The sequence below is a fragment of the Gobius niger genome (assembly GCF_951799975.1).
Source record: "Gobius niger genome assembly, chromosome: 20".
Taxonomy (NCBI): Eukaryota; Metazoa; Chordata; class Actinopteri; order Gobiiformes; family Gobiidae; genus Gobius; species Gobius niger.
This window is the reverse complement of record NC_136871.1, coordinates 27,278,000-27,350,088: the sequence shown is the minus strand read 5'-3', so window position 1 is coordinate 27,350,088 and position 72,089 is coordinate 27,278,000. Positions and strand designations below refer to the sequence as shown.

The 72,089-nt window shown below is 42.6% G+C and overlaps 1 protein-coding gene across 1 annotated transcript; it reads left to right on the top strand.

Annotated features, from left to right (window-relative positions):
- The first annotated feature begins 25,635 nt into the window (after positions 1–25,635).
- On the top strand, positions 25,636–52,170 carry LOC306979343 (G-protein coupled receptor 22). The gene is made up of 2 exons (XM_079578234.1): positions 25,636–26,126; positions 49,000–52,170. The coding sequence occupies exon 2, from the start codon at positions 49,114–49,116 to the stop codon at positions 50,755–50,757; it is 1,644 nt and encodes a 547-aa protein (XP_079434360.1). The 5' UTR covers positions 25,636–26,126; positions 49,000–49,113; the 3' UTR covers positions 50,758–52,170.
- The last annotated feature ends 19,919 nt before the right edge of the window (positions 52,171–72,089 follow it).

Sequence of the window (72,089 nt, the reverse complement as noted above, 5' to 3'; positions counted from 1 at the left end):
ATGTGCGCTTAAAGTTTTACAGCAAAGACAGTAGGCTATGTGCTTGTTAGCAATGCTGTTCCTATACAGAGCTGTGCAGGGAAAAAGAAAACCTCTTCTTGTAACTAATTCCACCTTAATGGACAATGCAGGTTTTTCATAGAGTGGAACCCAGTTTGTCTCCCGATCTTGGAACGCCCCAAATCCATGATTCACACAAACATAATAGAAGGGTGACGTGTCGGAGCTTATGAATTTGTGAGCTATCGATCTTGCCGCTGAGTCATCACCACACAAGTGCTCTTCTTTTGAAAGGGGATGCTCAAGGATGAAAACAAAATGTACAAGAACCTGGAATTCATGGGAGCAAAACACACTTGAACACACCTACATTGGAGAAGAGTGAAATCCAACTTGCCCCAAGAAAAATAAAATAATGCATAGACAGAATTGTACTGTTAGTTAAATAAGCACAGAAAAAGCTTCTCTGGGGGTCGAGAAATTCCGCTTTTCTGTGATCAACCACGTGCGGAAGGGTCTCAGAGATGCTAGCTGTGTGGAAAGTGGTGAAACCGGGCACAGCGATGAAATGCTCTCACTTCAGGTGAGCGTGCCGCTGCCTCTCTGCCCCCCCCTGTTGTATTGCTGTGTGTAAGGTTTGTCCTCTGTACTTGAGCAGAAGCCCGGGATGTGACAGTGTAAGCATTTATTCAGCCCATCGATCGCTCTGTGGGTTAAGCTCCCAGAGCCCTGGCAGCGTCGGCCGACATTTTCACACAAAAAGTCTCTGATCACACTTTTAACACGCGGCATCCCCCCACAGCTCCCTCTGCTCGAGTGTTATCAAGCAGGAGCAGGGTCGGCCACACCAACAGGCGGAGGTAAGCGCCGCGCTACATTTAATAGAAAAATGATGAAATGATGTTCTTGTTGGAAGAGCGTTATCCAAAGACAAATAGGTAGTAAAAACAGAACCCTTTGTTATGCCCCCACTCCCCCACCTTTCAGTTTTTCAGGGTAAAGGATCTGGGAAATATTTAAGAGGATCCAGCAAAGATTTGATCTGATATAATGGTGTTTAATAACAGTGTTCCGGCAATTGTTTTAGCCTGTTCCCCGAAACCATCACATCAGACCAAAAGTGTTCCTGAAACTACTCATTTACAAATGAAGCACTGCCGGTAAGATCTACATTTGACCAATTGTTATCCATCTGTATCCATCAAAGTGGTCTAAAGGTGTGGTGCCTTATGGGTTTAGGCTGCTCCACATGTGCAGAACTGTGTCGACCTCAGTGCCTTGCATTTGCCTCGTGGCATCGACCATTTGTTGAATATCTTCCCCTGCTCGTCTTCTCCCTCTTTCACGCTGTACTGTCCAATCCAATAAAGCCAAGGGCCAAAACCATCTTTGCGTCCAAGGAAACAAATATATACAGTTCTCGGCAACATGGAAGAGTTTTCAGCGAGCGCGTTCATATCGTGGTGGTAATACTCGCATTAGTTTCATTTCATTTAGTTTATTAGTTTGTTTTCAACGGGGACAATGTGCAAAAATGTTTTTATTAAAGATGCTTTGCACCAGATTTAGGGTGAGCTGCTAGTTTCCATCTGCAGTCCCAGATCAGGTGAGTTATAAAATGTAAAATATAAAATATATTTAACCGCTCAAACACGATCATTAACTCATTTAACCATTCACACCCGTTACAGCCATCAGTTCACATAGAATCATGCTCAAATTACAACAATAAAACATGACTAAAGGTCACAAATAATTGTGAACTGATTGGCGAAAAGGACAATACAGGCAAACCTGGTGGTGACGCTTAAGAGGAAAACCACAAAGTAGCTATAGCCCTCGATTCCCAAACAACGTTTCCATCCTCAAACTCGGAGCTTTATGTGTTTGAGCAAAGCTGTACAATTCATCTAAATCAAGTGGAGTATGTAGTGTGTTTATCATTAGCAATTCAATGCACGTTGTGTGGCATAAAGGATTGACAAATGAAGGCTATACATCGATGTTTGTAATTGTTAACACACATGTACTCTCACGCTTTACTTTCATAATAAAGTAACGCAGTAACATAATGAGCTCCTTTTCGAGAGGAGAAACGAGCAAACTTAATGAGTTACTTTTAAAACCAACATTACCCGACACTGGTGTTCATTCAATAGACACATTATTATGTATTAAACTAAAAAAGGTGAAAAAGATTCTTCAAAATAGCTGCTTTTTGCTTTAATTACTGCTTTGCACAGTTTTGACATTTTCTCAATGGGCTTCACGATGTCGTCACCAGAAATGGTTTTCACTTCACAGACGGTTGAAAAACATTTCAGGGACGACCTCACGAAGCTCATTGAGAAAATGCCAAGAATTGTGTCAAGTGTGGCAATTTTCGAACACTTTAAAATATAAGCTATATTTTGACTGCCCTTTTCGTTCTTTTCTGTAATCCCACACAGAAAAAAAGAACATACATCAAAAGTGTTTCCAAACTTTTGACCAGTAGGATATCAAGCCTAGCAGCAGAAACGGGCAAAGAAACAGTCGCAAGAGCCTTTGGAAGAGACTCCAGGGAATCGAACCTGTGACCTGTGACCAGAAAACAAGACACAAGTGCTTGAGAAACTTAATCCAGAGTTAGCGGTGGGGTCGGACCAGCTCAGCTCCTGTTTACTCTGATTCCTGGCGCGGCAGATGACTCAGCCATTAGCATATCCTCTTCATTATCGCGGCGTTGGTGATGAGCGAGCGCGGGCCACCTGACGCCTGGGTGCCCTCTCTCGGGACGTCTCCGCTTGCTTCTTGCCTTTTTTTACATTTGCATATGCCATTTCTCATTGTGCCCCGGTGTCACTCAAAAGTCCCCGCATTGAGATCTTTTTTTTTCCCCCCTCCATATTCTCCAGCAGCCTCTCCCTATCTATTACCGACTGCATCACTCTCTCCTTGCGCCATCTTGCTCCTCTTCAGCCTCCTCTTCCTTCTCACTCTGGATTGTAAGCAAATGTGTAATTTCGCAGATGTCAAGAGTGCGGGAAATTATAAGTTACATTCTTGGAGAGATGTGGATGCGGCGCGCGGAAATGTTCTTCCTGCTCGTTTGGGTCTGAAAATCATCTTGACCTGCAACACTTTGACCCGCCTCTTTTCGAGCAGAGGGCTAAAATTAACAATGCCACATTTAGAAAGTGACAAAGTATACTTGAAGTTGATGGCTGCATCTTGCGGTCCGGAGCAAAGATCAGTGTTTCAGTCTTGTCTGAGTTTATCTGCCAGTTGTTTGTGGCTAGCCAGTCTTTGATGGAGGACACACACTCTAAGAACAATGACGATGTAACTCAGCATCACTAAAAGAACAATACAGCTGGACGTCATCTGCATAAAAATAATACCACCAATAATTTGGCCAAGTGGCAAAATGTACAAGTAAAAACAATGTTGGACCCAAGACTGACCCTTGTGGCAAACTGGCCACATCTACTTTACGCTGTTGACTTTTACAGCATTATCCATTGATCCTATAGGTCACATTTGGTGGAGATAAGCTGCTTCCTGACAACATTTTACATCAGAAATGGTGCTATCCCTATCCCTCTTTAATTTACATTTTGTAAGACCTTGAGAGGAGCTTTGAGGGTCTTTCATCCTGTTAATGCCTGGACTCCGGACCCCTGGGATCACTCCCCGAATTACTTTGTCTGCGCTTAAACCGCAGCTTTCTCAGTAATTAACTATTGATTCATTAAAAATACCACAAAGTGTAGACTGGTAACTTTGTGGACCAGATGAACTTTAGGGCAGAACATGGTCACCTCCATTTAAGTCATTTATAGACAAACCTTATCACACCTAAAAAAGAAAAAGGTTTAAATTATGTCTGGATCCAGTGACACACCAAGAACACTCTGAAATACAATATTTTACAGCTATAATCATTCAGTTTAACTAAGTGGTGCTCAAATTGTGGCAAAGTGTGTGTAGCGGACGGTTCTTGGGCATTTCCTTTTTGCTTTAGTATTGCATTTAAAGGGGGTTTGTTTCTTAGTCTGTTTTTCCCTTGTTGTGCACATGATTCACACATCCAGCTTCAGGCCCAGATCTACAGGGGTGCAAAAGGGTGCATTGCAACTTCATTTTGAAATTGTTGCACCCTCAGTTTCAAGTGGCATCACAGTGCATTTTAATGGTGAGAATCTCTTTTTGCACCCTTTTGAAGTTCGAAGGCGTCCTCAGTCAGTGTGTTCTGAAGCTGGCGCCGCCCAGTTTAGACACAATTTAGTCGACTTACAAACGAATTTGACACTTTTAAGACCTGGTTTGATCTTGATATTTAATATGTATACAGGATACATGTATTCAGTCATAGATCCGGTGTGGTTTGTTCATTAACTTGCGCTGTCCCGACCAAAAAAACAACAATAAATGAATAAAATTAAAAAAAAACAAGACAACAGTGGCTCAGATGGTAGAGCAGGTTGTCTTATGACTGACAGGTTAACGGTTTCGGAATCATGGCTCCCGGAGATGCAGACTGTCACTGTGTCCTTGGGCAAGGCTGTTCACCCACCTTGCCAGTGTTAATGAGGTGTGAGTGAGTGGTCAGGGTGATTGGAGAGGCTCTAGGCCCAGACTGTCAGCCTCTCTTTTGACAGTCTCAAAGTGTCCAGTTAATGTCAGGGGGTTATCATCAATAATCATCAATCATGTTTCAATGTTGTTATCTCATCTAAAACATATCTGGGGCTGTGTTTAGACCAATTTTTTCGACGCCTCTTTGAGAAATCTTTGATTCTTCACCAGTGACTGTTCTGAGCAGCGCAGCAGCAGCTCCCTAAGAGCTCTTCCTGAGGTCCTACGTATCCAGGAAATGCTTTCCTCACCTCTCCATCGCTTGCTAAGCCAAATCCTCTCACCGCAAAGTGAAAACACTCAGCAGAGCTTTACTACAGCCACACAAGCTACACAGCTATTTTCTTTTTTTATCTATTTGAAACAGCTGCACAACAACGGGGAGCAAGACGACTCAGAGAGTGAAAATCAGGAATCAGGAATAAAATGTCAGGAAATTCTGTTTTAGATCATCATTACAACCAATTAAGGGTTTGAGGTTATAACCAAATAACTGCAAAAAGCACAATATCCCCCTTTTGAAAAAGGCAATGTTTAGTTTTAGTCTAGAGAAGAGCTTTATGAAACCATTGTAACATTATTGTTAAAATCAGTGACAATCGCATGCGATGAAGTAGAGATGAAAAGGCAAAAGCCCAAAATGGGCAGATTATTGTACGTCACTTTTACGTAGTTCAAACGTATACAGTGGTAATCCTTCTCATCTGTGACCTGAACAAATCTACGTCATGCTGCCCAACATGTGCCTCTACGTGAAACAACCCAAACAGGAAATGAGCTGACGTGCACAAAAGAGCCTTTGAACAAACTCTGGATGTATTCAAATGTTTTCCTTCCTGTCGGGCTGTTTGGGAAATTGTGCCAAAAAGCCGCATTATTTGAGATCACAGGCCCCTGGGGGCTGAGTGCGTCTTATTCAACTCTTTATCTTCTCATAATATCTGTTCTCCAAATCTAATGGCACCCGAGGCACTGGGCGCGGGAGGGATAAAACTCTCCCAACTGGTGCGCTGTGGTCGGACTAAAATGATGACCGTGAGCTGCTCTGACGTTTTTATAACCGCACAGGGATGACAGGTTGTAAATAAGCCTGCAGTAAAAAGATGTGAGGCGAAAAGACTGAGAGTTGTTGATGGGGAAGCTCCATTACCTGGAATAAGTCTTTGTTTACATGCCTGGTTTGATCTCATCTCATAGGATTTGACAGTTCACATGGACTTCACAGGACTCGTTTCAGCTGTCAAATTACCTCCACGACGCAACATGACTCGATAATATACCTGATGAAATTCATTATAACTTCATTAAAAACACAGCAGGGATAGTGGCGGGATTATTCAATGTAAAACAACTTTGAAACAAAAAAACAAAAAAAAACATGGATATCAACAACTATATTAGTGTTGTCTACTAGGTGACCCTGCACATGACTTTGAGAACCCCTAAAGCATTCCTCTGGCCTGTCATATGGGACACATGTCTCACCAAATGATGAATGTGGGGGCACGGCTGGTGTTACTTTGACAGACGCACACACCCACAACATATGCAAATCTAACACGAGCTACAGTACTGCTGCAGTGAACTGCAGCTATCCAGAAGAGGGAAGAACTACAGTTCTTAGATTACATTGAGATTACACATATAAAAAGCTGGGTAGTATTTGACCTTTTCAGCCCGGTAATTGCAGGATAACAAGGAGGAAATACAAGCACAAACTACCTAATATTCTTTCTGACCAAACACCAAATGGTCAGGTCGAGGTTCAGCAACACTATGAGTCCAAAGAATGAGATCAGCAGAACATCCTGAATGACCTGGTTATTACATCAATGGATTTCTTCTTCCAGCATATTCCAAGATTGGTCACCACAGAGTCCAGATCTTAACCCCATTGAGAATCTTTGGGATGTGCTGGAGAAAGCTTTGGGAAGTGGTCACACTCAACACTGGATCTTTTGACATCGCAGAAGCTTATTGAAACAATGCTACGGTGAATGTGCACTGTAATCAAAGCTAAAGGCGGTCCAACCAAATATTAGGGCGTGTGACCTTTTTTTAGTCAGAAATTGTATAATCCAGTTCTCTATATTACTAGAAAACATGGTAATAGTTTTCTTGATAAAAATGTGGAAACAGGTTATACTACACTACATTTTCTGTAGTGTAGTATGACCATAAACTGCACTGTACTTTTGATGTATTTTTACAAAGGCTGTCAAAGTTAAAGCTTTAACTCACAATTAAGAATAATTAGTGCATTAATCAAGAATTAATCACACACACATTGAAAGATAAAGCACTTGTATTACAGTGCCTCTCGTAAGTATTCATACACCTTGAACTTTTGCACATTTTGTCATGTTTACAACCCTAAACATAGAATAACGTAGATTTTATTTTTTTACTGAACGTTCACACACAAGTAACATACAACTGTGAAGTGAAAGCAAAATGATACATGTTTCTGTTATTTTTCAAAAAATAAAAAATTGAAAAGTGGGGCTTGCATAAGTATTCATACAGCATTTTCTGAGTGCATTAAATTGCCTTTATAACATTCCTAATGACTCCAGAATGTTCACACCTTGGCCTAACGGTTAAAGAGAGGCCACCTGTGTGTAATCTACTCTCAGTATAATTTCAGCTGTTCTTTTAGGCCCTCAGAGCTGTGGTCGGAGTGTATTGGTCACTAAACAACATCATGAAGGTCAAGGAGCACCAGAGAGGTCAGGGATAAAGCTGTGGAGAAGTTTAAAGCAGCCTTATACAAAGATTTCCCAAGATTTAAACATCTCCCGGAGCAACTGTTCAATCCATCATTCAGAAATGGAAAGAGTGTAGCACCACTGCCAACTTACCAAGACACGGTCGTCCATCTAAAATATTAGATCAAACAAGGAGGACACTGGTAAGAAATACAACCAAGTGCCCCAGGATAACTCTGGAGGAGCTGTGAAGTCCTGCCGCTGAGCTGGGGGAATCTGTGCATGGGACTATAAGTCGTATCTACACAAATCTGGCCTTCATGGACGAGTGGAAGAAGAAAGCCATTATTGAAAGGAGGCCAAAAGAAATCCTGTTTGAAGTTTGCTAGAAGTCATATGGAGGACACAGCTCCATGTGGAAGAAGGAGCTTTGGTCAGATGAGACAAAAATGTAACTTTTTGGCCCAAATGCAAAACGTTATGTATGGAGCAAACACTGCTCATCGTCCTGAGTGCACCATCCCCAGTGTCAAATATACGGGGGGGAGCATCATGCTGTGGGGCTGCTTTTCCTCAGCGGGGACTGGGGAGACTGTAAGAATAGTTGGGAAGATGGATGGAGCCAAATACAGAGACATTTTGGAGGAAAACCTGCTGGAGTCAGCAAGAGAACTGAGGCTGGGGCGGAGATTTACCTTCAGCAGGACAATGACCCGGAGCACAAAGCTAAATCTTCAATGAAATGGTTCAATAAAAACATATTAATGTGTTAGAATGGCCCAGTCAAAGTCCTGACCAAAATCCTATTGACAATCTGTGGAATAATCTGAAAACTGCTGTTCACAAACGCTCTCCTTCTAATGTGACAGAGCTTGAGTTGTTTTGTAAAGATGAATGGGCTAAAATGTCTGTCTCTACATGTGCTAACCTTGTAGAGTCAAACCCCAAAAGACTTTCTGCTGTTATTACAGCAAAAGGGGGTTCACAAAGTATTCATTCATGCTGTATGAATACTTATGCAAACCCCACTTTTCGGTTTTCTATTTTTTGAAAAATAACAGAATCATGTATCATTTTGCTTTCACTTCACAGTTGTCGGTTACTTGTGTGTGAACGTTCAGTAAAAAAAATCAAAATAAAATCTTTATGTTTAGGGTTGTAAACATGACAAAATGTGCAAAAGTTCAAGGTGTATGAACACTTTCGAGAGGCACTGTAACTACATATTGTAAGCCAAGGTTCTCCAACCTTTTCACATGATGAGCTATTTTTATGCAACAAAAGAGAAAAAGCTACTTGGGCATCAAAGAGGCTTGTCTAATTATGCTATTTCAATGAAAATGACATTAATTTTGTCCTGCAGATTTCAGCACCCACAGAAAATGTATCCAAAATGTAACTTATCAAGCGAGTGAAGAAATGTTGAAAGCCTTGGGCGAATTATGAGACTGTGAATATTTGGTTAAAGAAATGTTAGCAAAGCTTTGTGTCGGCCAAGTAATTAACATAATTATAAGCGAAAAATTAACCAGGATTAATCGAATTTCTCAAATGTGATTAATCCGATCTAAAAATCAATTGACAACACAATTTTTTTGACTGCGTTCCAAATTATTAAGCAAATTGTATTTCAGTAAAGGCACAATATGGACAGTTTCTGCCAGACAAACACACCAGATTAAGAGAACAGCTGCTACAAAGCAGCATACAGGTATTTGAAGCTGCTGGTGCCTCTGGAGTCTCCCGAACATCAAGGTGTAGGACCCTCCAGAGGCTGCAGATGTGCATAAACCTTCTATCCGGGCCTCCCCTAAACTGTTAATTGAAGGTCATGAACAGAAGCTGCTGCAGTGGCTCAGAAATACATGAGGACTCATTTTCAAACAGTCTTGTTCACTGATGAGGCCGTGTAACCCTGGATGGTCAGATGGATGGAGTAGTGGATGGTTGGTGAATGACCACAATGTCCCAACAAGGCTGTGACGTCAGTAAGGAGATGGCAGTCATGTTTTGGGCCAGAGTCATGGGGAGAGAGCTGGTCGGCCCGTTTGGGCCCCTTTAGGCTCCCTGAAGGTGTGAAAATGACCTTTGAAAAATATGTGGAGTTTCTGACTGACCACTTTCTTCTATGGTTCAAAAAGAAGAGCCGTGCTTTCCCGAACAAAATCATCTTCATGCAACGCACCATGTCATACTGTAAAGAATCCCTCTGCATCACTGGCTGCTATGGGCATAAAAGGAGAGAAACTCATGATGTGGACCCCCTCCTCCCCTGACCTCAACCCTACTGAGAACCTTTGGAGCCTCAACAAGAAAAACACCTATGAGAAACTCTCCAAAGACTCACAAGTTTAAGTATATATATACATATATATATATATATATATGTATATATATACATGCTGTGTCATTCCTTGGAGTACATCAAGGACAAGGCTCCAACAGATGATATATATATATATATATATATATATGCTGTGTCATTCCTTGGAGTACATCAAGGACAAGGCTCCGACAGATGACGTGCTCAGTGAATGTCTCAGACAATGGGGAACAGAAGATGAGGTGCTGGAGGTCCCGTCATGGGAGGACAAGCCCCTACACGGCAGGTACCACCGAAACATAACTGAAGTGGCGGATATACAGAAATCCTACCAATGGCTAGACAGAGCCGGACTAAAGGACAGCACAGAGGCTCATCATGGCTACACAGGAGCAGGCCTTGAGCACCAGAGCAATAGAGGCCCAGATCTACCACACCAGACAAGACCCCAGGTGTAGACTGTGCAAAGAGGCCAATGAGACAATCCAGCACATAACTGCAGGTGTAAGATGCTGCAGGGAAAGCTTACATGGAGCGCCATAACCAAGTGGCTGGTATAGTGTACAGGAACATCTGTGCAGAGTATGGGCTGGAAACCCCAAGGTCAAAGTGGGAAACATCTCCAAAGGTGGTCGAGAATGACCGAGCCAAGATCCTGTGGGACTTCCAGATACAGACGGACAAAATGGTAATGAACCAACCGGACATTGTGGTGGTGGACAAAGAGCAGAGGAGCCGTTGTGGTCGACATAGCAATACCAAGCGACTTCAACATCAGGAAAAAGGAACACGAGAAACTAGAGAAATACCAGGGGCTCAGAGAAGAGCTGGAGAAAACCTGGAGGGTGAAGGCATCAGTGGTGCCCGTGGTCGTTGGGGCACTCGGGGCAGTGACCCCCAAACTGGAGGAGTGGCTCCAGCAGATCCCAGGAAATACATCAGACATCTCGGTCCAGAAAAGTGCAGTTCTAGGAACAGCAAAGATACTGCGCAGAACCCTCAAGCTCCCAGGAGGACCCGAGCAGGAGGAAAAAGAGACCGCCCGCGGAGGGTGAGGAAGAGTTTTTATATATATATATATATATATATATATATATATATATATATATATATATATATATATATATATGTATGTATATGTATATGTATTAAATACTGCTATCACTCGGAGGTTTTTCCACCACATTCAAATGATCCTTTACCAGTTAAAGGCTTGAAAATTATTCTTACTATAATTTGAGTTGAAAATCTAGAAAATCTTGTATTACTCTATAATGCTGGACTGGGGTAAAAGGAGCTTTGTCTGTGCTGTGTCATTCCTTGGTTTCATGATGTCATTTGTCTCACCTTGGAAATATGTTCAATGTCTTGACTCCCTGACCAGACTGGAGCCGGGACATGTCACAGGGGGTCCCCAGAGAGGCGCCCCCTACAGGTTGCTGCAGGTTGAGGGAGAGGGAGGTGAGGTGGAAGGTCAGGGAACACTTCGTCTCCCATCCATCACACGGTCCCTTAGCGGCTCCGTCAAAGCGGGGAGTTCTGACCGGAGCTGACTGCAGTGGGACAGGAGAGGCAGGAACCTGACAGTCAGCATGGAGAATGTCTGGGCACTCTACTGTGAAAAGGTCAAATAACTACAGGTAAGTGCATGGATTAAGTGGGTTTCTCGGTGCTTCTTTGGCTAATCTTACGTTTTCTTGCTGTTATTGCACCAACCTGAGTTTCAAGTAATTTTTTTGGAAGATTATCGCACACACGTCTTAATCAGCTTGATGATCTCTTTTATTGTGTTATATATTTTTGTTTGAGCACCATTTCTAACACCTCTGTGACTTTGGGCACTGAGAGAGCGCTTTACATGATGCACATACTTCTTACACGCGTGATGACCTACTAGTCATGCCACCAACACACACTCGTTCACACACGCACAAGCCTCTGCACACGGACACAACGGTAAAGACCACCGCTGCTGCAGGTCTCCGAACGGATTAGCGCTGTCCGTGGTGCTGAAGGCTGGGGCTGAATAATGTGTTGTTGATTTGTGGCCATCGCGCTACCAGACAACACATATCACAACACTATTAACAACATATATGTTCTACCTCCCCCTCCCTTTATTGCAATGAGAATATTATCACATCCAGTTATTGAATATTGATGTTTTGTTGTTTAAGATGGAGCAGTTCTTCCCCTGCCTCACTGACTGTTCCCTCCACAGGCTCATTCTTCTGTGTGACATTTACAGTGACTATATGACCCAAACCCGAAGTGAAAAGGCAATGCTCCCCTTATGCGGTGCCGTCTAGTGGTTAGAGACTCAACTCATTTCACAGCTCATTACATTTATTTGAAAAGACGCACAGCGGGTTTACGGCGCGGGGAAAATGATGGCTTCAACTCAGGACAGACACACGGCCGCACCGGAAATAAGGAAAAGTTCATTTGTGAATATTTCTCTGGATTGGATTGGGCTGTTTCGGATTCCTCACGAGGGCTGAGGAGATTCTCTCTTTTCTCCCCATCTCGCTTCTTTCTGGAGACATGAAAGTGTGAATGGGTGAGTGGTTCCTTGATGTAAAGCGCTCTGAGTGCTTAAAGCAAGCACAAAAAGCGCAACATAAATGGGACTACTTACCATTTCTCTTTCTCTCTTCCCCTTCTCTCTGGTCTCCCCGTCTCTCTTCTTTATTTCTTTTTCTCTCTCTCTTTTCTCCCCATCTTTTCTTCTTTCTTTCACTCTCTCTCTCTCTCTCCGTCCCCCCCGCTCTCTCTGTCCAACCCTCTCTCTCTCTATCCTCTCTTCTCTCTCTCTGTCCTCTCTTCTCTCTCTCTGTCCTCTCTCTTCTCTCTCTCTGTCCTCTCTTCTCTCTCTCTGTCCTCTCTTCTCTCTCTCTGTCCTCCCCTCTCTCTCTCTGTCCTCTCTCCTCTCTGTCCTCTCTTCTCTCTCTCTGTCCTCTCTCCTCTCTCTCTGTCCTCTCTTCTCTCTCTCTGTCCTCCCCTCTCTCTCTATCCTCTCTTCTCTCTCTCTGTCCTCTCTTCTCTCTCTCTGTCCTCTCTTCTCTCTCTCTGTCCTCTCTTCTCTCTCTCTGTCCTCTCTTCTCTTCTCTCTCTCTGTCTTCCCCCTCTCTCTATCCTCTCCTTCTCTTCTCTCTCTCTGTCTTTTCTTCTCTCTCTCTATCCTCTCTTCTCTCTCTCTGTCCTCTCTCTCTGTCCTCTCTTTTCTCTCTCTCTCCCCTCTCCTCTCTCTCTGTCCTCTCTTCTCTCTCTCTTTGTCCTCTCTTCTCTCTCTCTATCCTCTCTTCTCTCTCTCCCCCCTCTCCTCTCTCTCTGTCCTCTCTTCTCTCTCTCTTTGTCCTCTCTTCTCTCTGTTCTCTCTTCTCTCTCTCCCCCCTCTCCTCTCTCTCTGTCCTCCCTCTCTCTCTCCCCCCTCTCCTCTCTCTCTGTCCTCTCTTCTCTCTCTCTTTGTCCTCTCTTCTCTCTCTCTGTCCTCTCTTCTCTCTCTCTCTGTCCTCTCTTCTCTCTGTCCTCCCCTCTCTCTATCCTCTCTTCTCACTCTCTGTCCTCCCCCTCTCTCTCCCCCTCTCCTCTCTCTCTGTTCTCTCTTCTCTCTCAATGTCCTCTCTTCTCTCTCCACTCCTGTCCTCCCTCTTCTTTCAAGAAGACCATCTCATTTCACATCACAGACCTCCTCCCTCTTGCCAACAGAGCCTGTAGTCTCCTTTAACCTCGCGTAGAACCTGTGTGCCCTCATCGCTGAACATCACGCTCCTCAGATGTGACTAACTTCAACTGAAGCTCCAACAACTGGACATTGTTCCGCGGTCTTGACCCCATCTGCAGAGAAACTCCCAGCAGCCCCTCAGTAGCAGGTAAAGAGCGGACTGTGCAGAAGTGCTTTAGATTGTACTAAAACAATCTCACCAAAATGACAGAGATCATAAGAGTTTTAACGTTACAAGATTCCTTTGGAGAAGAGTTTGTGCCTCTTTGGCTGATAAATAATTCCCTCTCTCGCAGTGTAAAGGTGAAATCGCTGCAGAGACAGGTCACAGTTACATAACGACAGGTCGATGTGCGCCCGCTGCGCGTTTGCAGAGCTACTTCCTGTTCCTGTGCACTAACGAGAGGCTAAATGAAGCACCCCGTCCATGCGCCCATAACACACTGCAGAGGTGACATTTACTCAATGGACCATCCTGGTTTGCATAATGCCACCAAAAGGGTAAAAGTGCAGCAATATTTTGGCACAGCAGGATTCTAAACAATGCCGTATCACATTCAATCACTTTTTCAGCGCGTCCTAAATAGCCACACTCTGGTCTCCCTCGCTCTCTGGTCTTTTTACTGGCGGAGGTCTTCTTTCCACCTTTGCCATAATCCCCTCAGCGCAGCCCGTGGTCCTGGCTCAGCATTTGCGTCTGAATCCAAACCCTCGGCTCAAGGTCATGTTGTAAAAAAAAAAGGAAAAAAAGTCTTTGCTTTCATCGGCTCCTACAGTCTGATGCCTAAATATAGCGGGACGCAGATTCAGTCTCATATCGGCTTTTCTTAGGCCCGGAAAGAACCGTTTAGCGACCAATTTTCTGTGCGTCTGGGCCCTTTGAATGAGTCACACAAAACAGATTTACAAACTGTTTCCAAATTGAATGAAATTGGCGCACATTTAAATAATCTTAAAAGAGCGCTGCTGGCTGAAAGTTAAGTATGAATGTTTTGGTAAATATTTTATTATTATGACTTGTCTGTGTGTATACATGAGAACATGCTCAGTCTAACATTGATTTTACACATAACAATTGCATGTAGATTTATTCACAATAACAAAAACACATTTTACACGATGTAAAAGTCTGTCCCCCCTCATTTAAGTTTTGGTAATAAATGTATTTTCATATATTAGAGTACCACCATAGACATCACAAGAACAACTAGCCAACCCCAGACTGGACACTAGCCAAGCTGGGTCCCGCAGCAGGTGTGACGTCAGAGAGGTGAAAGGACAGGTGATGTTATTATAGCGCCCCCTACATTCTATTGGCTAAATGCAGGGATATAACACCCCACCTCACAACAATACTGAATTCTCCCGGTGCTGCAAGGCAGGTCGCCTTATGTTCTATATTGACCCATCCAGTGACCACTGCCGTCCACTACCTTTCAGAGTGCATGTTTTCTCTCTCGTCTGGACACCAGTATGGAGTGACCTCTGGAACAGTGTTGACATTCGAACACAGCCTGTGTCACGACATCCCAGGCACCTGTCCCATGACCTCAGAGTCTAGAGGTCGTCGCCCCCCTGCCAGACACACTTAACATGCAAAACATCTGCCAAATCACTGTGCAACTAGTTTTCCTAATCTCAAATGTTCCATTGTTCGACTGAAATGAAATGATTTCAACAAAGACTGAGATTTTGCCTGGAGAAAACATAATTTAGTCTCTCTGTGTGAATCCACTCCAACAAACAAACTCCTCTGCCAAAGCAAAACTCCTCCAAATGTTCTCTGGCGGTGCAAAGGCTTTTTTGTGGTACTGTTCTTTTTGTGGGGGCATGGCTCTTAAAAAACACAAGAGATTCTGATGTTTATTTTTATTTATGTTAAAGTTTGTCACATTTGATCAACATTACCATATTCCTTGCTCTAACCACTGAACCACTATCCCCCCAAGCTTCTCCTCCACTCATCCACAGGTGAAATAAACAGGTTTGCAAAGTTCAGTGAGCCTTGATTGGTCGTGTTCTTATATCATTTCAGTGCTCAAAATGCCTCCGCCACTAACCCTCTCTTGGTAATATCTGCCAGTTATTGCTGCCTGCCTTTTTTTTTTTACTGATTTCTCCTTGTGTGCCAGTAGAGTGCCCAGGACTCTTAGTTGAAGGTATGCATGAAATATGAAAGAATGATATACCAGATCGTTTCAAAACAGGGGGGTTGTAGTAGCAGAACATGAAAAGTGAACCCAGTCAGCATATTAAAAGTACACTATGTCCTGCTCATTCCCTCACACACATCTGTCCAGGGACACTGTCATTGTAGCACCTGTCTTTGGCTGCTGTCCAATCCTCTGCACCAGCCTCGCACTCAACATCTCACGCCATTGCTCTTTTTCTTATGAGTCTGTATGGGCTAAACGTTCTATCTATTTAATGTTAGCGCTTTCACCTCATGAGGCAAATATGTCCAATAGGTTCCCCTCAGAGGATTTTGACAAAAATGGTCAAATTCACGGTTTTGGACAAATATTGCGATTGCGGTTTGATTGTCGATTATTTTTTTGATACATTTAAATGCATAAACTGCTAAAATGATGAGTGAAGAAAGTTATGTTACTTAGACTGTCAAACAACATATTCTTGCTGAAATTACCCCACATTAAAACAATACACAATAATCTTCTTTCAAAAATATTTGGTTTTAAGTGGACAGCGGTCTCTTCTGAAGGAGTTCATAGTACCACTGGGGGACAGCCACGTGACTAAAATAAGTCCTGGATGGAATCACATAGCGTTTCTCTAAACACTTTAGAATCTGCTCATTGAAATGAATGAATATTGCAGTATAAAACTCAATTGCGATTCGATAAACCTTGTAGCCATGAAAAATAAAAGTCGTAAACAATTCTGCACTTTCTCTGAATATATGTTTGCTTTTACCTGAGAGGATGTTTGGGTGATCCAGCAGACGCCCGTCTGTCGTCAGTTTATCTCTGCTGCTTCTCCCACATTCAGCTCCAGCTCCTGAAATGGGACAAGACAATGAATAAGCGTGAATGCTCATTCAATTAGAATTTTGAGCGCAACTGATCAATTACAGATAAATCAAATGCTGAATCTGTCGCCCCTGCCACATGCTACATATCAAAGTGATGGGGACCTTGGGCGGGGCATTGATTTGTGCTGAGGGGGAGGCTGGAAGCAAATGACAAGAAGCAACGACATCTTAACGCCGTAAATCACCAGCAAAACCTCATCTGGTCAAACATTACTCCAATAAATGTTAAAGTTGCCCAGTGAAATTTCAATTCAAGTCAACTTTTATTCTGGACTTATAGTTCATAAAAGTAAAATATAAGGACTATACAAACAAATAAAATTGCATTTTAAAAAGACAATCATGCCAATGTCTACTGAAGTCAGGCTGATAACGTGTCACACATTTTATACGGTATCTGTGAGGGACACTATGAATTGTTACTTATGTGAAGTATTTGCTGTTGAAAATACTTAAGAATTTGAAGTAGAAAGTACAAATAGGTTTGAATATTATACTATATACTATAACTGCCACCAAGTATGGAGTGAATGTGCAACTGTCTCATGTAAAGCGCTTTGTGACCATGTCTGTGAAAGGCGCTATATAAATAAAGATCTTCTTCTTCTTGAAAATGTCGTAAGTAAGTAAGTGCTTTATTTGTCATTGTGGACCAGCATGTTTTTGGAGGACGGGGAAACCGTAGCACCCGGAGGAAACCTGGCTGCCTTCATGGCTCTCCTTGGGTTTGTCCCTGTTTCAGAGCGTGGTGTCCTGCACTGGTCAGCTCCTCTACCTCCTCCTTCCTCTTCCCCCTGCGCAGCTCCCTCCGCTCCACAACAGTCGTTCACCATCTTCTGGGAAGAGCTGCACAGCTAATCTGTTTTATTCCCCAGTGAACATCCATTAGCCTGAACACTAGTAGGGACAGGAGGCATGTGTGGCCTAGCTGTGAGTCTTGCCCGGATACCTCCTCATTTGTCCCTTCCTTGTTTCCTGTAGCTCCTCATGTGATGCCTCAACTGTGCTGCAGGTGTGGGGGCTCTCGGTGCCTCTTCAGTGTTTCAGAAAAAGAAATGTGTCTCAAATGTCTTTAGCTCATAAGCTAGCTGTTTGTTGACTTTTAAAGAGCTGCTTTCTTCAGGACCATTATGGACTCCCTGCAGTAAAATAATCCACCAAGCCCCACAAAAACACAAATGCCGTTCGCAGGAGAAGGCAAAAAAACAACAACCCAGCTGTACCAAGAGAGAGGGAGGTTGCTGCTTGTTTATACATCGCCATGACGTGTAAAAAATAATATTTGTGTTTCCCAAACCTTCTTCCGGTTCGCCTGCATCTTAATCCTTTGAAAATAAAACAGACCACATGGCCAAATTAACTTTTTACTTTGGAGCCTTTAAAGGAACAGGCCACCGTTTTCCCACACTGAGATATGTTCTTACCTGAGCTTAGATTAGTTGATACGTACCTGTCTGGTCTTTGCCCGTGGTCGCTTCTAACTTCACCCCGTTTGGAGCCATAGGAATACACTGGGAGAGGCCAAAAGCTAAAAACATCTTTTGTCTTTGTGCGTGACTGAGGGCACGCACAAAGACCAGACAGGTACACATCAACTCGTCTAAGCTCAGGTGAGAACATATCTCAGTATAGAAAAACACTGGCCAGTTCCTTTAAAGAAATGTAGTGGAATAGAAAGTGTTATACTTGTCTGTCAAATGTAACAGAGTAAAAATAATACGTTCTTAACCAAAACCTAGTATTTGTCCACCACCCTCGCCCCTACATCCTCATCTACTCTAGAAGTCGATGTTCATTTTCTTCTATGGGATGTCTTGAGAAACTGTTACAAAATCCATTTATCCCTCTAAGAAATCTGTAGATGTCAGCTTGTGGCGTGCCCTCTAAATGAAAAAGGAAACCTTTCTTGTTTTTCTACGTTGACATTTAACAAGTTTAAAGAAGTCAGAGGAGAGCAAGCCAACCAGATTTGGGATCGATCCCCCTTCTCTTCGGTCTGCAGACCTCTCCGCTCGGGCTACTGCTGCTGCGAGCCACTCCTTCAGCCTCAGCCTCCCTAAGCTGCAAGTTCACGCTCTGCAGTGAGAGAGCTGCGGCCGCAATGCATTCTGGGGAATATAGAAAATCAGTATATAGATGAAGTCATTGAAATACACCAGAGGGGGAGAGATGGGTTTTATTAAGGGCTATCGTCTGGCACATTGCCATAATTGTAATCTCAGATTATTAAAAAAAACAGTTTTCTCGATTTCCTTTGGCGGACTGACACAAGCATATGGCTGTGTGGGCGGCTGCAGATGCTGTACTAGTCACTAGCCAGCTTTACCTTACACTTGAGTCTAAGGATGGATACTTCTAAAGTACGTAATTGCCTTTTCCCAAACAATTATGATCAGTAATTATGTTTTGTATTGAGGGGGGACTGCACATTAACGGCTCCGCCACCACTTGCACTACAAGCTTGTTTGTATGAGTCTCAACTACAGGAAGAGCCAACCGTTGAGGGAAAATATATACATTTATATATAGTTGAATGTTTTTTGGGGGGACAGATTTGTAGATTTGATTTGTAAACAGTGCAGTAGATACAATATAAACACGTTCGCATTGACAATTGGCAACTCTGAAAATATACAATTGATTTAGAGATTTAATTTGAATTTAAACATTTGCCTCAAATATGAACTGCTAAGCTGATCCACAATGTTGTCAGGTTTTATACATAATAAAACCCCTTCAAGTCAGGAAACATAGTTTAGTCATGTTTTCATAATGTTGAACTTATTTTAAAAATGTGATTTGTTTTTAATACTCAGTGATCGATGTATCGTATTCATAATGATGTTCTCCTGCTCCAACGCTAGACTCCTGGACACCCGGACTCACAGATTCAACCACAGAGTAACTCCTCTTCCCAGGTGCCCCCACTGGCCCCCTGTGAAGTTCCGGACTGATTTGACGATTTTATTACTGCCTTGTGAAGCAGCACAGTGGGCGACTAAAGGGGACCAGGCGCTGTCTGTGTGGGCCCCCCTCCCTCTGCTACTCCCTCTTCCCGGGACCTCAGGCAGATCTAATGTCTTGTGAAATTTAAAGGGGTAGGCGACTTTTTACCATGTGATAATTTAGTTCTGTCATCAAAAATTATTCTAAACGGGATAGTTAGTTACTCTGTACACAAAGCCGGGTGAGGCAGTTTCAAGCAGAGGCGGGACTTATGACTAGTAGCCAATCAGAGGGCATGACGAAAGCAGAGCGACAGACACAAACATAGCGGCGCACTAGTGGTGATTTTTCCACTAAACGGAGGAAACAAATCCCTGTAACATCTGTGTGTTCTTTTATTTTTCTGAACAAGGAAAATAAGACAAGTCCAGCTCTAAAAGTCTCCATTGAAATTGATGTAAAACGTGTAATAGCCAACCAGGACTTCAGAACAAGAGTTAGCGGTAGCATCGCATCAAGCATGGAGGACTCTATCTGGATAAAATGACTACAGCTTCTTTGTTAAGGCCAAGCATCTTTCGAGTTCCAGTTGCTGAGGTTGAAATAGGCCATAAGAAGTGCAATACTCCATTGCTAAGCTAGCCCTGAGCTAGAACCAGGTTAGCCTGAGCAGAGCGTTTATGCTACAAAAACGCTAGCTCGGAAAGCCACTCTGACACTTCTTTCTGGTCAGGCTACAAAAACATACCTGGAGTTGTGGTTTGACCCACTCGCGCATCTTTGTGTAAACCCTGAATCTTCACAAGTGGCTGTTCTTAGCAGTGTGGCCACACCTCCCATAATCTACAAGCTACAAACAAGGAAACCTTTGATACATCCTGTTATCACATGATTTGATCTGTTTTGTTGTTTGTTTTAATGATTTTCAAATGACACAGTCTATTTGGGTTCCTCTTCTGCTGATAGGTTTTTAATTGTTTGTCTATAAATAAATAAGTATGAAGTCATGGCAGCCTACAGGGGGGCAAACTGGTGCATTTGTGTGTAAGAGAGGGTGGTGAGACTGGGCTGGCAGGGGAGTGTGACCTGTGAATGAGCTGCAGCCTCCGCAGAGACACTGGTTAGAAAGGCTTTGGGGCTTTGTGAAGGAAACTATTAAATGTTTCAGCTGGGTCCCTGTTCAGCCAACAGTATCAAACTAAATCATTATGTTCCACTGGTTTTCCACCGCTCCCTGGTGTTTTAAACAGCTCTCAAAGGCAAAGCCAAAACACACACATTGTTTATGTGTTACGCTCGTCTTATCGGTGTTGACGAGCATTATTGATTGAGGGAATGCAAGTGATTTCACAGCATAGCAATATCATGGCAAGTAACGCTTAAAATGGCACTCAGTGCGGCACATTGAGGGTGTTTATGATCAAAATGATGTAAATATGGAATATATATATATATATATATATATATATATATATATATATATATATATATATATATAGACTGTGCAAAGAGGCCAATGAGACAATCCAGCACATAACTGCAGGGTGTAAGATGCTGGCAGGGAAAGCTTACATGGAGCGCCATAACCAAGTGGCTGGTATAGTGTACAGGAACATCTGTGCAGAGTATGGGCTGGAAACCCCAAGGTCAAAGTGGGAAACACCTCCAAAGGTGGTCGAGAATGACCGAGCCAAGATCCTGTGGGACTTCCAGATACAGACGGACAAAATGGTAATGGCGAACCAACCGGACATTGTGGTGGTGACAAAGAGCAGAGGAGCCGTTGTTGTCGACATAGCAATACCAAGCGACTTCAACATCAGGAAAAAGGAACATGAGAAACTAGAGAAATACCAGGGGCTCAGAGAAGAGCTGGAGAAAACCTGGAAAACCTGGAGACCTGTGCAGTCAGGTCCCAGTGTGTGTATGTGCTGGGACAATGCACGACTGCCATTTACTGATCACTGTCATGTTTGTGTGTGTTTGTGCAGAAGTGCAGGACTAATAAAAACTAGTGTGATCAAATGCATACAAGGACAATGATTATACACATTATTGACAAAAGGCAATTAGTTATGATAAAAAAATGACAGGCAGGGCTTGGCCTGCCCATTTATACCAGCCGTCCCTGCAAACATGTCAAATTATAAAGTGCTTCCCGAGGGAAATTACTTTTTTATATTCACTCACATAAACTAATACAAATTATTTTAAGAATGAAAAGGTAAATATTTGGTATTGAAGGTAACTCCAAAACACAGCCCTTGTGCAGCTGTGTGTTATGTAATCAAATTATTTTTGCAGCTACTGTTTTATTTGGTTTGATTAATGAGCCGTGTCGGAGGTGACATAACCACAAATGAATATTTGCATAAAAGGGTCAAAGCGTTTTAGCAGCAGTTTTTGGATCAAGTACAGCTATTCCCCATGCATTAGGTCTATATCAGTGAGGAAATGGACCAGGGGAAGATTCATTATTTAGTTTCTGTGTGACAATAGAAAACACTGACTTGAAATGCAGCACAGTTATGTGAAGATATTACTGCACGGACGTTGAAGTGCTCCAAAGGTGTTATTACGCCTTACAATATACTACACCTTTTTAATCCACTTAGAAAATCTACATCTTTCATTTTGTGTGAGTAGACTTGGATCATGTAACTACGTCACCATAAAAGATACAATATTTTCTGGTGGGTGAGGGGCATCACAAAACATTTCACTGTAGGACACCAAAATGGCTTGCAGCAGCCCTGGTACCAAGGCTTTGGGAAACAGCCCTCTCTCCTCTCGGTCATAGGCGACCAAGGCGGTTCACTAGGGTATTGGGGAAGGTGCCAAAAATGCACCTTTCTTGTTTCTTATTTTCTCTGAAGTGTTTTTACGGCGCTCAATGCCTTGTAGCTGTTTTAATAACTTCCCCCCAAGGTTACAAATACATTGGGGTGAGGGGCTTTGTGCTCTGCTATCATACTCTCATACTTTTCAGCAGCCAGTTTATCTCACACTGGAGTCACTCTCTTTCTACTCTACCACACACACACATGCTCTCTCTCCATGTCTCTCTGATACTCTCCAGCAGGCACAGCTTATCTCATAGACTCACTTGTGCGGTGATTTTGGCTGGCACTAAACAGCTGCTGACAAACACTTACCGCTCTCCTCTGAAGGTCAGTTTAACAGGCCTTGACCTCTACACAGCCGCAGCACATAACGGTCCAGTGTGCAACAGGGTTCAAGAGTCAAACCAGGAGAGACAATAACTAAATCAATGAAATGGAATAAACACTTTCAGTGGCAAACAATGATGTAAATTCTTACAAATTCATGTAAATAATTACTCCACACTTTTGTGTGGTGGCTAAAACTGACCATGATGAGCGTGAGCGTTGTTTTGGAAACGTGTTGTGTGAGGTCCACATGAACAACACTGGAGTGAGTGACTGTTTGGTGCAATGGGACTGCATATTGTTGTTTTTATTGTTTTGTGTTTGTAAAGGATAGTCTAATCCAGAGGTGGGTTTATTTTATTTTATTTATTTGGCAGGGACATGTACAGCAGCATTAATCAGCAGATGTACCAGACTTTAGCTCTTGGAGCTCATTTCCATCTGCAGTCCCCGAGACAGACAATGACAAAACACTACAAAAAGCATAAAAAAATACAGTTCATAATATTTACAGACAGTATTTACATTTTATATACAATTTTTAAAAAAGTACATTTTATTAAAGGGAAAACGTGTTCCTCTATAGTCTATACCCACCCCTACCTTCTCAGACGTCAAATTTAGTTGTTGCTGTTGTTGTTTTCTTTAATGCTGACATGTTTGATTTCCCAGAAAATGTTTTTTCACACCCAGGTAAAATTGTTTTAAGTCTCTGTATAATTTTAGTGCAGTTGGAAGTTTGTTCCATTCAGAGATAGTTTTAAAAGAAAATGCCGATTGTCCTGATGCTGTTTTTCGTTTTGGGTCATTGGCCTCTGACGGTCGACCTTGTTGTTCTGACTCTGATCTGATGTTAATTGGACAAACTTTTTTAGTGGTGGAGGTGCCACATTATTAAAAATCTTGAATAGTAATTGATTGTAATTGATTTAACTATATATACAAAATTGAGCATTTTATAATTGGTCAATATTTGACAGTGATGATACTGTCGCGATTTCCTCTAGAATCCTACGTGCTTGTTTATAAAGACATTCTAAAGGTTTAATTGTGGATTTGTTGGCTTGTGACCAGCATGATACACCATAGTAGTACCAGGTAGTACTCAGTTACTCAGCACTCAGTTACAGTACATTTACTCAAGTACATAATAGGAGACCAGGTATGGCTGTAACATGGGGAGAGTTGTAACACCACCAATTCCAGCAATCAGGGACAAGACAGGAGGTGACCCACCTCCTCCCTGATCACACATGGTGGTTGTCAAGGTTGGAAACAGTTTCATGCGGATTCTATAGAGAAAACATTGATTTGGAGGTGAGAGACACCAAGACTGTATTCTGTTAGTGCTAATACTATTACACATAGAACCATATGACTTAGATTAGATTAAATTGTTGGCTGACCTGTATTATGGACCGACTCCACATGAGGTTAAGCATATGACAGGTTATTAAGAGAGAGACATTGTTCTGGATTGTTCTTTTAAACCTCTTTTTGAAGCAGATCACATGCTGTGGCCACTGTTTTTATTTCTTTTGTTTAACTATTACAACTTACCCCATCATGTGTTCCAACCTACCCCGGTAGTGGGGTAGGTTGGAACAAAGGACCACCATGTATTTGACATCAACTCACGAGGTCTGTGATATTCTTGCAGAGGTTTGAATTGGAGCCATCAGTAGTGAACAGATGTGGGGACTTTGTATGAAAGTTAGAGAACTCTAGCTCAAAAATTCAGGAAGTCACAGATGCTGAAGCAAAAAAGTGTTACAACCATTCCCGGTCTCCCCTACTTGAGTAACTTTCTGAATTAATTGCACCACATAGAGTCATTTTATATGGAACTTTTGTTTCTACTTGAGTAGTATTATAATGAAGTATCAGTACTCTTACTTACTATTCGTTCCACAGTGAGTAAAATTATGTGGCAAAAGCCTCATTTTATGTTGACACATAAAATAGATGTAATTTCTGCTTCATGCACTTAATTCTTATTTTTAGGACATTTCCTTTGGAACTAAGATTTTCACATCATTTTACATTTTGTTTTTCATTTTTTCACTACTGAATCATGAATCCGACTTGTATGCTCAAACACAGAACCACCAAACCACCTTTGCTCTGCCTGATCCCGTCAGGTCTCAGGAGCTAAACAGGGAAGAGCCTGGTCAGTACTTGGATGGGAGACCGTTTGGGACCAGGAAGCCTGGGTGAATGAATGTAGTGAGTGATTGTTGTTGTTGTTGTTGTTGTTGTTGTTGTTGGTGGTGGTGGTGGTTGTGGAGGGGCCGATGGCACAGACTGGTTGCCTCCGTCTGTCTACCCCATGGCAGCTGTGGCTGCAGTAGCTTACCAGCACCAAATATGGAGTGAATGAATAATGCCGACATTGTAGCGCTTTGAGAGACTTAGTAAAACAGGCTTGTAAAGCGCAACACAAGTGAAAGCCATTATTATCATTATTATTTGTAGTAGTAGTAGTAGTACCCATGTAGCATTTTCCCCAGGTACTTTTTTACGCTTACTGGAGTAAATATTTCAGCTGCACTCACCTCTGGTCTAATCTAGAAGATGCACTGGATCAGTTGTTTTTTCATGTTGGTCATAAATAAAAGCTCTGTGAGAAGAAAACCCTCAGCACCTTTTGGAGCCTGCTCTTTCATTCGCCTTGGTTTAGGTCATGGACTAGAAAGAAGCCTAATTGTACGATCAAATAATGATCTAAAAGGCTCATTATTTGAAATAATCCAGACCAAATAAACCAATGAAAGCCATATCTGAGAAGTCATTTACGCACAATGGATTGAACCAAAAAGGGTTAGCATGAGGTTAGCATCAAGAGCAGATCACGTGTTGATTAAAGCGTGTCCAGTGGACTTTCAGTAGTTCAGCCCCGGCCGGCCGGCCCTCTGAGGCGCGCGTGCAGGTGAAGTGTGTTGTGATGTTTGGAACAGCACAGGAGGTGGCGGGAGTCATTGGGAAATCTCGTCGAATCACTAATACACCGGAGCGTTCACCCTTGAGGAATCTCAGGTCGTCCTTGTGAGCCGGCTGTACCCACCGCGCGCAGAGCCCCCACCACCAGCAGCCCAGCTCCCCTTCCTCCCCTCCTTCCCTCCTGTGCGCTCTGCTCTGCTCTGCGCTCCCCCTCTCTCTCCCTCCTCCACACTCTCTCCATCCTCCACCGGTGCAGCCTGGATCAGAAGGCGGTTAGCGCAGAATCACGCGAGGAAAAGTGGACAAGTGTAGCGCGTGTTGAATGGGAATTATCTCCAAAGAAACAACGGCCATCACGGCGGTTCTTTTAAGGGAAAGTAAAGCCAATTCTGCTGCTGCTGCTGCTGGTGCCGCCGCTCTGCTCCGCCGAGCGCTCTCTGCAGCCCCGTTTGGAGGGCTTCCCCCCTCCCGCTGCAATATTTATGACAAACACTCGCAAATTATTCTGGTCACGTTTTTGGCTGACAGCCGGCTGTCCTGGAGCGCGCTGGAGTGGATCTGCGTCCAGTGTGCAGGTGATAGCGCAGCGCATTGACACCTGCGGTACTGTAGGATGAGAAGGGAATTCCCACTCAGCAAACTGGTAAGTTGAACGCACGGGACGCTGCTTTTCATGGCAACGATTTGGACACCACGCGCGGGCGATTTCTCGGCGCGCGTGATGCATGGTGCAAAGTAGCAGCATAGCGCACATGGAAACGGGACCTGTGCCTTTGAAGGAAACGGCCGCTCGGCTCGTGGGGGGGGGCAGACCAAAGAAAACAGCACATTGGCACAGCAGCAGCGTCCCGAATCAGCCTCGGCGTCCCGGGTGAAATCCAAATCTGTTATGCGTAGCCTATTTGATTATTGTATGCGGTGAACCGAATGGCATCCTGTCAAAGAAGAGGGTCGACTCTTGCGTTTGGACTTGTGCTTGTATGTCTCTGCTTTTAAAAAGGGAACACTAGTAACTCCAGTCGAGGCTTCTTCAGATCACACGGACTGGATAATGCCTGTACATCTAATTGACTATTAATGATTTGGCGAAGAGGCTTTAAATGCGCTTTGGCTGATGGGTAAAAAAATGTGCAGGTAATTGGTTCAGTGAAGCCAATGCTCCACAGTGCGGGGTTTACCTGAGTGCGTAAACGGAGCTCGACAAAGTTGCACGGATGCTCACAGGCATGTTTAAACGACCACACGTGATGCCTCCTGGACGTCACGTAAGGCACATGGGTACAGTAAAAACACATGGGAAATGGATTGATGGCCATCTCCAGTGACACAAAAACAGAAGGCTGCGTGATAGGCTACAGCAAAATCCTACAGGACACTCGGGGCACAATTTGAACATGTTTAACAGGAACAATGGGCCTTTGTTTTGCCATTTTTCAAAAAACATCTGGCACAATATTCTCATTTCAGTGGTGACAAATGATGGTTCGCAGCTCTTCCTCTCTTTTTGGGTGGCAGGTTTGAAACACAAAATGATTATGGCGTGGAAGTGAATGGGACTCTTTCGAATGTTGTTGCTGAGCGCTTAGCTGTTCACCCTCTCTGCAAGATTGTATTGCACTAATGTTTCTGAGGAAAACTGCTATAAGAATATGTGGGAATGTAAAATGAGTCCCATTTGGGCAGAGTGGCAAATGAGACACTGGCTCCTCTTAAGGGCCATAGTTGTGGTCAACAGCCAACGCAGGGGCCCCGCATTTAAGAGGTCACTTCTGCTGCTCTCACAAAACCGTGCTACATCTCAAGTCAAACTCATTTTTGTTCCATCCCTTTTATAGAAGCATTTTCTCTTTGTGCACAAAAAAACAGCATTTGGACGTTGTGCACAGTTCTGGTCGCTAAACAGCAGCAGAAGAAACTCTAATACTATGCAGATTTGACATCTCCCCAAAACAACGTGAAAGAGTTTTTCTTTTCTTTCTATATTTTTAAAGGTTGAACTTTTGGCTTTGATTGACAGGCCCTGGAGAACTGTGAGACTCATTGCTGCTACGTCCATCCCGCCGTTTTAAAAACAGACCTTGTAGGAGGAGCAAGATGTGCCCTGTTAATTCCACACACCCCATGGGCCAATTGCCACGGGGCGGAGTGGCCACTGTTTATCTCCTGTATAATATGTCTATGGTTTCATTACAAATCTGATCACAGCAGCGAGAAGTAGCTTCTGAAGATAGAAGCGGAAGAGCCCTACACAAACATGTTGCTGCTCCTTGAATTCAGTTCAAAGTTAAAATCCAAGAATAATAATAACACTTGATGGTTCCTGTAATGCGCTTTTGACACTGTATCCACTCATCTTCCACCTGAGCTTCTTGAGAATGTCCCATCCGCCCGGTCCATGTACTCCGTTGCTGTAGCAGCGTTAGCTGGTCCTTGGTGCTCACGGTAAGCACACAGCCTCAGGAACAACTAATGTTTATTTTATGAAAGTGCACCAAAATATACTTTGTCTCCACCGTGCAAGGCGGTCCCAGCGCAATAATAGAAAAAGTGGGAGCGGAGAAAATGAAAGAAGGTAAAGGCGAGGTGTTGTTACTGAGGATATTACGGAAAAGTGGAAGAATAAACGTTGGACAGCATTTAATTGAATTACGCAACATGGTGTAAGTGGGCCCTTTTTGAGAGACAGGAATCGGCTCCAGCTTTAAGTCTTCAGAAGCATAGTTCTGCCCTGATCACTTTATTAACATATTCCCATCCCCCGTCACTCTGGTGTTCATATCCTGCTCCAAAGATCCCCGTCTAATGATGACTTCTGCTGTGTGTGAGAGTGGGGCACCTGATGTTGTTTGCACCGTTGCTCTCAGTAAATTGGACCGCCGACCCGGTCTGTTACATGGAGGGGGCTTGTTACTCTCCTCACACCAACATGACAGGGGAGAAAATGAAATTATTGCTGCAGTCATTCTGCCTGAGCTCAAGCTGTCGTACATGTGCTGTCGTGTCATTCATTTAAACAGTGCTACAGATGCCTGACAGAGGAACATTTGTAAATTGTTTTTACAGCTGTGGAATACTAAAGCTGGGACTTTATCAAATGTTTAATTAGCATCTGTACACTCTACTCCTTGCCCACTTAAGTATTATTTATTTGGAGCTGCCACAAGACATGCACACACACAGACTTTAACTTTTAGCGTGGAGTCCTTAATGTACTCCCATCGCCTGTACATTTACATGTACAACATTTAATATATTTTTATATGATTATTTTTATCTTTGTCTCACCGCATTTATCTTTTTGAGATCAATTGGGACCAAATTATCTAGCCAGTCTAAACACAAACAAGGCCTTTGCAAAAGCTGAGACTAATGTTGATCCTCATACAAGTTAGTGTCGTTGTTTTCTGCTTGTTTTTGCTTGGTCTGACATTTCTTTCAGTTCCGAGGTAAAAGGATGTTTTGGCTTGTTGTACCTTCCCCCCAAACCAACTGGATAGGCCCTCTACTGTGGGAGGAAATGTATCCATGTATGTGGATACTTTGGAATTTCTCACATTTCTGCCTAAATTGGTCATAAAATGTGGTCTGATCTTCATTAAAATCATAAGAATGGATAAACAGTGTCTGATTAAACTAATACCACCCAAACAATGACATGTTGTCATATTTTTAATAGGCCATAACATGTAAACATTCACAAGACAGGGAGGGGAAAAGTAAGTGAACCCAGTAATCTTGCTGAGCTGCAACAGTTTTGTAAAGAGGAACGGACTATTCAACTTTGGGTTAATCAGTCCACAGCATATTTTTCCAGTAGTGCTGTGGAGCATCCAAGCGCTCTTTCACAAACCAAAGTTGAATATTTTGGGAGGAACACACAACGTCATGTGTGGAGGAAAAATGGAACCGCACATCAACATCAGAACCTTATCTTGACTGTGAAGTCTGGAGCAGGAGAATCATGGCCTGGACAACGTGACATCAATAGAAAAATGAATTCACAAGTTTATCCATATATTTTGCTGAAAAGCCTGAGACATTCACAACAGTGTGGAATAAATAAGTGATGCCTTGCATTAAATAGCTTTAAAACTGCTGCAGTTCAGCGAGATTCCTGGGTTCACTTACTTTTTCCTCCTTGCCCTGTGTATGTTTACATGTTATGGCCAATAAAAATATGATAAAATGGAAATGTTTGGGTGGTGTTAGTTTAGGCAGACACTGTTTACTCATTCTTATGATTTCGATGAAGATCAGAGCATATTTTATGACCAATTTAGGCAGAAATGTGAGGAATTCCAAAGCGTTCACATACATTTTCCTCCCACTGTATATAATAGATTTGACAGCATGTAGTTGTATGCAAAGAGCCTCTGTTTATGTCACACGCTAAGCAACTGGCTAATACCATCTGCCCTCATATTAGGCCAATTAAACCTGACAGTGGTACATGCCCCCCTAACAACATTTGAGAGGCTGCTGGTCACATGTTTCCAAAGCAGGCTTAATTGATCAACGTTAAGGGGACTTTCTATCAACCAGATTATAGGCTAGCCCATTCCCCGTCACTGCTGCTGTGTAAAATCAAAGGCAACACAGAGCAGTTCTCCATTCCCTGCCCTAATATAGTAAGTAGGGATTCCTGGAAATGCGCGGGACATTGAGAGGTGAAGCCAATCGTAGAGGGAGATAGAGGAGATGATTGTGGAAATGAAAGGCAGCGGCTGGGAGCTCGGGATCGAAACATAAATCAGTGGGAGAGCAGAAAGCGGCGAGCACGTCCAAACAGAGCGTCAGCCCGGACACGAACAAGAGGAACACTAGACGGGGACTCTATCAAACCGCTCTGACGATGAGTGTGATTTACGAACTGTGTATTTCTACTATTACTGTAAAGTGTCTGCCGTGTAGTGATTAATTCAGCTACCGTGAATCAAATAATATCCCCATCTTGATTATGTTTTGTACTATGGGCTTTATACATGATACACAAAGGAGCAAGCCGGCTTTTATGGGGAACTGCTCAGCGTTCATTAGAGCCTGTTCAATGTATTTTTCAAAGAGACATTTAGGTGAGTTCAGAGTCTAGTTAGAAGTAATAAATAAATGTGAGCTACAGATATTTGGAGATTTTAGTTTAGACAAGCAGTAGCATGTAAATCTGATTTGGTTAACTGTCTGCTTTTTGTGGGGTCGGATACACAACAGATGGCCACTAAATATGTTAATCACGGAGAAACCACAGAAAGGTCTTGAAAAAGGCATACTATACCTCACCATACTTTGATATAGGGCAGAGGTCTTATTGGGGGCCAAAAATATACTATCGGGAGTGTATTGCCGGGGTCCATAAACAAAAGCTCCAGTGAAAAATGTTTTGATTGGGAAAATACTATTGCGGAAACTTTTTTCAATAAATGAATAATAACGAGCCTGACGGGACTGCAGCCTTGGCTTACACTTGTATTGCACTTTACTATTATATTTATTGTAGCCACAGCCGCCCAGGGGCAGACTGTCCATTTGCCATGTCATTATAATGTGTTGTTTATGTCCTGATTGCTTCTTATGTCAGTGCCCTCTACTGGACACGTGTGGAATTATTTCCTTTATTTAAGCTGCCCCCTAGTGGCCGGAGTGAGCTTTCTGGTTATTTCTTTAAGAATTCATAACTCCACACAGGAATGTGCTAGAGACGTACTTTGTTTTTGACCTACTCAGGAATTTGTGCTCTACAAGTCAAGGGCCGGATTGAATCATCTCGCGGGCCGAATATTTCCCACGGGCCGCCTGTTGGAGACCCCTGATATAGGGACTGCTCTTACCATTCATTTGTATGGGGAAGTACGTATTTGTATGAACAGAGTCTATGCACTGATCACTTGTTTTAATTCTCAGAACAAAAAGTGCACTTAGCTGTTGCTCAGTAAACTTTGTATTATTATTAGCTGCTACACAAGTTCATTGATGAATATTTGGTTCACACTTCTGAACGAAAAAGAACAAACACCCTTTGAGGTATCGTCTTTCCGCCACTCACGGCTCTATGTCACTGGAGGCTACGTTGCCACGACTGCAGGACTCACAGTTTGTGGTCAACAACATCGCCACTTCTTGAGACCTCTTCCTTCATACTTTTTGCGCGTCATCCCGCCATTTTGAAACAAGACTTAACTGCCTTTTGCGTGTGTTGTTTTCCTCTGCCCGAGCCTCCTTCAGTGATTATAGCGGGGCACTACAGATGCCTGCAGTCATGCCCTCTCTACTTGGCCAATAACGGCCTGTCTGCAGGAGATAAATGGCATTAATTCAGCTCTAATTGCCTTCTACAGTGGAATAGCTTAATCATTTTAACCTGGCTCAGGCCTTTTCCAGGAGATAATGTTTTCTACTCTTCAGCTCTTATTCAGACAGCGGTGTCACTTATCCAACCACTTCACCTTTCACCTTTTGTATTTGAGGCATGAGATTCGTGTACTTTCTACTTAAGTGGATCAAGGCTATGAAGAGGCTGATTGTAGCATTGCCCTCAGATTGCTCCAGTACAAAGAGTCCTCTTGTGCCGTGGTTTAGATGGTCTCCCTGATGCGACCTACTCCATTTGTCCAAGTTTGGGAATAGCATAAAAAGTACTGTCTACTTTTACTTTTGCGGTCCACTTTATTGCATTCGTATCAAACTTGCTCCTCTGCACCCTCAGTGCTACTTTAAGAGTCTAGAACAGGTCTAGCACCAGATCCATGATCCAGAGTACATGACCACGAAGGCGGATTAGCCTGTTGTGCACGTTGGGCTAACTGGATGAATCTTCCAAACACATAGAGAAGCAAATGCAATACTGAAAGGCCCCCATGATTGGGGAATTGAATCTGTGAGCAAGAGCCGGGTGGACACGCACATCCAAAGTTGGCTGAGTAGTGTGCAAGAGTAAGAAGCAACCAATGAAAAAATGATGATAACTCTGCACAGCTGGCAGGAATTGAATCTGTGTCCTTCATTCGGTATGGCAAAGCGCTACTGACCTTCTTGTAGATATCAAAGCATTTTTTTTGCTGGACAGCTTGTTTCATATAGCTGAAGTTTCGTTTTCCTTGTCCGGTAAAAACATGTTCAATGTGTTCTTGAATGCTGTGCCTTCTCTGTTAGACATTAACATATCAGTAGGTTTACTTAAATACGCTTTGAGCACTCCATAAAGTCATCTAGAAATAAGGAAGGTTTGCACATTTTAAGTAAATTAAGATATTGCTTCTTAAAGCAGTACTAAGTAACTTGTTTACCTTAATAAATTGTTTTGGTAGTCCCTCTGGGGTAATGCAAGTGTTAATGGGATGATTGGGGGTCTTTCATCTCCCCCTGGTGTCTCTGGCCAGAAAACCACAATTGCAACTTTGCTGCCTCTGGGTCGGAGCCACCAATACAGACTAATAGAATCACGAAGAAGAAGCTAACAGGCTAACGGGCAAAGCTAGCTGCGGGCGAGCGCCACTTTAGCAGTACATACAGCCAAGTTTGAGTGAAAAAAATAATAATAATAATAATCCCCACAGTGTAATTGGATGTACAATATCCCTCTCTCTCTTTGTCTTTTCTGTCAGTGTAGTATTTACTCTCACGGACAATTAATGAATAAAAAAAACTTAGCATCCTACGACACCTGTAGTGGCGCTTATGGCCTCTAGGGGCATGAGTTACTTAGTACTGCGTTAATCTAAGTGAAAATTACGTGTCTCATGAACAGTTTTCTTAAGTTACTCAAATTGGGGGTACATCTACTTATTTCAAGCAAATGTTTCTTATTTCTAGATCTTTGTTTTTTTGCATTGAGGGCTATATGCCTGTTAACAAGAGAGTTCACTCGTTTATGGTTCGCCAAAGTGAAATTGCCTAAATCTGAGTTATCAGATGGTCATGTCACGCTTGTTGGACTGTGTGACATATGATATCATATGGAGTGTTTGCAATGATAAGAAGTTTGTGTTTACATCAGTTCATTTTGCCATCTAAAAGTCTTCTTAAAGGCCTTCTCAGTAGAAAACTTGCCATAATCCCTAAAAGAATTTGTCCATCTAACAATGTAGTACATTCAGTGGCATATACTGTATTTGCATAAAACCAAACTTTTGCTCCAATCCACCAGAGATTTTATACAGCGACGTAACCTGCTTTTACGGGTCAAGCGACTCTCAGAAGCCGGAGAAAGAGCGGAGCGCTTTATCAGTGGAGCAGCTGCCTGTCTGATAGCACAAAGGCCAGCGCTCAAGTGACCAGCCACACTCAGGATCTTGACTATTTATTCCCACCTGCTCCTCCACATTGGCATTTGAGGCCACTTCAGCACGTTTACTCCTCATGATCGCAAAGAAATACGTACCTCTAATCACGGCCAATCACTCTGAGAGCACCTGAAGCTTTGTAGGAGTTGCATAAGCGTTGGGATATACAATGTGATATTATTTTTTATTGTGTTAGCAAAATCACGGAGAATCACCGCCATTCTCTGCCGTCTTCATCAAAAAGGAATGGATATTCAAGTAGCCCGGGCTATTCACTTCGGCGTATTGATTTCAACTTGTCTACGAAGATTGCGCTCTTGATTAAGCGTTCATTGGATGCACAAGTGGTGGGTAAAGTGGCAGTGAACTGCATAAAAGCCGTATACTTACAAGTTAAAACTGACTGAAATTACAATCAAGAACTGAAATTACAATCAAGAACTTAGATTTATGCTTGGATTTTTTTTTTAAACATTGAATCATTTGCTGTTAAAAAAAATAAAAAATAGAAAAAAACTTTTCCATCTCAAGCAAAGTTGTTCACCAGAGCATGTTTGTGAAGCGCTTTGGTGGTCATCTTATAGCAACAAGGTTTGTGGTTCAGTTTAATTTCGGACTGTCATTGTTTGGGAGAGACACTTCACCCATGAGAACGTGGAGTGTGAGTAAGTAACCAGATGTTGGTCTGAGAGGATGAGATTATCAGTTTGGATACCATCCTTGTTTATCTATTTATTGGTTCATTTGGTAGGGACAGTGCATGTTAATGAACACACCACACTGGATTGTAGCCTTGGGCTTGTTGGCTGTTCGGCCCAGCTCAAACAGAACCGTGCAAAATCTGTTTACTTTATCGTAATAAGACGTCGTTCACTGTTACAGCCAAACAGCTCTGGGTCAAAACTTTAGGTCTGCTGATCCCCAACTACGGTGGTATAGTCTACAGATCGGCTTCACAAACATTGCTTCACAAACTTCATGTCATACATCACTCTGCAATCCAGTTTGTCACAGGTGATACCGCACTCATCACTGTGACCTATTCTCGCTGCTGAAATGGGCTTCCCCCCATATTCGCAGGCAAACTCATTGGTTGCTGATAATTTACAAATCTTTAATTGGTTGATTGGTTTACTCCGCTTCCTGTTTGCTTGCGTATGTTCCGCTGTAGAAATGAAGTTGATTCGGACTCTTACCAGACTCAATGGCTGGTACAGCTTGGAAAGCGCATGGAATTATTATCATAGCATGTCAACTTCCTCAGGTGACGACTGTTTCCTGCATAGAAATCATAGAAATGCCTTTTGCCATCTGAGCCTGTTCCTATTTTGTGTACATTTGGATCATTCTAAACTAAGGTGAAGGTATGTTTTGTCCTTTTCATGGCATTTATAAATCTCTGTGAGGATTGAATGCTGCTTCATCTTTTACCTTTGGTTTCTTGTCTGTGTTTTACTCCTATGGAAAGCCCGCCATGTACGAGACAGATAATACTTACAACATATTAATAATTTTCCATAGGATGTAAATACTGTGTTTATAACTGTAGCTGTTTTAGCCATTTTAGCCTTGAAGCTAGAGGCTAACAGTAATTGATGCTTATTTACGTTTTCTTCTGTTTTGTTTTATTTTTAATTTGCGATAAATGTTGACGGGAATGAGGCCTATAGTTTTTACCTTACACTGGCCAACAGGACAACACATACAGCGTCCCCTCTCAGGACTCTCAATCTCACTGGTTAAATAAAGTAAAATAAAAATAATAGTAAAATAAAAACATGCCCCAAGCCTATTGTTGTTATGAAGATAATTAAGTTAAAGGGACTATACAAAGTTTAAATGTTAAAATTGTGTATTTTCCTCCCCTACATGTTCCAGCCATGTCCTAATGTGTAGAATGAGCCCAGATCTGTTCACCACAACTGCCTCTAAAATCCTGCACTGTCACGCAAAAAGCTGTTACTTCGGGTCTGAAGTGCCGTCATGCACGAGGCACGAGCTTGACATAGAGACTGCAGTTACGCATATGACCTGAGGTGGCAGTAGTGAGTATAAAATGGCCAACTTGCATCTAGTCTCTTTAATGCTGAACATGTAATCTAGTCAATACCACACAAAAAAAATTGTGTTGATTGACGTTTTGAGCCTTTAGCCATGTTGTGTGTGGAAGCTCTCAGTTGTCCGACAGTTTTCTACTGCAGCAAAGGTTTTTGAAATGGTTAACTGGGTTGTTTTGAGTGGGTTGGGTTGAGTTTGGGATGTTTGGTCTCTCATCTGAGAATTTTCTTTACACTCATCTGTCGACATCAAGCTAATTTTCCATCGCAACAACCTGTAGCTTTTCACCCTAAGCCAATTTTAAAAGCTTACAAATTGAGCCATAACCACATAAGTGACCCTACAAGCCTTGGTTTCACCTCACCTCAGAACAATAGCTCAGCTTACAGACCGGAGAATGAACAGATGAGCGTGGGGAAGCTTCACTCAAACAATCCAATCCAGTTGACGACTTTGAAAACCTTTCAGTCATATTGTTCCCTCACTAAAACAATCTACAACCGTCGCCTTTCACTTGCTGCGGTCATGAGGACGAGAAATGTATTTGGTCTGTTGAAACACACACGAAATGTCAAAGTTATGTCCAGTAGTAGAGTAAAAATATGACATAATATACTGCCATTTGAACTAATATTCCCCTTTGCCGTAGCATAGTCCTAAACGATTGCAGAAGCCCGTAGAAATTGATGGCAGTAGCTGTCAGTGCATTATGACTCCCAGAGGAGCCGTCATAGACACGCTGCCTCCCTCTCCACTGCAGTTTCCCATAGATTACAGGCCGCTGTGCTAATTAATATGCCCACTTTAGAGCGGCTCCCCCGGTGATGCTCTGCCTTCAGCCCTGTCAGGAGTGTGTCTTTAAAAAGGACATGTGCAATGGACTGCAATGAGTTGAGTTTGTATTTTTCATTGGTCAAAAAAGACTGAGCGCATACACAGCCAAAAGCCAAAGGACCGACTCTTGGAAAGATAACCTGCAACTGCTATGAAAATTAGACACGACTGCCAGGAAAAGAAGCAGCACGCAAGAATAATTTCCGCTTCATGGAGAGATGGAGGCACAACAAACCCATTTCGAAGCTTACTTTACAAAAGGTCCAGTAATATCCTTCTTCAGTCAGTGTTTTTTTACTAGTTCTGGAGGGGAAAAGCAGCTAGTTTTATACTGAACTCAAAGAAGGCTGGACTGTTCTTGTACTGCATGGCCTGTATTAGTGCATAAAGGTTTCCTGTTTCCGCCAACAAGTGCCACAGTATCCAACAGTGTGTGTGCTCTCGAACTTACTATTATTGCATCATAATAGTAAGAAGTCAAAACACAGCTTGATCCGAGAAGGCACATGTGAAGGGGATATCGGCGAGACTGTGTTACATTTAAAAAGAAGGCTAAGAGAGAGAGGCAGAGACAGAGAGAGAAATCGAACTACTGGGACTATTTAGAAGAGAGAAGGAAAAGAAAGAGAGGACAAAGACAAAGAAGATAATATACAGGCTAAGAGTTGTGTCCTTTTTAGAAGATATAGTGAAATGGAGAGAAGAGAAGAGAGAGAGTAAGACCTACAGTTGAGAAAGGCGATGGATGCCGAGAGTCCCAGACTTTTGACGCATACATTTATTACAAATCCTTCCAATCACATCACGACTTCTCACTGCACATAGCACTCCCGCCCCACTCTCCACACTCCCTCAAACGCCCCCAGCTCTCCCACTAATGCTGTGCTGCTCCGTTTTTTCCAAAAGCACTCTGCGGTCCGTCCATCCTGAGTTCCTCCTGTTCAACTACACGCCCATTTTGGCCTGGTTCAGGATGGCCAGTAATTCATCACCTTGGCCCATAGACAAGCCGCTTTTTTGGTCAACCGCTCCATTCAAACCCTCGGGAGGGCGAGGTGAGGTGAGGGAAGGACATCCACAAGTGTTCCAGTGCTTCAGAAGAAGAAGAAGAAGAGGCAGAGAGAGAAGAAAGGCCTGTTGAAGTAAGATGAATTGGGAGAGGGAGAGAGAACAGGATAGAGATAGGTAGACAGAGCGGGAGATGGATGGTGGCTGTGAGCGGGGGAGCAAACATACCTCTCTGGTGCTCTCACAAGTCAGTCATCTGCACAACTCTGCGCCCTTAACCATCCATCACCGCATCTCCTTCACCCTTGCTTCTTCCATGTCCACATCTCCCTCCTACATCCACCTCTGCTTAGCCTTTGAATCCAGCGCCAAAGACTGCGCCCCCCCCCCCCCCCTATAAGCGAACAATATGTCACTTGGGCTGAGATCGTGATCCATCTCGGTTGCGGCGGTTTGAATCAGTTGTATGGAGAGACGCTGGGAGCACGTTGCGGAGATGTGTGGGCCGGCGATGAGCGGAGGGTGGCCACGTGGGCGGGAGTCGGAGCGATGGATTACATTTGGACTGTGCGGAGGAGATAGCGTCTACTACAAAGATGGGCCAATCGTGTTAGCGTATTAGCAGCGTTGATTTACACGTAATTAAACAGGCAATCTGCGGTGTGGATTATGTTTGTAGGTTTGTAAGTTCAAGGGGGTCTGGCGGTGATATGTGAGTGTTGTGATCCAATGTAGAATGCTGTCTCTGAAGATGGTGGTTTGAGTTAAAGTAATGGGTTTAGTTAGCGTCTATCGGCATCTTAACAGCTTTTTTAAGAAGCCCATCAGAAAACTCGAGAACTAAATTGCTCAGAGGGGCGCATCTTGATAAATAACGTTTCAGGAATAAGAGGTTGAAAACTGCTTTAACGTGTCATTTTTTTGTGCCAAAACCTTTCATTCTTGGTTTCTTCTCTGCTCGACTGCTGTTTCTAAGTTCAACAGTCCAGAAGCCTTTCGAAACAGCCGATTCGGTCACGAACGTCTCATCACTACTTTTCAATGTTTGTAGAGATCTAAATTGCAGCGTTAGCATGTTTGGAGACAGCATATTGCTGTTTGCAAGAAATATTTCAATGCCAGAACACCTGAAGACTTTGCACTTTGCTAATTGCAACCATTTCAAATTGCTGTTTTAGTCTATGTGGACTGCAGATTTCCAATTATCCAGGTTTAAGGCAGGCATAAAGAATATAGTAGACAGCTTGTTGGAATATTGGTCTCGTGCTTCTATACTGGGCCAATTAGTTCTTTCTTTCCATTTGTCTATAAGGGCTTAAGGAAGACAGCTAACAACTTTATGGTATAGTTGCTACAGCACAGCCATCTTAAACCCTGGGCAAAGATGAAATTACTTTCAGCAGTTGCCAACATTGAGTGGATGCTGAGTGAAGGCTGTACATTTAAGGAGAAAGTTAATTCATCAGAGTATGAGTTTGTGATTTCCCCCAAGACACCAGTGTTTTCCAAAGACATGTGTTGTGACTATGGTGGCACCATTGACAGTAAAATTAGGAAACAAAGTACCAGCCAGGCCCTTCCCGGCTTAGCTTCAGAGATCTGATGGGATCGGGCAGAGTAAAGGTTAATGTTAGTGATATAGTGTGCTAGAGAGTAGAGACCAGTTCTGTGATTTAAAATGTTCTGATCACAGTGCGTTCTTTAAATCCATGCCAAGCTCAACAGTAACTTAAGCATGAACTGCTGAACTAATACAAGAATCACCCGAGGGCGGAGGGCCTAACTGCAGAAGTCAGGTCAGGTACATCCTTATGGAAACTGGAATTTTGTTGTTTTCCAAGGACATTACCATTATGAAAATAATTGCAGCTCACTAAAACTCACTAAAACGTGCAGCCCTAGTAGGCGCCCAAACGACATCGCCACCGTGTGAAAACCCCGGTATGCGCCTGAAATCACCTGTAATCCCTTTAGCGCAGTGTGTCCGCCTTGGCTTGGCTGGGGCTGAGGTGTTGTCAGTCCCGCTGCGCTGCTTGTGTCTTTGGCCCCTCTCCTGGCTGGTTTTGCTGGTTTCCTGGACACGTGCCAGAAACGCCGCTAGCTGCCCGGCTGGAGGCCGCGCACTCTTCACGCTGACGGGAGAATCGAGTGGTAAAATTAAGCCTCTGATCGATGGTCTCGCTGCAGATATTAAGAGCACCAGTATGAGGCAGGGATGAGTCAGCACACTGCAGTCATAGCCGTCTCCTTCGTGTCACCTTTGTTTATCCTTTTTGCATTGGCTTGCACGTGTTAGCGTATGGTGCTATAGGGCTGCGTTGTTACTGAAAAAGAACAACATACAGTTAGCTCGAGCGGTGTGCTGGACCAAAACGTAGGCTATAAACAAGTTTTTAAACAAATGTGACAGTAATGTTGATTTATTTTAAGGTATAATGTCGGGAGATTTGTCTTGTATTTTCCCCATCCGTCAGTATTGGAGGATTCCCTTACTGTGATGTGCAGGGTTGGGGTTTATTCAACTTTTAAAAGCTTTTTAAAAGGGCGCTCCATGCCATTTCGAAATGCAGGCCAACACTCTGAAAGGACTTCGTTATAAAGCATTAAATAGTATCATGACATGTCCACTTTAAAAGCTACTAAAGAAACCCCAAAATTGCCATTTATATAGTTGCTTGGACAGTTACTGAAAATCCAATATTTTCCTAATATTGTGCCGCTCTCGGGGAAATAAATCAAAATTCACCAGCAGAGTCCGGCCCTCCATTCACAAAGCCCTTTTTGTATTGCCTGACAATGCACGCCTTTACAAGCTAAAAAAAATAAATAAGTCTATTGTGGATTAAACAGGGAACAGGGCTCTCAACAGGCAGCAGCCACACAATAGCAAAGGTACAATGCACCAGATTACCTGTAGTATAACATTAAAGCGTCACAATACAGCCCCATTTTCTAACATATCCTCAATAGTAGAGGCGAGATTGAATGCTGGTTCCAAACAACAGACGTGGAGGAATTGGACGAACCCCAGTGGTTCAATTTGAACGCGCTCATAATAACTTTTGCTGCCAGTGAGACGAGCCAACTATCCACTATTGTTTTTGATATTCTCCAGGTCATGAGCCGCGAAATGGCCGCTCACCAAAATAAGCTTTAAAAATCCACCTGTCTATTCGTCACCAAGCAATAACCATTGTATGTGTTTTGTGTTGTGCTCAATTTTTTTTTTTATCGCACAGAAACACCTAAAGACTATATAAGGCATTACTTAAACTGAAAAGAGTACTCAATGAAGATAGACCTTGAAGCTAAAGGCTAATGTTCATTTGATGCTAACAAATGTTAAAATATCATGAATAAATGTACACAACGTTTATAGATACAGACGGCATCGCGTCATAGAAAGGGCCGTGGCTTCACCAAGGGGGAAAATAGAATCTTGTTATTAGTCATTTTCTGGTGGAATATGAACTTATTTACCACACGATTTACACTTAAAGTCAAGTGTAAATCGGGCCCATATGGATATTTTCTCAGCACATTGTTCAATAAGTGAAAAAACAGCAGTCGTAAGTAGCGCAAGCTAGCGATTAGCATTAGCACGATGCTAACAAATTTTCAGTTTTTTTTATGTATTTATGGGCTGTTGAACCACTTTGCTCCTCTCCATGTCTTTGTATCTTTATTTAGTAGAAAACTATATCAATAATTCAGTATTTGTTAAAGTAGTTTTTGAATAGCCTAATTAGAGAAAGTTTAGATTTTTCTCCAAATTGTTTTCCCCCTCAACTGTTTTCAAACATGACCATATATGGGCGAGTCCAGAGATGCCGTCTGTATCTATGTTAGTTTTTCTTTTAAATATAATTTTATTTTTATTTACGTTTAAACATTGACAGGGAGTAGTCTTTACACTACACAGGCAAACAGGAAGTTAGCCTAACCGAATTTGGCTAACAGGCTAAATCTGCAAAGACATGCACAATAGATTGATGAAAACTAGCGTATTTTTGTTTGTGGATGTACAATCAGTGCCCTTTTACAAAAACACCTCTATTTACTATTACTTGTTTGCACATGATCCTGTTCTTTTATGAATTATTACAAACTGATATGCATCAAAAGTGCCTTAGTCCGCTGCAGTTTGCCCACCGTAAAGTGCGAAGAAATGGGGCCGTCAAAGAAGTCAAAGTGGTCACGCAGTGAGAAAAAAAAACACAGCAAAAGTGCAGCTACTAAAAGCCTGGTTGATTACACAGTGCTTCGCAATGTATTTGCCGCACCACTTCTCTCTGGATGTTAGCTGTCATTACCCTCTGAAGTTGCACTATGTTAAAAATACTATAGTTTTAATTACTCTCCCTTGATTAAACAGAGCCGCGTCGCTGCCATTACCCTTAATCATTGTGGCCTGGTATCCACTGAGCCTGTGGAGCCTTGTGTTGATTGCTCTACTTTGATAAACCTTTCCCTTTCCCACAGTCACTTTGTGAGTCAAGTCAAATCACAGCCGTTGCCTTGTCCCACACTATAGCGTCTGCTGAGTCCATTTAGATTTCATTCTGTGGGGGAATATTAAATGTGGTTAAAAAACTAAGGCAGCTGCATTGGAGGAGCACACTGTGTCAAATGCTACTGAAGTGTAAAGCTAAGCAGGCCAGGTCAGTTCAACTTCACAGAAAACATGAGAAAAATGTATCCTGATATCCTGGTTATGATTATTTAAATCCCTGTTTATAAGAGCAACTACAGTATCCTGGATGTTTTTCCACTTGATTTTTCTTCATTATATTGATTTAATTCAAAGGTGACATTAAAATACAGTATACACAACAAAACTACTAAGCCAGTGCAGCTGAATGTAAAGGAGCAGCGATAATAGTAATCTTATGATATGTGCCACTTTAGGCTCCAGGGTTATGCAGGGCTAATGGTAAATACAACAAGGAGCTAAACACTTCAGCAACGTTGCTAACACATAGCTCTTCTGGACAACACAGAGACAAGAACTATCCAAGGAAGCACTCAAGGCTGAGAGCACCATCAAAGCTCCAGTGACAGGTGGGAGAAATGAAAAACAAAAATACCGTGCTGGTTTGTGCGGAGACCCAAAGTGACAGTTTTGTCTGACAACAGCGCTGACAGCCACCGGAGCTATCGCAGAGCAGAAATGTGGTTGTTTTGTAAAGTTTTTACTACAATGATTTGTTAATGTTTACAAAATACAAAGTTTTACACGCCCAGGTTCCAGATACAGTGGCTGTGGGAAAGTCTTGTGTGTTCTTTGTCAGCTGTATGTGCACAATGTTCCCATGACAAATGACCCCAAGAGGGACGATAAAGTTCAATTCATTCTTTCATTTCTGCTCCTGTTGTTTCACATGTGTCAAGGTTAAGGCCCGCAAGATGATTTAATGTGGCCCTTTGAGGAGCATGTCAAAAAAAAAAGTGAGTCTCTAGCCCATTCCTGTGCGGAGTTATAACAAAATAACCAGTTTGCTCACTCCAGCCACAAGGGGGCAGCTTAGATTTAAAAAAGGAAATAATTCCACATGTGTCCAGCAGAGGGCACTGACATAATAAGAGATCAGGATATAAACAGCATATTATAGCCATGTGAATGTAAATGGTCAGTCCCAGGGTGGCAATGGCTACAATAACTTACTGCCATCGAATGTGGAGTGAATGAATAATGACTTTATGTAGCACTTTGAGAAACATGTGACACGGGCTGATGAAGCACATTAAGTGTAAGCTGTTATTTATGAGGCCACAGTCATCTACAATATGCGGCAAAGTGTGCAATGCTACGACAGAAGTGATGAGAAACAACAGTATCTAGTATGGCAATATCTCAGTGCGTGTGTTTACATGCACTGGAGTATCCCATTTCTTAGTCATATCCTGGTTATGACAATATTCCGGATATGATGTTTACGCGTGTCACAGAAACCAGGATACTCAAATCCCTGTTTACATGAGCATCTGCAGTATCCTGGATATCTGGGCCCCAAAGAGGAGTGGGGCTAGTGACAAATGTGGTACGGCGCTAAAGACTTCAGCGATGTTGCTAACATATGACTTTTCCAGACATTTCTCTAAACACAGACAAGAAGGATCCGAGGAAGCACTTGAAACTCTAGAGCTCTGTCACAGCTCCAGCGATAGACGAGAGATGTGTAAAAAAACACTGTGCAGGTTTGTGCAAAGTCCCAAAGTGACAATGTGGTCCAAGAGCAGAGGTGACAGACACTGGAGCTACAGCAGAGCAAAGAAGTGGTTAAGATACAACGTTTCAGAGGCTAAGGTGCCCGATACAATCAAAATGTTTCTGCTCTGACTGATGGAAGTACCTTGTACGCGACTTTCTAGTTCCTTTCTGAGCTCCATCGGTGCTTCGTGGATTTGGTTCTGTTGGAGATTGTGTGCGCTGTCTCAGAAATACAAGTGTTCTATCAACTGAAAACAACTACAATTGTCCGTCATTTACCATGGATTAGGAAATGAAACTCTTTCTGTGAGAGGCCGACTATCTGTAAATATCATATGAAAAGTTAAGCATAATCTACAATTCTACACACTTTAGCCCTTTAGCCCCCTTTACAATGCCTTTGATCACTGCAATGTTGCTGCGAGCTGCTGCTTTTGATAAGAAAGTTTCCTGTGCTGGTGCCATGGTAACAACCCCAGGGGAAAGTCACATTTGACGAACATTTGCACAAACAAACTTGTATTAATCAGTACGCATTCAAATTATTTGTGCCATTCTCCGTTCTCCTTTGTGGAAACGATTGTTAGACGACAACAGCGTGAGATGGATCCTTGTGTTTGTTTATTTATTTCATTCATTTATTTGGACAAGAGTGAACAATTAGCAAGTAACAACATCTATAGCCGGGGGGGTATAATTTGTGATTTCTGTCTGTAGACGGGATACAATACACTACAATACACTAACATTCATTCTGACATTACTCAAAGGTGGTGCATTTGATCAGATCTAAGTGTTTCAGATCTAAGTGTTTGACCCTTGAATGGGTCAAGCACAGAGGGAACATTACCAATATTCTTGTATCAAATGCCACTGATGAAAACTGCATTTGCAAAAGAAGTTCCTGAACAAATGATTTGTCAATAGCTTGTTTGCGCACACTCTTAAAGTATCTATGAGAGAAAACGTTTCTATAATTTAATCCTACTTATTTGTTGTACGTCCAGATCCTTTACTTCCCAGTGCTTTGAAAGAGACAAGTAAACGGCATTGAGCTGTTTACTTAGACTGCAAAAAGAGCGCTTGGCACCGTGGCCCTGGACTCTCACAAAACACGCTCAGGGCCTTCATAAGCATTTAGTTGTTTGTGTAAGTTTGCTTAGTGCGAAGGACAATTGTACAAGGGATTTCTTTGTATACAAACTTAGCAATAATAACTTAATAAATGTAGCTCAGTTGTAATATAAGCATTTATATTGCATTTTTTTAATAATATATGTTCATGGAAAAGCTTGAATCTATAATCCATATATTATTCTGGGAATTGGCCCTGGATACAAGACACTTCACTTACATGGACGTAAAAGGCTTGTAAAAAATGAAATAAATGAATAAATAACAAGGCAATGCTAGCTTTTTAAGTCAAACTACTTCCTGCCAGTAGAGCTTGAAAATCAGTTTTAATTTCTTGCTAGGTTTCGAAAAAAGTTGCCATCTTTTGACTGGTTCTGCCTCGTGGGTCACAGGCTTTGTTCGAGCAAAGCCCTTTTTGTTTTTCCTTTCTCCGAAATCTCGCACATTATTATTTTCTTTTTACTCTAACGTGTGTGAAGTATTTTATCTCCAACTGCTCCTCGCACATAGCCGGGTTACGTAAGTTTCCGATACTAATTTAGTCGCTTCTGCTTACACAGCCTCAGATAAAGCATTGTGGGGCGTTTGATTTCGCCAGTATACCCAGTCATTTCCTTGGCAAATATCAGCAGAGAAACAGACGATGAACTTGTGGTTTCATTTCCATGATTAGGTCAAGTGACTGCGGAGCGCCGTGACTAACGTTGCTCATGTGAACGCGGGGCAGATGTGCGATGCAGAGCCGATATACGGTTTCCTCATGAGCTTGTTTTTTTTGGTCACGGGAGATTTTCATCGGTTCAAAGGTTGTGTCGTTCGTCTGAATGTGAACACTCACTGAAAACCAGATTTGTAAGTCCAGGTTAACACTTCATAAGGGGGCGTAAATACAATCTCACAGTTGGGCCCCAGGTGTCTGAGAGGACAGGGGGGAAGAGTGTTTGTGTGCTCCATAGACTCGGGCCATGTAAAATTGGCAGATCGATGATGCTTTGAATCAATGTTCACCACACGCCAAGCCCCCACAGAAGCCATTAGTGGGTTAAGATACACCACTGACCGGCGCTTCAGCTTGCAGGTTCCTTACAAATGGGGGGGGGAGAAAAAAAAAGACCCCTTTAAACGACTGTGAAATAAAGCCAGCAGACCGGAAGGTGAGAACAAAAGCTGTCAAGGAGGAAAATGCCAGGGTTGACCCGCTGAAGGCCCACCTGTAGCACCTCATTGTTCGGCCTGTCCACACGGATTCAGTCACTTTCAAAAGGCTACGGCTCCACCTAACATTTAAACCAATTCTCACTGGAATAACACCTCGAGACCTGTCATTTTCACTTAGCGGATTTGAAAAGAGGACAACGGAGGCTCTGTGAGTCAATTTGCAAACATTTAACGTTTTGGTTTATTTGTCGTTGTTTTTTCAAAAAGACTTTTACGCACCTTGCCATTTTTTTTTCAAGCGCTTGATATTTTTGTAATTTGCCGAATAGTCCGACAGGGTTATCTCAGCGGAAGATAACACGCAGCCATCTCAGCCTCTTAGTCCTGCCTCAGGGAGAAGAAAAGAGTATTTGATATTTGATATTGCTACATACGCTATTGTCTTCTTGCACCAAGGCTTTGGGGGGACTATCTGTGCATTGAATTGAATTTAAAGTGGATATATCATGCAAAATCGACCCTGTCTAACGTTGTTCCCTCGTCAAAGCCATACCTGGAGTAGTATTTCACAGCACTCACGAAGATTTGAGTTAATCCTCGGAAGAAGCTGTTAAATGTATCTGTTTCTTCTTCTACAGTGTCAGCGCCTCGTTCTGTACTTCCTGATTACAATAGTCATTGTTCAAACCCAAACCCTGTCATGATTGATTTTGAGCCGTTCTGTGCGCGAAGTGTGTTTATCACACAATGCTGGAGCTGCTCACACGTCGCACCTTAAAGTTTTTTTGTTTTTGTTTTATTATTCCGATAGCTGCGAGCAGGAGAGCCCCAGTCAAGATTTCCTCCAGCTCTTTTGCATGCATTTCATTGTTGCTATTTAATAGTGAATAAGAGACGTATTTTCACATTATAAACCTTAAAATATCAAAGCTGAGGCACCCAAAATAAGGTTTTTAAGCTCCATAAACATGATATGTCCACTTAAACTGAATTATGATGATTGAATATGCTACTTACTACACATAGCGATCATAGAAATGCCATCTAAGCCTGTTCCTACAAATGTGTACTGGGAGTTCTGTCCCTGTTCAGATTAATAAGCCAGTCCCTATGTTAAAGCAGTACTGAATAAGTTGTTTACCTTAATGAATCCTTTTGGTAGTCCCTCTGGGGGTAATACAAGTGTTAATGGGGTTATTGGGGGGTCTTTCATCTCTCCCCTGGTGTCTCTGTCCAGAAAGTCACCCTTGCAACTTCCCTGCCTCCGGGTCAGAGGCGCAATACACACAAATGGAATCACGAAGAAGAAGCTAACAGGCTAGCGGGCAAAGATAACTGAGGGCTAACACCAATTAAGCAGTATTTACAGCCAAGTTTGAGTGAAAAAAATGATCTCCATTGTGTCATTGTGTTGTGGCACAATGTAATATCCCTCTCTCCCTTTGTCATTTCTGTCAGCGTAGTATTTACTCTCACGGACAATTAATGAGTTAGTTACTAAGTTCTGCTTTAAAGTATGGCGAGGTGTGTCTGTTTCATGGCATAATATAATAATGGTTCCTCCATCATTAACACAGAATAAGCTGATGTTTAGTGGGCATTTGATGTGTCTTTCACATAATGTTTGACGGCTAAAGGCTACTAAGAGCTATAGGAAAACTGTATTTGTCTTCTTATCATCTTTTTAGTTGTATGCTTGTTGCTTAAACATATACTGGAGATGTGTTTGAGTCATTCCAGCGCCAACAATATGAAGTGCTACGGCGTCTGATTCAGTTTGACATTTACTGCATCTCCTATTCCCCCGGAGCTCCTCCCACATCTCTTCCGCCCAGATCCAAGCTTACATCCTTCAGAGCTTTGTTACTATAAACTAACTCACTGCTGCTCATTTTGACTGAGAACTGACAATGCGCCACGTCAGAGGAGAAGTACAAGGGAATAAGCCATTTAGATCAAATGTACGATCAAGATGTGAAATGATTGTTGAAAATCTGGGAAGAAAAAAGCCCCCCACTTAAAGAACATGAGAGGCACCAAGCTGGTCATTCTACCTTTTAAATGCAAAAGCGCAAAAGCACGACGTATGAAAAACAGAGCAGCTGCAAAAAGGAGCTGCTGTTGCTCTGATAACATTGTTTATGTGCCACTGTCTTCTGCATCATTGATCCATTCGTCTTCATTACGGCTCTCTGTGAGTACTATTAGCGGGTGCCACGCTTGTTCTGGCGATTGCGGTGTTGACATGCACCACAGCATTTCTACCAATGTCCCTGCCATCTCGATATTAGAGCCCTGAACGGACAACCAGATTTGACGGAATTAGTACAGTGGTCTTTAATATACAGTATACACATCTAGACCCTGCTCTTTTGATCATCAGTATTTTTGATCATGGCATTTATGTCATATTGGTTCTCCAATCATTATTTATACTGCTCGCTGCTCTGTTGATGACCCAATTAATTGTTGCATAAGACTTAATTAAATTCCACCCACGCATCGAATGTAATCTAAAATGTGAGAGAAGCCCTTATGCAAACTGCAGATCTTCACACACTATAATAAGGAAAAAACATCTGTGTCGCAATATGAAGCACCAGTGGGCCAGCTGCCATGATGCTGTATTTTTTAGCTCCACAGTCTGCAGGAGGAGTGCGCCAGCCGACACGCGCTCAAAGCTTTGATTCATTCCAGTTTGCTGTGACTCTGAAACTGAATGCAAATATATATATGATATTCTACAACAGCTTACCTTCTTAGAGGTCATGAAAGGTTGACACACTTCTCCTCCCTACAACTTAAGCTTCATGTCTTTATTCTGGTTTGTTTTACAGACTGGACTGATCTGGACTCCATCTCGGTGTTGGTCTCGTCGGAGCCAGGAGGAGAAGAAGCATGAGCTGCTGCTGCTGTGGCTGTTGCTATGTGTGACACAGTGAGGTGGGTCAATGGAGACCGAAGGCTACCGTGACCTCCTGGAGACCAGCGATGGTCAGGGGGTGAGCTCACTGGATGGAGGGGGCGGAGGGGGTGTGGACGAGGCCTGGAGCAGCCCGTACCCTTTGGGCTTCCAGGTGTCGCTGACCACAGTGCTGATGCTGGAGCTGGTGCTGGGCTTCAGCAGTAACCTGACCGTGTTAGTGCTGTACTGCGCTCAGTCCAATCTGGTGGACTCCGTGAGTAACTTGGTCACTGTGAACCTTCACGTGCTGGACATACTGGTCTGCGTGCTGTGCCTGCCCCTCACTGTGGCCGTGCTGCTGCTGCCGGCCAATGGGAGCGGCGTGGGGAGTCTGGCCACTCTGTGCTGCTTCCATGAGGCCTGTGTCACATTCACCAGCGTGGCCACAGCAGTCAATGTGCTGGTCATCAGTTTGGATCGTTATGACATCTCTGTTCGCCCGGCCAGTCGCCTGCTGACCCCGCGCAGAGCATGGCTGTTACTGGCAGCAGTCTGGGCTGTGTCTCTGGCCGTGTTCTTTCTGCCATTCCTCGAGGGAGACTTCTTCTTCGGTGCTGAAGATGAGGAAGATGACCCAGATGACCCTGTGCCTACTGGGCCAGCCCCCTCCCTGTCCACAACTCCCTCTGCTCATCCCTCCTCTCCTCCTCATCAGCTGAGTGCCACGTGGCAGAACCGGACACTGCTGTGTGTGGGAGGGCAGGGCTACTATACAGGCATGTACTACCACCTGTTGCTGCAGGTGCCCTGCTTCTTCGTGGCTGTGGTCGTGATGTTGTTCACCTACTCCAAGATCCTCCAGGCCCTGAACATCCGCATCGGCTCCCACATGATGCGCGGCTCACGCAACAAGGACTCCACCTGCCGGATCCGCTGCAGGAGGCAGAAGAGGCGGGACCTGAGCCTGCCTACAGACGCAGCCTCCTCTAACCAGAACCAGAACGCCTCTCACCCTCCGCTCCTCCCCTCCCCAACCCCTACCCCCACCTCACCCCCCACTCTGTCCTCCATCCCACAGGGCATGTCCGACAGCGGAGCAACAGTCACTACTGTGAGCACTGCTGCCACCACTCCCATCGCCACCACCCCAGCCACTCCGGCCTCCCCCACCCAGGCGTCTGTGTCAGCCCAGACCCACAACACCCCTCTGCCCGCCTCCTCCTTGGGAGTACAGGCCTCTGTGTCGGCCATCATTGCTTTAAGAAGAGCCGTGCGCAGACACAGAGATCGCAGAGAGCGTCAGCGCCGCGTGCTCAAAATGTCCCTCATCATCATATCCACGTTCCTGGGCTGCTGGGCCCCTCTGTCCGCTGTCAACGTGCTCATCCTGTGCATGGGCCCCAGCGATGGCCTGGTGCGACTGCGGCTCTGCTTTTTGGCCATGGCCTATGGAACTACAATATTCCACCCTCTGCTGTACGCTTTCACCAGGCAGAAGCTGCGGCGCGCGCTCAAGACGCGGGTCAAGAAGAGAGTCGTGTCTCTGTTACAGGTGGACCCCGCTCCGAGCGGAGGGACAGTCATTCATAACTCGTGGGTGGAAGGCGGAGGGCAGCGCAAGGCTCGGAAGTCCAGAGTCGAGGCCAGTGATGGGACTGACCGCTGCCTGACGGAGGCGGTGAGAGAGTGAGATCTCTGAGTGAACGTCTGTGAATGGTTGGATGGAACAGATATTAGAATATCCAACTGGACAAAAGGAATAGTGGTTACTGACCAACTGACAGCCATTGAGTTTACAAAGGCCATGAAAGACCTGTGGCCTGAGGCTTTCAGACAGAGACCTGGTAATTAGAGCTATTAAACTTAATACTTACTTATTTACCAGCAGCACTCAATATCTTGCAATGCCTCACAGCACTATGACTGTGGGCCTCGCCATGTGCACCTCTATAACACCAGTATGCTACATTACTGCTGCTGCGTGCACTGTTAACCTGCATGTGCTTCAACCAACGCACAGCTCTACAGGTCAGAAACACTTGCACTTTCAAAGCTACATACGTATATATAAAATACCTACCGCATTCAAACATCTTCTGTGAAAGCACACTGGTACCTACCTGCACAGACTCTCTCAGCGAAATAAACACATTCATGTTTGTTATCCCCCCTGATTTTTCATGCCTGAATTGTTAGTCAATTCGATTAGTATAAATCTGCGTGGTGCTGAATGTTTTACAAATGTGTTTACAAAGATGTTTTAGTCAGTGTCTGGACATATCTTTCAAATAGGACAATAAGTAAAATGCAGATATGTGCAAGATTTCAAGATTCAAAGTTTACAGACTGAAGTAGCAGGACAATGCAAAAAAAAAAGTATATATCAGATTTGATTTAAAACACACCCCATGTTTTTCCTCAAAGGTTTCCAGCATAAGCTACAAGGCATGATACTTTTGTTTTCTAAATGACCATATAAACAACACCTGTAACAGCGGTAACACATGTCTGGTAAATGGGCGGGGGGGGGGGTGCGTGTGTAGACCTGTGCATGTCCGTAAGAGCGCGAGTGCGTGTGAATGTGTGTGGCTGCCTGATGGACAAACGGGAGACACTGAATACCTAAGAAGATGTGCAATAAACTACACAATCACTAAAGCAATGACCCCCTGGATGTGAACAAAGCGAATGTAGAAGAGCTTTTATTGCTGTGGTTTAGAATATAACAAGGGGAGGCCCGAGGGAAGGGGACTTAATCTTCTCATCAAACAACAGGAGGCCCCCGGGCGTAATACGGAAAAATAAAAAAATAAAAAACATACTGCATTAAAGTGTAACTATATGTATATGGAAAGCCACTGTAATATCGCTCTGGATTTATCACTTTACAATGGAAATCAAAGGGCATTTTTATGTGAAATCAAATGGTTTTGGTATGCAGACTGCAGGCAATGGGACAGTGGGGTTTCGCTCGTCAAGTCCTGGACACGTTATACTTCTGAGTGTCTTTCTCTCAGGGCTTCAAGTCTCATTTTGAAATGTGTTGAACCTATTACGACCCCAAATGCAATAAGGTAGGGGCACTGTGTGTACGCTACTTGTTAATGTGTTAATTGCCGAACCAGGACGACCCTTGTTTTATCTGTATTTGGCCACTTCGAAAGGTTTGGGATATTCAAATTCAAACTAAAAAAAAGTACATTGAAAAGAATCCAGTTTGAACACCATTCTGACTGGCGAATATTTGTAAAGATACACAATATAGGACATTTGAGCCAGTTTCCCGACACTTCTGGATTTGGGCTTGTAATCTACACTCACACTTGTGTAATGTATGTTGCAGTAGGCGGAGTCTTTGAATAGATAGAATCACTTTGTATGGACGCACAACCTTTGGGCTATCCTCATCATCGAACCTTTTACACTGATTGTGCAGCAGGAGGAAGGACGTCTCGTGTGTCGATGTACATTTTTCAGGGATGTAAATATGAAGCGTTTTTGGTTTTTGGTCACAATCATCTGCCGGACAGAAAGTTAAGCTATTGTGATGACAAACTCAAAATGAGTTGAAAAGTTGCTGTAAAGAAATACATATAACTGTATTTGTGTTAATACTCTATGTGTGTACACTGTAATGTATATTTCTGACCATGTGAATAGAGAAATATTAGTATTGTATAAGATTTATATCATGTGTTATTGTATAGAACAGAACAAATCCCAATTATTAAAAAGGTTATCTATCTAAGTGAGTCTCTCCATCTGTTGTGTCCATGATGTCTGCGTGTTTATTATTGAAAAGCTGCAGTGATGTAGAAAGCATGTTTTTTTGTTTGTTTATTTCATTTAGAGCTGCATATTGAAAAATGGTTGGGGTCACATACATAGGTGCAGATGAACACTATATAGCAACAATAGTGCATTCGTCTGCAGCTCTTTTCCAGACGCTCAAAGTCTCTTTACAATCCCGTGCATTATTCATTCATTCCCCATTCCCAGCGCCACGGTTCATATCAGGTATTCTCAACCTGGTCATCCAACTCAAACTGGATTCTTGCCTGAGCAATCAAGCCACTAAAGCCTTCAAATATTACAACAAAATAATAAATAAACTACTATTGATCCTTAAGTTACTCATTGTGGTTGGAGATATTTGGCCATATCTTGCCATAGTAAATAATGACGTCAAAATCAATAACGTTCGAGATTTAAAGTGACATAAAATACATATGGGGCTTAAAATAGACTTGAAAACATCATTTCAGGTGCCTCGGCGTTTATATTTGATGTTTTACAATTTGAAAGGATGTCCCTGTAAGAATTAAATAGTAGTGAAATACAGAGCTGGAGAGGACTTTGCCAGGGGCTCCTCCTGCTGGCAGCTGTCGGAATAACGAACTTCCAGTTTCGATTTACGGCGTGGTTAGCAGCTTCAGATGGCGAGATAAGCACACTTCAGGCAGACACAATGTTGGATTCTAGAAAATATGACAGTTTGGGGTTTTAACAATGACGCAGTTGTATCCGGGAAGCACAGACACAAACACGCCGTAGAAGAAGAAACCACTAAATTAGACTGGATGAATCGAGGATCACTCAAAACGGCATGGATGTTGTGAAATACTGCTCCAGGTCTGCCTTCTTAACAAGGTTTAAAGCTAGACCGTGTTCAAAAGTGAGCAAATTAAAAATGTATTACGTAATAGACCACAGAAGATTGAGCCGTGCAACCAACAGAGCAGTAGGAGAACGAAGTTATATCATTATCTTTAAAAAGCAGTGGAGTGACCCAAAAATGCCTTTTTACAATTGCCCATGAAAGCAGTTTTATTTTCTCCATGTTTGCTAATCTGACAACACAATTTATTCATGCATCTCCATTGGATTAGACTGTCTGAATCGGTCTTTGATTCTGTCCACATTTTCTCCAGCTGTCCTCCTCTTTCTCCATCTTCCATCGCTGCTTCTTCCTCGCTCTCTGATTCCTAAATATAGAACCGCTGTCCCAGATATTTATTGCTGAATGCGATGCCTGGCTTTTGCCGTGACAGTGACGACGTGACGTAACTAATCACAACAATACAAGTCTTATAGCACAGGTAGTAGCACAAACTTAACGTCTCTTAAGTGAGAATGAATTTCATTCATATCTCATTAAACCATCAGCTCTTTGAGTTGTACAGGACAACTTTGTGATGGAATAATGATGTCGGTTTGGTCTGGCCCAGGTTTAGAATGGCAGGTTTTTACTGAATAGGGCAGTTAAAGTGAATGCTTTTCACAATAAATGAAAAGATAGTGAACTAAGCTAATCATGACTAAGACTGTGACTGTGAAGTAACGCCGACTGTAACGAGTGAATTTCTCCTTTGTGAGATCAATAAAGGTTTATCTTATCTTATCTTATCTTATCTTATCTTATCTTATCTTATCTTATCTTATCTTATCTTATCTTATCTTATCGATGAATTGCAAAAGAATAGCATGCTTTGACCGAGCACACTCCAGTGTCTTCCACACGTAACCTGAAAGTCAGAGCACTTGCATTTCATATTACAAATTGTAAGCAGTTGGGCTTTCCACATAGATTTATGAAATAGTGATTTGTCTGTGAATGATTTGTGAGTAAATGATTTCAATTTATATAGGCCTAGTATAAATAATGAATACAATAATTGCATCATAATTAACTGTGATTAATCGTGATTGATCACATTTCACAAGTGTGATTCATTTGATATTAAAATTCATTGATTGACTGTCCTAGTATTGTATTACATTACTGGTTGAATAGTGCAATGTAGAGGGAAAGTAGTTTTCTGTATTTTCATTTAAAGGCGGCACGGATTCGACTCCCGGACTGGGCCTTTCTGTGTGGAGTTTGCATGTTTGTGTCCATGTCTGGGTGGGTTTCCTCCGTGTACTCCGGTTTCCCCCATCAGCTGAGAACATGCACAATAGGTGAATCCTCCATCCAGGTGATTCTGACCATTAGCCTGGCTCCACACTGCGGTTTGACCACTGCTCGTGACAGGTTTAACCATGATGGAGAGGACACATTTCCCCATGAGGACAGTTAAGTACACCTTAACCTCAACGTTTTGGATTATACTGTTGCCAACACAAAACATGCTCCTAATGACCAGCTCAACACAGAAAATACTATTTGGCGGTGAGTAATTAAGGAGTGGTTTTGGATGAGGACCTAACCCATTTAAATCTCACATTTGGCTGTCATTAGTCAACATCTCCATGGAGGTGAACTGGAGACATCCCCGCTCCTGTAAAGTGACAGACAGATCTGAGGAGAGGAGAGAACACTATTACTTCTCTACCGCTGTCATTCATTAAAATCTTTGTTAAGCTTTTTGTTAACAAACAATGCCTTTTTCTTGTTCTTCTGAGTACAAATTGGCCTTTTCCTTGCCACGTGTTTGTCAGGTACAATGGCACCTTGATTTCATTGTCTTTTGATAGTGCATGTTTAACTTACAGTTTTTTTTTTATCCATGAACAATCACTGGAGATGAGCTCATGCTGTTTCATAATATCATCACCCTTTCCTTCTCAGCTCCGCCAATTCCTTTGCCGATTCTTCTCCCCTCTCCTTCTGCCAGTCGGCGCCTCACTCTCTCGTCCACACGCACTCAGGCCTCCCCAGAACAAAGCGCCAAACAGCTGCAGTGCCTGTCTATGGAGGAAGCAAAGTCACCTTGAGGGATGGCTGTGGAACAAAACATCAGAGAGAGAGAGAAAGGCATCATTCTGATGAGAGATTAGTGGCAGCATAAAGGCGTGTTTAAAAAAGCAACACTTTTAACAATTATGCTTTACTTAAGAGATTCAGTTATGTAAGATTAGCAGGAAGATGCACTGTTTTTGACCTCTGTTGGCGGCAGTTCTCTCCTAGAAAGAGCTTAGCGGTAGCATTAGCATAAAGATAAAGAATTCAATACTTTCAGATGGAGGGTGTGGGACTCTTCCTACATTTAACTGTTTTTATATATAATCTTGAGACTTAAATGGCCTGTCAATTGCCAACTATATATGAAGTATATTGTTAATACTTTTACAGTGAAAAAATACATTTCTGTATTTTACTATTTACATAATGCTATAAAATCCAAGGATACAAAATACATGGTGGTATTTATTTTCTGATGCATGGTTCCAATTGTGAGAATTTCAGCGACATGCTTTTAGAAGCAAAACTCAAGGAAGATCAACTAATAATGCATGAGTTAAGATCCTTATGAATCTTGAATCTTAAAATACATGTAATAAAGCCGAAAGCGTATAGGCTGTGATGTTATATTGCTTTGTTAAATATTGTTTCAATACATTTTAATGTCACTGTGTATTTTGTGTTTGGTGACTGACCCTAAGTAAGTTAGAGACAAAATAAATCAAATGTTTATGCCTTGAGGGGCTGGGGTTGGTTTCTCTATTGTTAATTCCAGTTTATATATTAATTGATATAAAGTTACAGAAAAGTAAAAATGCTTGAATTGCAATGACGGCTATAGAATACGGCAATGTATGTTTGCTCTTTTCAAAATATTTCACTTAGTGCTAGACCTATGAACATTTGGTTTAAAGCTCTTAGTTATCAAAATACACTGCTTATTGTATTGCAATATGTCGGCCTGAGTGTATAGTGATACGTATTGTATCGTGACAAAAGCATTTCATCCCCAGCCTAATGGAGACACTATTTTTCCACTGTCCATTAGGGAACACCCACAATAGTCTGACTCTGCAGCAATCTATAAAAACGGCTGTGATTTATGGCGAAGCATTTAGTTACCTCTGACTTTGACAAATGTCTGGGTTATGGTCCAGTTGAAATGATTGATGAAAAATAAAGTAGTCCTATCTGCCCGATCATTTAGCCTATTGCAGGCCTGTACTATTCCTCAGAGATAATCAGAGCTAATGTATTAAAACAACACTTTTAGATATGTCATAGAAAAATGCACCAATAACTCATGTGGGTTCAAACACAACATTCAAGATGTTCATAGAGAACTGATCAAAATATTGTAAAAGCTAAAATATTTCGTGAGTTCATTAGGCAACGACGAAAAACTTCCCAAATTAGATGGAGATAACCACCGGCAAACTGCAGCGTTTTCTTTCTGTAAACAACGGCGCCATCTGGCGGACGGTCTTGTAAAGCGCGCTCATCTTCACTCGATTTTGGCGTCTTCTCTTCGACGAAAGTAGAGGTAAGAAATCTATTTTTTGTTTTGTTTTTACTAAAATAATAAATCAAGCAAGCCTGAAATCTAGCGCTGAATGCACTCTTTTATACAACGCATTTGAAGTTTTCTGTCAAAATGTTGCTTGACCGAAAGCCACATGTTAGTTTTAAGCACAGGCGGAATGATACGTGTTGCGTAAACATGCATTGTGGTTAAATCAGGTGTCAAAACAAAACGTGCTTTGTGCGTGTGTGACAGTACGTGATAGTCTTGATAGTGGTTGTAAAACAGCAGCAAATTCTTCATTACATCTTTTGACGGCCAAATATCATGTCTGGGACAGATTTAAGACGCTTCCTGGAACTATATTGCTCATCCGCGCCGAAATAGCTCAGTTGGGAGAGCGTTAGACTGAAGATCTAAAGGTCCCTGGTTCGATCCCGGGTTTCGGCAGCGAGGTGAAATGGTTTTTCGTTTATTTTTCCCTATCTGTCTGTCTGTTTTGTTATTGTTTCATTTTTATGAGTACATCGTTTTTTTGCAGGCTTTGTAGAACTGAAAGTAATTTGCCAAATGGTGCTAAACTATCATGTAAAAAATGTCACGCAAAAACTTGGTGGTTCTATTCCGTATTAGTTTCATGGTCTATCCACATAAAACAACATTTGCACGAATAGATATTTTCTCTGTCTGAACAAATGCACCAAGGTCAGATTATTTTTCTCGTCATGTGTCCGATGGTGACAACATTTTCATTTCATTCATTCTCTTGTCATGGTAAAGCCATAACAGAGAAAGCTACAACTTACCCAATACAATATTAGCACTAATAACACATTGTTTTGTGTTGCTTAACCTTTCAACGTACTATCGTAAAGATATGATAACGAATATAGATAATAATAATGAAAAGTATATGTCCGCCAGGGGGCGATGTTTGACAGAAAATCAACCTAAATCTAATCTGAACAGAAACCAGCCATCATCTAATGTCACTCACATAGATGGTGAATTGTAGCTTGTTTCTGTCACATTGCACAATTTATTTTAAAGGGTTCACATGAGTTAATAAATCACTGCCTTTTGTTACATCTTTTAAAAAGCAGCAATTGTTCAAGTTTTACTCAGACCATGTTTTTTGTGTTTTGTTTTGATGCATAAAACTACTACAAACATCATCTCGCATGATGTTAGGTCTTTCAAATTCAGATAATCCACTGGCTTTGATAAAGTTGATTTGTATTTCGTGATGCACCCTTGTATGCAGTTTAGAAAAAGCTTTTTTTATTCTGGAGCCGAACCTGAACCAGAATCTTTTAGCATGAGTAGCGGGCAGGAACATTTTAAAAATACATATCTATGTACTATTTTCTGATTTCCATTTTCTCTGAAAGTTGAGTCATCAAGAAGAGCCACTCCTTGGTTTATTTGAATCCTTGCTTTGCCTGTGGGAGCGTGAACCTGTTGAACCCCAAACGTGATATCTGAGGTATTTATTGTTTTGGCTGTTTGCCTGTATGTTTTTTCTCAGACAGTTTCTGAGTCAGCATTTGTTTTCAGAGAGTAAGTGACTGTTCAGGGCCAATCCCCCTTCTCATCTGGCATATTTGGTCTACCAGATCCTTTCTGAATGACTTTGATTTAGAATTGTTGTGTTTTCAATAATTGTTAATACAGCTTTTTGTAGAACTTCAATTGTATTTGAGGGAGAAGCCAAACATATTTAATAAAAAAAAGAAAAAAAACATTATAGATTATTTATTTTTGAGAGCAGTTTGTACGCTATAAATCTGACTTTGAATTTGCTCATATGTGGTAATCTGCACCATCTTTGTATCCTAAAATCACAGCCATAACATCCCAAAATGTGACTGCAGAGTCTGTCACGTGTACATTTCTGTTCCTAATCCTCCAAAATGCTGGTGAATGGTCTCATGTTCCTACAAAGTCTGTCATGCATGTAGTGAAAGTCAGTCAAAATAAAGCCCCTTCGTGTCGACTGCCTGAAGACTTTGTCAACTTTAATCGTCAAAAAGTAAAACCTTTTTTTGCAGAGATAGTACAAAACCCGGTAAAGTCTGAACTGTCTGGTGAGCAGGAGAAGCACGAGTGATTTTGTATATTTTTGCTCCTTTGCTTCCTTTTCTTTCTTTAAAGGAATAGGCCACCGTTTTTACATACTAAGATATGTTCTTACCTCACTTTAGACGTGTTAATATATCCCCGTCTGGTCTTTGTCCGTGCGCTCTGTCACGCAAACGGAGCACATACGCAGCCACATGTCACATAGCTCCGAAAAAGCTCACGATAGAAGCTACCAAGCTCTTCCACGTGTTCCCTATTTAAATAAAGTTACGTGAAGTGTTTTCATGCGAAGTATATTTACACAGAAATGTAACATGTCGATTTTATAAGCAAATAAAAAGGGGGACTATATTGTGAGGCGTAATGATACGAGGAGCACAGCGTCCGCGTAGTAACTCCGAAAGACTTCCCCCGCTCACTTCCGTCAATAACCTTTAGGAGTTACTGCGCGGACGTTTTGCTCCTCCTATCATTACGCCTCACAATATAGTCCCCCTTTTTATTTGCTTATAAAATCGACATGTTACATTTCTGTGTAAATATACTTCGCATGAAAACACTTCACGTAACTTTATTTAAATAGGGAACACGTGGAAGAGCTTGGTAGCTTCTATCGTGAGCTTTTTCGGAGCTATGTGACATGTGGGAGAGACTGCGTATGTGTGAGCGCACGGACAAAGACCAGACGGGGATATATTAACTCGACTAAAGTGAGGTAAGAACATATTTTGGTATGTAAAAACGGTGGCCTATTCCTTTAAGGACAGTGTTGATTTTAGAAGCGTGGCCGTTTCAGATCAGGCACAGGAAGAGCCTTTGTTTCACTCAGCCTGACGCACGCTTCAACCTGCTTCCTGTATTTATTCAAAAGCCCACTCCCAACTTCCTCTTCTTGGACCGCAACTTGTCCCGTCATAGCCCTCTCTCAGTCCTGACTATTTACGGAACAAAAGTCACCAGAGAAAGTTCCAAATGAAGCAGGTTTTCTTCAGGCCTTCCCGAGTGCTTCTTTCAGATTGTTATTGTAATGATGTCGGTGCAAAAGTGATACACGTTCTGTTGCCTTTAGCATTTACCATTCACTGGCCTTGGCTTTGCTACACAAACACCGGGGCTGCACAAGCGAAGCTGCTGAAGGCTTCACTTGGACTGTGGGAAAGAAGCACGGCATGTTCAAATCCATCCAGCAATTAGCATTCAATTCTGTATTATGTATCAACATGTAGTTATGAATAAAGTCCAGATGAACTAAGTAACTTGTTTATCTTAATAAATCCTTTTCGTACTCCCTGTGGGGGTAATACAAGTGTTGATGGGATGATTGGAGGGTCTTTCATCTCTCCCTGGTGTCTCTGGCCAGAAAACCACACTTGCAACGTTCCCTGCACCGGGTCGGAAGCGCAATACACACTAATGGAATCACGAAGAAGAAGCTATCAGGCTAACGGGCGAAGCTAACTGCGGGCTAGCGCCACTTTAGTAGTGTTTACAGCCAGGTTTGAGTGACAAAACTTATCTCCATCGTGTAATTGGGTTGTGGCTCGATGTACAATATCCCTCGCTCCTTTGTCTTTCAGCGTAGTATTTACTTTAACGCTTATTGGCCTCTAGGGGCATGAGTTACTTAGTTCTGCTTTAATGTTTCTCTACTTTCTTTTTCAATAGATGTAGTCGGCGCTGAAATAAACACTTTTATTGGATTCTCCTCACAGTAATTCCCTCCAATATGTATTCAATGTTGATCAACCATGTGACCCAAAAGCCAAAAGGAGTAACCTTCCATCAGCATCTCCACTCACTCTTTAAATCAACCAGAAAACATACCACTAAAAGTACCATAAAAAAAAAAAAAAATTGTCTACATTTGTCTCATTTCAGGTCGAGTTTATGGTTTGGCGATCCCGATACTGTACGTCTCACTGTCGGTAATGGATTCCCCTGTTAATCTGCCTTAATCTCTCTCCAGACATGCCGCTCTAAAGTTACAGCAATCTCTCCAAATTGCGGCTCTGGCAGTCGCTCATGTGTGAAATACTGTCTCATTCTTTCACCCTCGATTTGATTTTGCGCAATTCAGATTTTGCTGAACCTCCTGTACCCGACTTGTCCCTTCTCAAACATGCAACAGAAGGACATAGGTGGTTGTGCACTGGTTGCTGGCTCTCACAAACCCGTCCACACATCCCGATTGCTCACATTTTACAACTCATGTTTTACCACTTTCAGGCTGTTAAGCAGAGTTTACTGTCATGGCCACACCACCATTTCTTTTCCTTGTAATATCCTCTTTTAGCTCTTCCATACAAGGAAAATCGGCCGAATCAAAACGAATCAACATTTGATGCGAGATGTCTATCTTAATTTGATGTTTACTGCTTGACATTATGAAAAAATCTAACACCATGCTTTTGGGACACCTTACCCTCCCCATTTTTGACTTGCTTTTGAACGTTGGAAACCTACCTGCTCTTCTCCCAAACCACATCTAGTCAAGCTTAGTACTAGAAGTCCATGTACGAGACGACATACAAGTAGTATCCAATGATCTCAGTAGTGTCATATCGCTGGGGGGGGATTATATCTGGGTCACATTGTCCAAAAAGCCTTTTAAAATGACTGCACTGTGAAGGAACGGGCACACGATGTTAACTAGGGTAACCTATCCTCCTTTTTAACCACTGTACGAAATAACAGTGTCCAAGAAGCATTTCGCGGCTTGTCTCCAGAGGCCTGTCAGTAACAGACGTCCATGTCTGGCGTCTGGCTGTTGATGGCTCGCGCAGTAACCAGACCTGCGCCCGCGACACATGCCCCCAGACTAATGAGCTGAACCGGAGGCACGGCAGTTCTTGGGTGAGTCTATATCGGGTAAGAACAAGAAGAGTTCCCATTGACCAGGCGTTGGAAAGAGTTTATTTATAGGAGGTTAAAGGAGTGGCGGCATGAGAGGTCCCTCGATTGTGCAAAGGTCGCTGTTGCTGCGGCGGCGAGTTCAGTGCAGAGCTTTTGTCAGTTTGTTCAGGGGCAGGGGGCTTCTGGCAGGGTGCTAGTGGAGTGGGCTTGGTGCCACTTAGGGCATTCCTAAATATTATTATATGTAAGAGCTGTAGCACCTTGAGAATATTCCATCCACCCAGATGGGAGACCAAGGTTCCATGGCAGAGCATTCCTCCACTGATCCAACATTGAATCCAGCTCTGACTGCTGCATATTCGAGTTGAGTCCTTGGGCAAAACACTTCACCCACGTCTCCTCCAGTGTCTGTGTATGCTGGCGTGTTTTATGTAATGTTATGTTATTTAACTCATGTATTTATTTGGTGGGGATAGTGCATGTGCGAGGCGAATATGCTCTCAGCGGGGAATCGAATCTGGAACCTTCTTGCTCTGAGGCAACTGCATTTCTTAACATGCATGCACTGGCCCCATGATCAACAAATTTGAAGTAAATATTTGGATAATATAATTAGTTTCTCCTGGCATTCTGCCCAGAGGGTCTATGTGGAAAAGCATTACCTGGTACTGCTACTTTTAAATCTGCAGCTGCCCTGTGCACAAGGTTGACTGTCATCTGTTCATGAAATATGGAGAAAGTCCAGTTAGACATCCTATAATTATTAACATTAGCTTACTTAGCTCTGCAGAAACATTTTGCCGCTTGGCACATTCCTGTGCACAACCTGTAGACCGCACTGTAGTTCATGGCCATGTCCAGACAATGAGGCAGAGGTGAACGCCCCACTCAGCACTTTATGAATTCTTGTTTATTCTGCAGCCTCCTGTATGTAGCTGCAGCCTTATAAATGGTTTGGTGATTCCTGTAAGTGCTGCTGCTGATGTAGACGACTTGGCTCCACAGGTCAGTCCAGAATCCCTATGATAGACTAAGCTTGTGCTGATCCCCTGTGGAGATGTCAGGTTTTAGGACTGTCCCATCAGCAGATATGAGCTCTCTAAGCACCAGGTGAATAAACACATATGATTATGCTCCTCCGAGTGTTTGGACAGGGCTGTGATGTCGCGCATCACTGGAGCTGCCCTCTGTTTACACAAACCACAGAATTCTGCTGCTGCTGAGAGGACGTGCTGATGTCACTGTCTCTGTTTGCTGATGTCCAAGGTTAATATCAAAGCCAAGCAGTTTATTCAGTAAGGCATCTGGCCTTACAAGGGGTCAGCTAAAAGCACCAACTGTGTAAGGAAAGAACATGGCAGAACATTTAAAGAAGAAGAAGAAAACAAAGCAATTGTATACAGTATTTTATTACGCAAAAACAAATAAAAAGCACCCAACACTTTTCAAAATCAAAATACAATAAATACTAAATGCTATGGACTGTGTTTGATCAAAATCCAATTGGAACTATGTCATTAATAATAACTTCTGAAGTGTGTGGGGGTGACCGTGAATTCTGATCCCAGGATTTGCTCCACTGAAATTAGCCTCTAATAAGATTTCCTTTGTATTGCTGACAGCAACGGCCACCTGGAAATGTATCACACTCCACAATCGCAAAATCAGCCTCACCTCAGGCTCTATCTCAGTTCGTGACTTTCCAAGTTGCTGGTTAAGCATTTTCTGCATCTGGTTTTGTTTTTACCCAAATCACATTGTTGATGTTTTTGCTCTTCATTCATTGACTTAATATTTTTAGTTCTATTTGATGGGCTGTAGACCATGACCGTGACCCATTTTCTCAGCCCATCTCGTGATTGTCCCGTTCCGGGTCTCTAATGCACCGCCTCATTATCAGCAGACTAATTATCACACTTCAGGCCTCTCACGTTTCGCACGTGTTTGGACTCAGCCACTGCTGACTTCATCTTCTCTGTCCCCTGGGGCCTTTAGTACAACTAGATCATGGCAAATTCCTTTCTTTTGGAAGTTATTTTTCACAAGTTCGTGAAGGCTCTCATTCGCCCATGATGTATTTATCGTCTAAAGTTTGAATCGTCGAATGGCCTGGGTCAGGTTGAGTTGAGAAAGTTTTGATTCTAAGTATTCACAGAATCTTCTTTGCTCTTGTGGTCAGAATGTGACACCGTACCCAATCCAGAGAAGTCTTATATAAGACTCAGGCCCCTCCCAGGTGGAGGGAACCAAAACTGCCAACACCCACCTATTCAAGTTGTTAATAGTATTACTCAATTAGTAAACGAAAAGTCCTCAACTCAACCTAACCCAGTCCAGTCGACGATTTAAGCTTCACTACAATAGTAGATGTAAATCTGTTTCTATGTACATTTTTCTGTAACGTGTTGTTTTTGTGTCTCTGTGAAGCACTTTGTGATTTTATCTGTGAAGGGTGCTTTATAAATAGTTTCTTCTTCTACAATAGTGTGACAAGTATGAGTACCAAATAGGCAGATCCTGCCAGAAGTGGAATGTAACGAGTGTGGGAAACATTAACTTTTGCTTTATGAAAGTGTGATCATGTGATTATCATTAATCTGCTGATTCTCAATGATTCATTACCATCATTGAGCAATGATGGTATTGAATTTCACATTGATTTATCCCAAAAATATGAGGTGGGGTGTCAAATGACCGGCCCAGTGGCCAACGACTAAGAAAAAAAGGTCATTGAATAGCCCTTGTCTGGTGGTTAGGCCTAAGGGCCCCAGTGTTGTTGGTTTTCTCTGGTCTCAACAATTTGCTGAATGTCTCTTCCTTTACTACCCCTCTTTCACACTGAACTGTAATGCTAATAGCTCCTGGGAACTTCTTGAGTATATTTCAATATTTTAAATCCACAGCCTTCATTTCTAGTGAGACTTCTCAATTTAAAGTTCTTACATATGCACTCAGAAAGTGACTTTCCTCGCTGTGCAAATTGTTCATTTACTTTCCACGTCCATGTACAGAACATACTGTTGCGAATCTCGTTTGCAGCCCTACAGAAAGGTTTAGCCATGGTCCTGTGTGGTGTTTTTGCTTCTGTGGTGTTGCATTACTGCGTCGCTGCACGTGTGGCACAGAAGGTGAAAGGCTAAAGATGAATAAGTGAAGAAGCCGTTCCCTGAGCTGCTGAAACTCTGATACACTGTAGACTATCATGTAGCATTAGACCACAAAGAACAGGCACGGATCCTATTCTAGCTAAACACCTCTTTATAATGAGCACGGATGTGTCCACACGGTGTTAGACACGGCACGTGCATGTGGCATTTGGTTCACAATCTCGAAACATGACACCAAAAAACAACTTATCAAACACTAGAGCCTCGAAATAGTACAGCTTTAGCATGAAACTATCCCCTATCCAGTGTTGCTCTTACTCACAGTGGGGAAGACCAAAGAAAAACTAGATTGGATTTTGACCCAAAAATGTAAGATGAAAATAGATTTGAATGCATTGTAAACATTGCATCCTTTTCTTGTATAAGTCTGTTAAACTCAGCAATTGAGATTTCCCACAAACCCACGCAGACACAGAAAATGGGTGAAAAGCTAAATCAAAAATAGCAATGAAACCTTGGACCCTGCACTTTGGTTCAAGGTAATACTTCGAAGTACTGCCAAAAACAATGAACATGTGATGTAACTGCATGCACTTAACCTAAACCAAGTCAAAATCACCATTTCAATGGTCGCAATAGCAAATCACAAAAGGTGCAATTACGCCTTCATCGAACTACTGTATCCCAGTCCCTGAGGTGTTATTCTGACAGCTACAGCAATGTTATCCAAAGTGATTCTTCTTCTTCTAGCAGCTTTAGGCTGTGTTGAAAAAGTGGACTCGTTTGAAAAAATATGTGAAAAAAATACAACCAAAATCATCTAACTTGCATGAAACTCTATCAACAACACAATTCATTCAACATCATAAAACTAAATTACCAGCGCTAGAATAAAAACCCAATGTTAATGCCACTTCTATCTTTGTGTATTTGAACTCTCTGCTGCTGACTTAACAGTGTTTGATCAATTGATTTTCTGATAACATTTTCAGCCAGTGTATAAACATAACTGTTCCCCTACAGAGCCATGCTACCCCTCACCCATGAAAATGGAAAGACGCCGACAGTAAAGTGGCCGTTCTTTCAGAATGTGTAGAGTGTGATAAATAACAGTTTCATAAGTTCATTATGAATGTCTTTCACCAACAGACTGTGTTTTATATTGCACATAACATTAACATAACAATGGAGAAAATGTCTTCACTGATAAATGCCAAATCTCTCTTTTTGGATCTTTTAGTTCAGGGTTAAATGCTGTTTCAACATTTATACTGCAAATCCAGGCCTCAACGGAAATAAATCTTTTCCGAAGTAACTCAAAACTCTCAATAAGGCACAGAGCAACATAGACTGAAATGACAGCTTTTATATAACCATAGCTTGGGGATGCAGGAAATGGTACATGTAGATTATGGGTAATGTTTTGAATGTGTGGCTGGGTCTTTATTTTTGAATAAAAAGTTAGACATTGTCTGAATGTATGTGGCGTGAATGTCAGTCATTGGATGTATGAGTATGTACTGTTATATATACCCATATACACATACTGCGTGCATAGTATTAGCTGAGAAATCCATTTTGCCTCCCCAGTGTGCGGAGCTTATGTAATCGTGACATGTCTCTACGGGGGGAGGCAGGTTTGATTTGTGACGGTGGGATTTTTTTCTTTGTCAACAGACAAGGCCCAGGCCTCCCCACAGTGGCCCCAGCTCACGCATAGCTTTGCACAGAGAGCAGTGTTGTGCATTACATAGACTGCATGATGGAGGCGACTTCTCACATTTTATGAAGCGATTAACAATAGCAGTGTCATTTTGAGACATCTGTTGTGCGCAAACATGCAGTATTTCTCAGAATTTCTCCAAACCCCTGCTCGACAGTGGTCTTGACCTTCTGCCCCTCTGTGCGTTTTTGGCTCTAGCTGTGACCCCTTCGGTGCAGCTGCTGACACTCCGGCCCGCTCTACAAGATGAATGTGGATAAATGCCTGTCATGCATTTCAACACTCCCCATCCCTGAGTTCCGCTGTCCTTTTTGGGGGGGTTTGCACTTATAGGATTCGGTCTTTCGTGTCACGCTGAGAGTAAAGCAAAGCGAGATGCCCGCGTTCCCTTTAGCTGATGACAGAAAATCCGACATCTCAATTTTCCTGCGGATCTTATGCAAGAGATCGCTGCGCATGGAGTCCGGGCCCTGCTGCCTCTGAGGGAGGATAGCGTGTCAGACTTAAACCAAGGCTTAAATGAATTAAGCCATTGATCATCTAATGGCGTGACGTAATGGGAATCTTGAGTAACATTTCAGATTTACTGCTTTCCAACTGCAGCAGAGTGGAGCGGGCAGAGATTACAGGGCACTACCAACAACGCCATTATGTGTCAGAATTATATTTAACCAGCATGCTAATAACACAATAGCAAAATCTGATTAGCTCAATGTAAGGAAGATTTAGGAAGCCCCACCTCACAGAAATGCTTATTTAGACATAGAATCTACCTTCATTTATCTTCAGTTGTATTAGTTACACCTTTACAACCATGTTCTGATGTGCATGTGATTCGTGTATTAAGGCAAGTTAAGGTATACTTCATTTTCCCCGTTGTGGAATTTGTCCCCTGCACTTTATCCTTCGATGCCGCGGGGCAACCCCTAAGGACCGGAGCAGTGGGTGACGGCAGTACGCACGGGGACCCATCTCCAGATGTTGAGTCAGGCTGAATCATCTGGCTGGAGGATCCACCTAAAATACATGTTTTTAGTCGTAGGGGAAACCGAAGTACCCGGAGAAAACCACGGAGACACGGGGAGAGCGTGCAAACTCCAAACGGAAAGGGAAACCGGGGCCTACTAGCTGTGAAACACAAGCACTGAGCGCTGTGTTACCGTGAACAGCGTTTTGTCTTCTCTCAAATGTTGAGAGAAGCAGTGGGTGACAACCTGAGACCTTCTTGCTGTGAGATGAAAATACTATAAGCTACATACTGTATGCTGTATATTCTCTGAAGAGTGTCTAAGAAGAGCCCTGTCAGGAGGAACAGTGCTGCAGATGGACGCTAATTGCACACTCTTTAGTCCTCTGTCTTCTCCCCCCCCTTGTTCCGCTCTCGTCTATATTTAAAATGTTCCCTTCAATGGCAGCGCATCCTCTTATCTCTGACACAGCCTGTAATTTATGTCTTCAACAGAAAGTCCCCCAATCTCAGGGAAATTTTCCTCTCTTTTGTCTCAAGAGGTCTGAACCAATTAAACTCTTTTGGTTTCTTATTCTTTCCTGTGGTGGAGCTGCCGGTGATCTACATGTATGTGTGTGTATGTATATATGTATGTATGTGTATGTATGTGTATGTATACACAATGTGTGCTTTGATTGTATTGGGCTAAACTGTGCAGCTTTATGCCAGATGCACTTCCTGGGGAAACCCTCTTCATATGTCTTGGCTTTGAAATATAGCTTTGTTGGAGTCATATAAGCTCCGTAAGCTCTCAGTCAACCCAGCATGTTCCATAAGAAATCATTTCAAAAAGCAGTCATCTGTACTAAGTTGTTTTTGACTTTTCACCTCATATCCAAGAAGTAGACGTTAGAGTTGCTGTTAGCCCTCCCCTGTTGTCTCTAATTGCCTTTGTCTAGAACTGTGGTGAGTCTCCGGGTCGTTGGGTAACCCGAAGCTCATTAGCCTGACCTGAATGGCCATGGTGTCGTCATTGTGGTTTGGATCTGAGAAGCCTAAAACGAAAAAGTCGCCACCTGGGGTTGACCAACTGCTATGATCTGGGACCAGTTGGTCATGTCTTGGTTCAACAACACTATGTGCCCAAATGAATCAGCCGACCACCTGAACATCCTGATTGATCAGGTTTCTTCTTCTTTGATGGCACGGGCATATTCCAAGATGACACTGTCAGGAATGATCAGACTGACATTGTGAAAGAGTGGTTCAGGGAGCGTGATGGATTGGCCACCACTGAGTGAAAGCAACACTGGATCTTCTGACATTGACAAGCTTATTGAAACAATGCCACAGCGAAGCCGGTCCAACCAAATATTAGTGCGTGTGATCTTTAAATGAGCTCAACATAGTGGAGTGCAGTCATGTTTGTATTTAACCCATCCTCTAATGCCAGTTGGCGAAATGAGTCTGGAGTCTGGAGTATGTCTGTGTATGATTATTGAGCATGTTTAAGGTTGATAGGGGAAACATAGCACAGTGGTGGTCTTCAAAGTTTGTTTCTCTTCTGTAATACATAATCAACCAAGACAGTAATCCAGTTTGAAATCTTCATTGAGTGCTCTGTGTACTGTGTGTGACCTTTTGATTAAAGTCGAAAATCCCTTTGTTGTTGATCTTGCAATGGCAACGGAGTCTCCCTCCCGTGTTGTCTGCGCTCTCTAATCCATTGGGTCTTGACACAGGGCATTCATAGAGCTCTTGACGTGACTTTTGCTTTTTCAGCCTGACCCTGTGTTCTCTCCACCGGCTTGTATTTTCCCCACACTGAATTGAAACGTCCTTTGCTGCGTGCCAAGCAGCAGACCTACATTCATGTCCCCCTTTTCACTGGCGTCTTCATTGTCTCAGCTTTGGCCTGGTTTTCCCTGTTGGTTTTCTCTGATCGGGGGGGATTTGGTTGACACGATGGGGGGACAGGGTCAGGGGACGGTTATGTAACACCGAGATTATTGTACAGAAGAATGGTTCTCTGACAGGCTGAATTTACAATCCAATAGCAGGAGATTGTGTGCGCATATAGAGCTGGGGAATAGGGAATACATGCAATATCTTTTATGTGCAGAGATTTGCAAGACAAGCCGTTTAATTGGATTGTGGTTATTGTCAGCAAGAGTAATACAGACATGCAAAACTGATGTTATGTGGGCATCTGAATGGTCTTCACAGGCAATGTGGCCCTGGCTCATTTGATAGTCAATAACCCAAAGGTTGGTAGATCAGAACCGCGCTCAGGTCAGTGCACTTTGCTGTCCATGGTTACACACAAATGTATTAGTGCGACAGTGCTGATGGTGGTAGTTTGAAATAGTCTCAAAATGGAGCTATGTTTCTGGTATTCTGCTCAAGGCCAAAGGCTAAAAGTAGCTACAGCAAGAGTAGATAATGGACGCTTCAATCCAACAGTTTGGAGATTGTTAATGTGAAAGACAAGAAAATTCGATGCAAAATTCGATGCCAGAGGGTTTTTTTGAATTTATTTGTTATTCACTGTGTATTTTTGGTTGGGACACGGGTCAGTCATTTTGTACCAACAAGTCTTGCGTCCTTCCTTTTACTTTACCCTTTCATGATGCACATGAAAATGATGAACAGGATTCAAGTTTAAGATGGCCTGTTGTTTTTGACGCACATTAATCATTAAAGGGCCACTAAAAGCAATGAACTCCTCTCTGTGATCTCACTGACAGACTGGCTGACTGCCCCCTGACTCCAGATCTGGCTCCAGACCTGACTTGGGTCCAGGTTCTGGCCGAGGTCCTGACTTGGGATCCCCATAAACGCGCCGCGCCTGTCTCTGCCGCTCAGGCTCTGGTTTCTCTGGCCTCTTGGTGACAGAAAGAGAGCGCTCATTGACGGGAGCAACTGAGGACAAGTGTCTCTGGTTTCGCATTAAAACTCAGGGCCTAAAATCCTTGCTTCACGCACGGCCTTGTTTTAGAGCTGTTTTGTAAAATGAGACTCGGTGTGATGCGTTCGGCCCTGGCACATAATTAAAGTGTGGTGGTATTTGTCTCAACAACATAAACACCTCAGAGAAATGTCTGGAAAAGTACTGGTGCTTTTCCCAAATCAACTTCTATTAAATGTGTTATAACGTTTGACTGTTTAATTTGGTTGTTTTCTCTTCCACTGGTGAAGTGCTGTGTTCTGTATTTCCTGGATTACGTTGTGTCATTTTAAATCCAAAAGTGTCCAGTGAATTTTAAATCAAACCAGACATTTTGTGTTTATCACAGTGCCATAGGATTGCTAGCATGCCGTTGGGAAAAAAATGCACGTTCACATATTTTTTTTAGCATGTTTTCTGTTTATCTCCCCCATCACATAGGTGACCCCAGGAGCAGCTTAGACCCACTTCTGAGCACAGATCGGCTCAGTTTAGGCTGTGGAGACTCCCCAAACCACTCTATCCCACCACATACTGCCCAGATGGAGCCTGTTGTTCGAGGGATTGGCTCAAAGCTTCAACAGGACAGAAATTTGTTCAAACAAATTTCAAGCATGCAAATATCTACTTTGATTTCAAGATGCAAATTACATGAAAAAGGTTCCAATGCCGCCACAATGGAAAGTCGATAGGTCTGACTATGCCTGACTAAGTTGTCAGGCTTACAGCTAAAGTTAGCGGACGAATTCAGTGAGTTTAGGATGTTTTGTTGTCATCGCGTTGCTACTTGTGTCTTTTACATTGTGGTAAATGCTAAACAGTGCTGACATCAAGGACCCCACTTTGTAGCAACTGTTTTCAAAAAATAGTTATCTGTGCCGGGTTCTTTGAGATTAAAGATGTCCCACTTTTTTCTCCCTCCTGCTTTTCTTTTATTTGCAGTATTTATTATTTCATTTCCTTATTTGAGCACAGGATATGACATAAGAACAGACAAATATTTAATAACTGTGTTGCTCTGAAACCATGCTGTACCAATGGGCTTTTAGCGAGTCCTATCCCTCTTTCTAGGTGACTTCTTTTGAAAGTATCGTTTCATTTCAGCTTTTTTTCATACAATCTGCTCTTCCCTGATATAAAACCTGTCGAGGCAC

Bases quoted from the DNA above. Each gene is read 5' to 3' on its own strand.
- LOC306979343 (XM_079578234.1), top strand. From the start codon at position 49,114: ATGGAGACCGAAGGCTACCGTGACCTCCTGGAGACCAGCGATGGTCAG.